Source organism: Embiotoca jacksoni, unplaced genomic scaffold (assembly GCF_022577435.1).
Source record: "Embiotoca jacksoni isolate LCO1_2020_lvr unplaced genomic scaffold, fEmbJac1.0.p SCAF_37, whole genome shotgun sequence".
In the NCBI taxonomy this organism is placed as follows: Eukaryota; Metazoa; Chordata; class Actinopteri; family Embiotocidae; genus Embiotoca; species Embiotoca jacksoni.
The window spans coordinates 1,599,435-1,654,531 of record NW_027185389.1 but is presented as its reverse complement, the minus strand read 5'-3'; the positions used below and the strand labels follow the sequence as shown (position 1 = coordinate 1,654,531).

The 55,097-nt window shown below is 43.0% G+C and overlaps 2 protein-coding genes across 9 annotated transcripts in view; one reads left to right on the top strand and one right to left on the bottom strand.

Annotated features, from left to right (window-relative positions):
• The window catches only part of LOC138208295 (golgin subfamily A member 7-like), a 23,737-nt gene extending 8,640 nt beyond the window's left edge, over positions 1 to 15,097 (bottom strand). For 4 of the 8 annotated variants that reach the window (XM_069166082.1, XM_069166079.1, XM_069166080.1 and 1 more), the window contains exons 1-5: positions 15,018 to 15,097; positions 12,803 to 12,928; positions 9,689 to 9,841; positions 7,157 to 7,258; positions 5,762 to 5,813 (exon numbers count right to left, since the gene is read on the bottom strand). In XM_069166082.1, the coding sequence (XP_069022183.1) occupies positions 5,772 to 5,813; positions 7,157 to 7,258; positions 9,689 to 9,841; positions 12,803 to 12,928; positions 15,018 to 15,026 (432 nt within the window). In that variant the 5' untranslated portion in view covers positions 15,027 to 15,097 and the 3' untranslated portion in view covers positions 5,762 to 5,771. The other 4 variants (XM_069166077.1, XM_069166076.1, XM_069166078.1 and 1 more) reach the window with 4 other exon arrangements.
• Positions 15,098 to 36,264: 21,167 nt separating this feature from the next.
• On the top strand, positions 36,265 to 48,187 carry sfrp1a (secreted frizzled-related protein 1a). Its single transcript, XM_069166246.1, has 3 exons — positions 36,265 to 37,050; positions 40,450 to 40,530; positions 47,240 to 48,187. The coding sequence occupies exons 1-3, from the start codon at positions 36,528 to 36,530 to the stop codon at positions 47,563 to 47,565; spliced, it is 930 nt and encodes a 309-aa protein (XP_069022347.1). The 5' UTR covers positions 36,265 to 36,527; the 3' UTR covers positions 47,566 to 48,187.
• Positions 48,188 to 55,097: the final 6,910 nt, after the last annotated feature.

Here is a 55,097-nt window from a genome sequence, read left to right as displayed (position 1 = left end):
AGGTCAAAGGTCACGGAGGATGCTCTGTACAGAACATGCAGGTATATATTTGTCGGACAGGGATAGATTGTAGAGACGCAGTGTTAAGGGTGCAGGTCTGGGTGGTCCTCCCCGAGGTGTGTGCTGGGCCGCCGCAGGCCCGGCAACAGCTGCTGCATGAAAACAGCTGGATTAGTCAGCGACACGACACCGAGCCGGCATTTGAATAAAAAAAAAATAAAAAAAAATGTTTTCACAAACACAGTCCCACTTGTCATAGTAACCGGGAGCGCCAATGTGTTTCTGCATTACTTAAATAAATCATTATAAAATGTATTTTCCATCTTATTTTCAGACTAACTTATTATAAGTATTATTAAAGTATGAATGCCGACGGACTCTCCTCGTGAACGCGTTAAATGCAGCAACACGTCACGGAAACATTGAAGTTGCGCGTCCACGGTCTGACGACGAAGCTCAGGACACCCGGCGGACCGTCGCAGAACCCGCGACACGGATTTAAGGGTTTGAACCGGAAGGACAAATCGTCGCGAGATCCGGCGAACAAACTGAACGCGAGATGCATTTTTACTCGATTTTAAAATCTACGGGAAACTTTACGCGGCGCATTTTTTTTCCCTTCGCGTGGAAACATAAAGCGGCCGAAGTGACTAACGCGACGGCCGTCGCATTCGGTCGCATTTACACGTCTTTGTCTGTCTCTTCCGCAGATGGCAAAAAGCTGCGCGTACACTCGTCTTCGTTGTGGAAAGCAGCTGCGGCTCGTCGGTTATTCTGTGAAAGAAGCAGAAATGCGACACGTTCAGAACGAAGTGCTGCGCGGGCGTCCTTCGGGATGATTCACAAAATGAAAAAGCAGCAACTCAAAAACGTTCTCTCCGTTTGGCCGGTAAAATTTTTTTTTTTTTTTTTTTTAAATGATGTTTGGAGGGTGGAAAAATTCATTTCAGACAAAAAAAAAAAAAAAAGACCAAACTCGTGATGAAAACCATTTCTGTTTTCACCTCGTCCAACATTCCCCCGCTGACACTAAACACTCTGGTGTGCGGGCGGCCTTAATTTACGAGTTTGCGAAACGAAAACTTTTATCGGCGGCAGAATGTCTTTTTTATTTTTTTTGGGGGGGGGGGGGGGGGGGGGGGGGGACGCCGCCGACTTCGTCTCCGTCGGCTTCCTGAACGGACGTTCGGTAAGTCAGCGGCTGTCCGGGCCGAGTTGTCGGTAGGTTTTTTGTTTTTTTCCTCTCTCTGCAGTGCGGTCCTCCCGCTAGAGGCCGATCCATCACGCCGTTCGGCCCCCTTCATCACCTGGACGGCTCCCAGAAACCCCCTTCCTCCCCTTCCTCCCCTTCCTCCCCCCCTCGCCTCCCAAAAGGCCAGTAAGTTCAAAGAATTTTATTTTCCTTTTTTTTTTGTACTTTTCAACGTGACACCTTTCCAGGAGTTAAAACGTCGTGAATAATAAGTTGGAAAAATGTACGAGGCCGTCGCAGGTTATTGGAAACATGATTTAAGAGTTTTAAATCTGTTCAAGGTTCTCCGTATCGAAAGGAAATTTAAAGCCACATTAATCCGTATTTCCTACAGTATTTTAAGAGTGGATAAAATAACTGTAATGTAAAGGGCGGGGGGGGGGCTTGTGTAGTTTAATTACCGCTCTCTGACCTTAGCGGTTCGGTTCAACACGTTTTAGCCTCTTTTAGCTCACCGTTTTATATTTTTTTTTTTGTTGTTGTTGTTGTTTTTTTTTGTTTTATTTCGCCTCGCTGCTCTTAACCAACCTCATTTCAAAGCTGGTTTCGGACATAAAGCAGATAAACTCCGGCGTACGCGACCCAACTACCGGCAAATAGCCGAGTCAGCTGAAACAGACGCATCTTTTTTTTTAATGAGTTGGTGGAGACCAAAAATAGACTTAAAAGGATTTTGAATTTCAGGAATAAACCAGCAAAATGTTCCTCCATAATATCATATCAATTCCTGTTTTTGGCAAGACACGTTGTAAACACTGACTGACACGTTATGATCTACAGACTTTTAATGATGTTTTTTTATTTTTTTTTTATTTTTTTTTTTAAGCTGTTAGCTGTATTTTGGCTTTCAACACCCGAGGGAAGGATCAGGGCTTTTTTTTTTTTTTTTTTTTTTTTTTTTTTTTTCTTAAGCACCTAATGAACAGGCTTATACCTGCCGTTATTTTCATTTACGGTTTACTAGCTGCTGTTTGATGCCAGGCAGATGGTGTGAAGTGTTTTTTTTGTTTTTTTTTGTTCTGCGTAAAACAAAGAGTGACCGAAGCCAAAACAATAAAAATGTGGGCGGTAAAACCAAAACAAACGAGCTGAAAGACGCACTGCAAAGATGTCGATCGCGTCACAATAATTAACGCCAATTCAAGCAAACTGCGCAATATTTGCAATTTTTTTTTTTTTTAATTCCTGTAATTTTGCCACAAAAAATTGTCGTCAGCAGAAGCTGTGCTGGAAGTATTCGGGCGTAAAGTGTTTTCACACAAAACTCGCTTTATGAACACAAATAAACCTGCATTTACAGTCAGTACGGCTCTAAAAAAAGATTAGAACGCAAATATTTCTGTGACGCGCGGCAGGAAGTGAATACATATTTATTCCTTTATCAGGTAGTGCTTAAAAAAAAAGAAAAAAAAGTAAAAAATAAATAAAAATGTTCGATCTGAACTTTTTTCAAATTCCTGCAAATGAAAAAAAAAAAATAAAGTAAAAAATAAATTTTTTTCGATCTGAACTTTTTTCAAATTCCTGCAAATGAAAAAAAAAATACATAAATAAAGTAAAAAATAAATAAAAATTTTCGATCTGAACTTTTTTCAAATTCCTGCAATTGAAAAAAAAAAATAAAGTAAAAAATAAATAAAAAATTTTGATCTGAACTTTTTTCAAATTCCTGCAATTGAAAAAAAAAAAAATAAAGTAAAAAATAAATTTTTTTCGATCTGAACTTTTTTCAAATTCCTGCAAATGAAAAAAAAAATACATAAATAAAGTAAAAAATAAATAAAAATTTTCGATCTGAACTTTTTTCAAATTCCTGCAATTGAAAAAAAAAAAAATAAAGTAAAAAATAAATAAAATTTTTCGATCTAAACTTTGTTCAAATTCCTGCAAATGAAAAAAAAAATACATAAATAAAGTAAAAAATAAATAAAAATTTTCGATCTGAACTTTTTTCAAATTCCTGCAATTGAAAAAAAAAAATAAAGTAAAAAATAAATAAAATTTTTCGATCTAAACTTTGTTCAAATTCCTGCAAATGAAAAAAAAAAAATAAAGTAAAAAATAAATTTTTTCGATCTGAACTTTTTTCAAATTCCTGCAAATGAAAAAAAAAATACATAAATAAAGTAAAAAATAAATAAAAATTTTTGATCTGAACTTTTTTCAAATTCCTGCAATTGAAAAAAAAAAAAAAAAAAAAAAAAAACCTCAATTAAAAACTGCAAGTTACATCGCAATTTTTGAGAAAACTAAAAAAAAAAAACTCCTGCAGGGACTCCGTGGCCAATTCGACTAATAAAAAAAGGGCTGATGTCGGTCCAATAGGTGGACGTATCAGTCTGAGCCCGGAGGAGACGGAGGCAGATTAGAGAAGCTTAAAACCCGGCGAAGGACGGAGATCTCTCTCTCTCTCTCCCTCTCTCTCTCTCGGTCTGCGGTTCAGACTCTGTTCTCCACTGTGGCAGCTCTTCTATCAACAGCTACTTATAAAAGTCCCGGAGTTTACATTCCTGGAGAGGACATGTTATACGAATCGGGGGGTGTGGTGGTGGTGGTGGTGGTGGTGGTGGGGGGGGGGGGGGGGGGGGGGGGGGCGGGGGAGAGGGTGGAGGGGGGCGCTCGGCAGGAATTTAAAATGGAGAAGATGAATCCCCCACGTTACGCGTCCGTACGGTAGTCGGAGGGGCGAGATGGTTTATCCATCCGCAAAAGGTCGATGGTCTCGAAACGCGTTGCCAAACACAACAGCCCCCCTCCCTCCCCCCCCCCCGTCCTCCGGTAGAACATCCACAGGGTACGTCTTACCCCCCCCACCCAGATGGTAGCGTCTGGGTCCCGTCCAGCACAAAGTACTTTTCCAACATGATTTGTTGCTAAAAACGAGTTTCCCTGACGAACTGTTTTTCGGAGAGAGGAGAAAGAAAGAATTCACCGTGACGGAGAATGAAGCCGTTTGACGGGACGAGACGTGCTCTGGAAAGGCGTCCGGCCAGAGAAGAAGATGTTTCCCATGTAAGAAAGCGCGAGAAGCCCGTCTGCGGTCGACGGTCAGAACCCGTCCCGGAAGGTTTTTGGTTCTTTTTGCGTTCTCAGAAAACGAGTTTAAATAAGCGCAGGGGAACGACGGCCGCCGAGGAATTACCGCGATTCAAATTGTAGCGTGTTCAGCGTTAGGAATGCCGACAGTACCGGGACGTTCCCACCGCGCCCGGTCGTATTCTGCAGCGTGCCACTCGGGCTGTTCTGACCCACAATCCTTTGCGCAGCGGACGTTACGTCACATCTACCGAGCCGCCGAGACGGTCGGTGGCGCTCTAAAGCTCCGCCCACAAAAGGAAGAAGAAGAAGAAGAAGAAGAAGAAGAAGAAGAAGAAGAAGAGACGTTGAAAGGAAGCGTACTCGTTCCAAATCGCATCCTTTTTCTTTTTACTTCAAAACGTATCGCTACGGATACGACCGAGAAGGTCAAAGTTCAAGACGCATTTTTAGGATGAAGTAGGACGTCCTGATCGTACACGTACTACACGCAACAGTAGATACTTTTTAAGGGAAGCTGCAGTCCGTACTAAAAGTTAAAAAAAAAAAAAAAGCAAAAAACATAGTATGCGATTGGGAAACTATTCATGTTGAGATCATGAAATTGCAACGAGAGAGCCGGTATCGTTTTATACGTCAGCATAAACGTAATAGTGTGCATAAATTAGGGCGGGGCAGAATATCAGCGTTATGAATATTGTTAATTTGATGAAAAAGGATCTTGTTAACTTTAAAATATGACACGTCGGGCAAAAATGTCTAATAAACAAACTGAATCCATGAAATCTCTGGATTTTTTTTTTTTTTTTTATTTTTTTTTTTGGACAACAAATGTGATCATTGTTTGATTGCAGACACTTCCAAGACATGTGACTGCGGGGGGGCCGGGCCGGGCGGGGCCGGGGGTGGGGGGGGGGAGAGTGGGGGATTTTTTTTTTTATTTTTTTTTTTCCAGTGTTGAAAAGGACACTTCATCACTTTTCAGCTGCTGAGTTTGTGTGAATATATCATTGAAATATATGACAGAAGACGCAACATGAGGTCCAAAAAATTTGGCAGAATGCTCCTCTGAAATAAATTTCTGAAGCAGCCCTCCTGGTGGGAAAGCACTTCACTCATATTACTCACAGATGCAAAAAAAGGCTTTAAAAACTTTTGATGTGGCCTTTTTCTCTTTGAATGCGGAGGAGGCATTCGTCGTGAGAGCGATGGGCAGCGGGGGCACGTGGGAGGGGAATGGGGTGGGGGGGGTGGAGGGGGGGTGGTGCACTTTTATTACTGCTCTTTGACTCCTTGGAAAAAAAATGTTTTATCTGTACCCTTTAAAAAAAAATGTGTTTTGCTGGATGTGATTAACGGCGCCGCATTAAAAATCGGTTCTAATAACAAAGTCCTCTTTATGTTTGGGGGCGAGGGGGAGGGAGAGGGAATTAAAATACAAAATAATAAAAAATAAAAAGTCACGAGACTCACCGTGTAGCTTTTATCTGGTCGGGCTTCTGTCTTCGAAGATGGTGACCTCAACCTTGGTGGGGTTCAGTCAAGGAAAAGAAGCTGGAGCGAGGTTATGCACATTCGATTGAAAGGTAAATTAAATTTCAAGTCTCATCATTTTTTTCATTTAAACAAAAAAAAAAAAAAAAACACTGGCAATAAAACAGTGGCTGTTGTGAGTAGTTTGGAACTCTTTTTTTTTTTTTAACGAGCTCATAGTCCACGCTTTTAGCGGTGACATTTTTAAGAGCTCATCGTGCTGTCGAGTTTTGGAAGTACGCTAACAATACCACCGACTCCTCCAGCATTACAGGAAGCATTACAGGGCTCCTGGCTAGCATGAGTCCACATGATACAACCACAGACTGGATGGAAAAGTGTTCGTGGCTTCCAGGTCTGAAAAATGAAGCCGATTGGGGAAGCGCTTTAAACCGCAATACCACCGAGTGCCACTAGAGGTCGGCTCCAAAGACTCCCATTCAACTTCAATGATAAAAAAAAAAAAAAAAAGTTATCAAGGTTTTGCTAGTCAGTCACGGTGGAAAATCTATATTTCCAGAATATATATGGTGAAACACAAAACGTTTCCTCGGTTCAAATGTAAAAAAAACAACAAAAAAAAAAAAAACTTTTCAGGTGAGACGTTTCCCGTTAATCCTCCAGAGTCGACGCAGCAGCTCCGCCGTGTCGGCAGAAATAATCCAGATCGCTGTCAGTCCTGTAAAATTATAGGCAAGAGTGGGAACAAAGCTCAGCTGTGAACAATTTCAGTCATATTTTGTTATCCCTAATCTCCTAGTGCCGCCCAAGTCCAATTAATTGGGGATGTTGAGTCACACACACACACACACACACACACACACACACACACACACACACACACACACACACGCACACACACAGGATGTCGGTACACCCGCTGATTTTATGCAGATGCTATGGATTACATAGGAACTTTTATCTGCCGTTTTTACAGGGTATCCCTACATAGCGCTGGATTTCCTGTAAGCCGCCTCCGACTGCTGCTTTCCATTTTCGTCCAGCAGTCAGCGGCGGCGAGAAGGGGCCTGTAAATCACCGCGTCTATTAGGTCATCGCGAAAGCTCCTCGTTCTGCTCGAAAGCTCCGGTTCGATTGCATCCACATTTCCTTCTCCCGATTTCTCAGGGTACGTTCAAACAAGTTAAAAGTCGACCGAGATAATTCCCCACACCGGTGTAGCCTCCCCCCGACCCCTCCCCCGTACGTCCTTTATTACTGCATAACAAGGTTGTTGGGTTGTTGTTGTTGTTTTTTTCCCCTTGGTAATACGTAGCGACCGCTTCTATTTTTTTTTTTTTCCTTTGTTTGAGGCTCACGGGAATGGTAGGATACGACTCGCAGGCCTCTCTCGATGGGGTCGGTGAGCAGGAGGCCTCGCGGTGCGTAGACCTTATCGTTCTGCTCCTGAATGTACCTCGCAATCTTCTTCAAAACCTAAAACAGAAAAGAAAGAAACAGCGATCCCATTTTTAAAACACACAAAAAACCAATTTGAGATTATTGGACGGATTGCCGTGAAGTTTTGTGCACGATCGTATATAAAGAGGCAAGAACGGGATACCGTGTCCCTTAGGGAAAAAAACAAAAAACAACCTCCAGCTACTGGTCTCCTCGGTTCCCAAACATTTTACAGAGTGTTGTTAAAACAAGAAATGGTGCAAAAACAGTGGTAAACACACCCGTCACAACTATTTTGAGATGCGTTGCTGCCATCAAAATAATAATAAAAATAAGCACCTATTTTATATGAAAACAATAAAATGTCTCCGTTTCCACACTCGATATTATATTTGGTCTATTTGTAATAAAATATGGGTTTATGGGATTTTTTTTTTTTTTTTGCAAATCGTTGCATTTTGTTTTTATTTTCATTTTACAAGGCGGCAGTTTTGGGGAAAAACATTTTTTGGATTTCTTTATCCCTCAATTAAAAATCACAATAAAGCGGCGCTTATGGTTTCATAACTGACATATCAGACGGACCGCCAAAATTATTTCACCGAAAGAAAAGGTCACGTGTAGCGTTGCACAGTTTCCCCTCTCATGCCGTTACAGCCTGGAATCAAAACGAGCAAAATCTCCGCCTGACTAAGTGCAACCGGCGGATCCGACGGGCCAACCCGACGCATTCTTGAGCCGAACAGCTGAACAACAGACGGCATTACTTTGGTAACGATCAGTACATTTAAATTACCCGACTTTTATGAGCCCACATAAAAAAAATAAAAAAAACAAAAAAACAAACCAAGCCAAACGGGTTTTTTTTTTTATCCCCGCTCCGTCCCGTCCTCTAAAACAAACTAATTTAGAGGATTCCACTGATGCACACGAACCATTTACATTCCGACCGAAATGGGATTTTACATTGAGATAAATCATATTTATTATCGAGCTTTCTTAGAGGTCATAAATTGTCTCGGTGTTCGGCCAAACTAAAAGTATCCACAGAGCAGCAAGACAACTTACTCACGAGTGTCAGTGATAACCACCTGCAGTCATCTCTACTGTCAACTGTGGACCGAGTCATTGACGTGTCCTCATGCAGGAGTCAAGAAAACATCTGCAACCTCTGTCTATCCTTCATGGATCTTCACTACCAGGGCTGGGTATCGCCTCATACGAGCCCGTGTGATGAGTTTCGGTACAAATACACTTTTTGATACTCTTCTTTGAGGACTATAAGTTTCTTTTAAGTGCGTAAAGTCATTTTTTTTCTTCAAAATTAACAAAAGATTCCTGCTTCTATTTTGTAAAATTGTGAGGATGTCCCACTTCTCTTTGTTTTCAATAGACGTAAATGGAATATTTTGGGGTTTTGGACTGTTGGTCGGACAATGCGAGCGATATCAATAGGTAACCTTGGACCGTAAGAAACTGTGATGGATAATTCTTTGTCATTTTCTAAACTTTGTAAAATCTAACAATTCATGCAATAATCAAGAAAACAATTAGTAAAGTACTTAATAATGAAAATAAGTCATATTTGAAGCCATTGACTGTATATAAAAGTGGTCTGAAAAAAGATGCCGATGTAGAAGTGCCTTAAGGTGCGATACCACCGAGTGCCACTAGAGGTCGGCTCCACAGACTCCCATTCAACTTCTCATGAAATTTGAAGTCAAAACATTTTTTCGAGTTATCTCGGTGTTGTTAGCTAAAGTCGCTGCCTTTTAGTAGTTTTCTGGCAGTCCATCTGAAAATAACTATTATTATTTAGAAAATGGCATGTTTTTGGGGGCGTGTCTGTTTGATTGACAGGCCTGTGGTGCAGTCAGGTTACAGCTATCGGTGGGCGGGACGTAGTATTGGCGCGTTACCAATCAGATCGAGTCAGATCCACCAGCGCCCCCCCCCTCCCAGTTCGTCCAAATATGGTCATTTCCTGCTCCAAACTGCTCCGAACTAGGCTTCATAATGGCCGTTCACAAACCGACGGGTGACGTTGCTGGTTGACTAATCTTTTTAATACTTTATACTACCAAATGTTTCTTTCTTAAAAAAAAAAGAAAAGAAATATATCCGTTTTGAGATGTGACCTCGACACGACCCCGCAAACTTTACGTACCGAAAACTGACTAGATAAAGCACTGAAGCTTTAAAAGAAATACTTAAATTAAATTTCTATACATGTCAAAGAAGAAGATGCGATTTTTTTTTTTTTTTTTTTAATCCCAACAATAAACTGACTTGGTGCGTGGGTCATGTTCCCTGCAGCTACTGTGGCACCAACAACAGCTTATTACCTTATTTTGTATTCCCCCCCCCCCCCCCCCCCCCCCCCCCCCAAAAAAAAAAATAGTTTCAAGCTTCACCCCCCTACTCGTTGTCAGCGCACCAGTTTGTGCAGGTAAAAGGTGTCCCCACCTTCTCGTAGTGAGTCTCCATACACAGGAAGACGGTGTACGCCGTGAGGCAGGCCAGACAGCCTTCAATATACGACTGGCTTCCCAGCTTCTCCGCCTCGGCGTACAGGTTGTTCAGCATCCGCACCGTCTCCTCGAACTGCTGCTTGTCGAGCTGAAATACATGGAAGCACAAAGACGGGGGGGGGGTTAAACTTTTTTTTTTTTTTTTTTTTTTAATCAGCACGGAGCCAGGAGGTTTTTGTTTTTTTTTACTTTGGATGGCGATATTCGAGTGGAAACGCCGTCGTTTTAGCACCGGATCGTTTTCTTTCCATCTCGAGATGAATGAGGGGCTGGATTTTCTCGGACTGCTCGTACATCAACGGGAAAAAAAAAAAAACTGCTGGGCCTCCGTCCACGCGTTTGGAAAAACACCTCCCGAGATGATTAGGATGCCTTGGCCGTGCTCTCTGTGAATGTTTCCACTTAATAGCTGACAAGGATGGGAAAAAAAAAAAGCAGGACACACACGGTGCCGGTCCGGGGGGGACGGGACGGGACGACCGCTGATGGTTTCACCGCCTCAGTTGTTACCGTATCTCAAAAAAAAAATTGTCAAATGTAGGTTTGGACACTGACGGGGGAGGGTGAGGGTGTGGGGGGGTGCACGACCAGTCGCTAGAATCGGTCTAGTCGCTAGTCCACAACGGTTCTTTGCGAAAAGGGGAAAGACGGGCGTCTCCAAACCAGACGAGGCGACGAGCCAGCCAGGAGCCTCCGGAGAGCTCCGAAATTAAAAAACCCGTCCAATGTTCTGCTCCTTCGTGCCCGAGGAATGCAACAAGAAGCTCCAACGCACCGGCGGTCTGAAGGCGCGTTTGGTCTTCGCCATCCTTTACCCCCCCCCCCCCTCCCCAATCTCCCCCCTCCCTCCCCCCCCACGAATTATCAACCACAGAGGCTGCAATTGAAACCACATTTCTCTTGTCTTTCCTTTTTCCGCGGCCATATTAGCAAAAAATTTCAGGTTTTTACAAACTCGAGTGAGAAAGAGGCCGTTTTCTTAACTGTAACCGTCGCCTCATGTAATGTGAACTGGGGGGGGGGGAATAATTATTCTGGAACAGGTCAGAGAAACAATCAATTAACGACACGCCCTCTGGAACGCTTCGGCGAGCGAGTTGCCAAATATTTGAAGCGGCAAAGAGCCACCAAAAATAATAATAATAAAAAAAAAAACTCCCACCGCCGAGGAACGTAGCGGTCTGCGAGGATGTGATGTTACAGCGTGCGAACCCTCTGCAGAAGTCAGCCGGGATCAGACAAAAAAAAAAAAAAAAAAAGTTGGCTCGCACGAAACGTCCTCGCAGAGTGACAAATGAAATAAGTGTCCCGAAAAGGAAGACACTTAACGGTTCGGCATTATGCTGCGTATTTTATAAAACTGGGATTACAGCAAATTGTTAAAGTATATATGTGGGAGAAGTTTTTATGATGGGGGAGGGGGGGGGGGCTTTTAGTCAAACTGTTCAGGGTGTGTGTGTGTGTGTGTGTGTGTGTGTGTGTGTGTGTGTGTGTGTGTGTGTGAGAGCTGAATCCTACCAGAAAAACATGGGAGACCACCCAATCCAGAGGGAAGTGCCAATAAACCAGCGTGTGAGCCGAGTGTTGTGAAGCTGCTCTTCTAATGTGGCGTTGAGCGTTTTTTTAAATTTATTTATTCATTTATTTTTATTTTTAAACCGTCCTGTGAACTCCGAACTGTTCGAGTTGTTTTTTAATGTGGCGGTGAGCTCGCTCTGTCTCGGCGACCTCCGTCTTCCTCCTCCGGGGCTCAACCGACGTCTGCCGTCAGCCGCGGAAAAAAAACCAGTCCAGCGTGGGTTTCCTCGAGGATCAAGGCTCTACGGTTTTGACTTTTCTTATTTTGTTTTTTTTCTTCCCGTCTGCCTGCTCGTTGGTGAACGTCATTGCGAGCGAGTCGGTCAACGCGAGCACAATCGTGAATTGAAACGCGTGGGACCGACGGTCGGTCGCTGTTTGGACTAACCTGCACTTAATGAATAGCTAAAGGGAGGACAGCTGCTCTTCAAGTCGTCGAGGCTTAACGACCAGAAAAAAAAAAAAAAAACACAAAACGAAATCGAATGAACCTAAAAAGTAAAAATCTTTATATATCCATCTTTAAAAATCGGGTAGTTTCTGTTCTTTCTTTTTGCAGATGTCTCCTGTCACAGTTCATGTTTTGGATCTCTATGCTGTCCTTTTCTGTCTCTGCTCTCCTCTCACCGACAAACCGGTCGAGGCAGATGGCTCCGCCCACCTCCGAGCCTGGTTTAGTTAACAGATGGCTCCGCCCACCTCTGAGCCTGGTTTAGTTAACAGATGGCTCCGCCCACCTCCGAGCCTGGTTTAGTTAACAGATGGCTCCGCCCACCTCTGAGCCTGGTTTAGTTAACAGATGGCTCCGCCCACCTCCGAGCCTGGTTTAGTTAACAGATGGCTCCGCCCACCTCCGAGCCTGGTTTAGTTAACAGATGGCTCCGCCCACCTCCGAGCCTGGTTTAGTTAACAGATGGCTCCGCCCACCTCCGAGCCTGGTTTAGTTAACAGATGGCTCCGCCCACCTCCGAGCCTGGTTTAGTTAACAGATGGCTCCGCCCACCTCCGAGCCTGGTTTAGTTAACAGATGGCTCCGCCCACCTCTGAGCCTGGTTCTGTTGGAAGTTTCTTCCTGTTAAGAGGGAGTTTTTCCTTCCCTCTGTTGGAGTTTTTTTTCCTCCTATCTTGTGGGAATTGTTGAATCGTTGAGTTCCTCTGTATAATGTTGTAAAGTTAAAGGATTTGAATGTGTTAAAGCTCCGTGAAATAACCCGTGTTGTGATCCGGCGATATATACATTTTTTTTTTTTAATTGAACTGAACACAACATAATGTTTAAATCGTACGATGATATTCAAAAAAAAAATAACATGAAAACGCGCTTGCCTGAAATTGAGACGATATTTTCCTTATTCTCCACAAGTCCTTAAACGAGCCTCGACACCGGCGTCAATTCATCCAAAAGATAAGACGAGAGGTCGCGGAAAACATAAGTGTCTGTGAGTAAGAGGTGCGACCGGCGTGTACTCACCCTGGTCTCCAGCTCGGAGGGGAACTTGGTTTGGAACTGGCACACGGTGCCGTTGGTGTAATCTCTCTGAATGAAGACTTTGGCAGCGACGGCCGCCTGCTGCCGCATGTCCTGCAAACTGTGAGTCTGCGGAAACAAGGAGGGAACGGTTGATTCACGACGGACCGCGACATAACGGTGGAAGCGTAACGGCGGCGATTTATTTACGCTTCACGCGGGAGACGAGCCGAGAGAAAAAAAAAAAAAAAAACGGTTCATAGTGCCGACGTATATTTGCGTAGATTGTAAATTCTTCAAACTGCAGAATATTTGCGGTGATGTGCACGGCGTGCATAAACTTTCAAAGAAAAAAAAAAAAAAGCTCATAATTTACACGTACATAACCGTTATTACAGCTTTCTTCTTACATTTTTCTGCTGTAATTTTGTGTCCAAACAGCGAAATAACACGATTTAAAACCTCAAACGGCTCCATACTAAAAGAAAATGTTAATTATTACTGAAGATTTTTTTTGAATCTTAAAAAGATTTTTGTGTCATTTTCTTTTGTATTTTGGGTTTCTAACAGCTTTGTACTCGGTGCCCTTTTAATTCAGGCTGCATGTGGGTTGAGGCCACTTTGAAAGGTGAATTACAAAGACAGAAATTGAAAGAAAAATTCACCAGGACTCTAGAATTTATTCACTGTTGTGGGAAAAAAAGAAAAATCCACTGCGCATTGGATGTATAGTGACATTCAACCTCTCACGAGTTCTTCATACTGCCTCAAATGTTCAAAACCAAAAACATAGCACTGAATTTTTTTCCCCCATAATCTTCACAAATCATGGAAATAAATGTTTTTAGGCGAGGCAGGTTTAATCGTAGAGCGCATTTCAACAACGAGGCAATTCAAAGAGCTTCGTGTAAAACCATTGAAAACATCAGGCAAAAGAAAAGGACATTTAAAAACAATTAAGAAAACGGTGATTAAACCATTAAGCGAGCTAAAATAAAAATAAGATAAAAGTTACAGTGCAGTTTAAAAAAAAAAAGAAGAAAGTTAAAGTAATGAAACGTATTAGATTTGATTACTTGGTTAACTGTGAGCCTTCAAGAAACACTGAGATCATCTGCTCCTGGTTTATTGGAGGTTCTCAGCAAACATGTATAGATATCAAATATTATTATTATTATTATTATGAGATAAAAGAAAGATAAAAACATATCTCTTTACATCAGCCTGTAACTAGTTACTCTTGAAGCTCTCCTGCACTTCGAATCTTTAAAATGCATGTTGCTCATTTTATATTTTAACTGTTTAATTTCATGCATTTGATCTGTTCTCCTGCATTTGATCTGTTCTCCTGCATTTCATCTGTTCTCCTGCATTTCATCTGTTCTTCTGCATTTGATCTGTTCTTCTGCATTTGATCTGTTCTTCTGCATTTGATCTGTTCTTCTGCATTTGATCTGTTCTCCTGCATTTCATTTGTTCTCCTGCATTTGATCTGTTCTCCTGCATTTGATCTGTTCTTCTGCATTTGATCTGTTCTCCTGCATTTCATTTGTTCTCCTGCATTTCATCTGTTCTCCTGCATTTCATCTGTTCTCCTGCATTTGATCTGTTCTCCTGCATTTCATCTGTTCTCCTGCATTTGATCTGTTCTCCTTCATGCCATTTCTTTTCTATACTTTGAAATGTTCCTATAAATCTGTTTCATGTGGTTCTCTCGCTGCGAAGCTGCATTTCTTCTATGAAAGGTTCTCTACAAATAAAAATCTACTATCGTCATTGTGACTTTTTTTATTTTGATTTATTTATATTCCAACAAATGTTTTCAAACCGGGCGATAAAGCTGGAAAAAAAAAAAATAAAAAAAAAATCCTGAAAACATAAAACGTAAACGACAAACAACAACAAATGCTTTAACGTAACTTAAATTAATAAAGGGGGATGTTTTGAATTTTAGGTCACAACTGAGCTCGTCTCCTCGGGGAAAAAAAAACAATAATAAGATTTAAATATGTTGTCGGCTTGTTAGCGGAGAAGCTGCCTTAGCGAGCTAAGTTAGCCTCCGACCGGGTTAGCAACCGGAACCGAGCCTCCCCCCCTCCACCCCCCCGTCTGTGTTTCAGACAAAAAAAACACCCGAAACTCGTCACATCACGGATAAAACGCTCAAACAGCACTGACACGTGGAACAATATCAGCTTTAAATTGATCGTTAGCTTACCTCTGCCATGTTGAGCAAGATTTCTGTTTACCTTCCGCTGCCAGCTGTTTAGCATGTACTACGATCTAACACTTCCGGCGAGAGAGAGGGGAGAGGGGGGGAACCTTTCTTCACTAACAACGGTTCCGCGGTGGAAAACGGTTAAATAATTTCAGTCAAACAGGAGCGCAACTTCAAAGTCTTTTAATTTAATGCTACTATATATTTCTATGACACTATTTATAAGGAACATTTTGATTTTTTTTTTTTTACTCCACAGTCTAAATTTGTGGCAGCAGTTTTTGCTTCCGTAGAAATATGAGTATATGAAGGATGCACTGAGGAGAGGGAAAATATGTGGCCTTCATCAGTGATTAAAGAACACGTTTTGTTTTTTTTATATAAAAGTGTTGCTTGTTGGAGTTTTAATCTCTTCTGAAGGAATTTAATTTGCAGAGTGAGCAATTTTACTTTTTTTTTGTTTTACTAATACATTTTGCTTTGAATTTGTCTTTCTGTACCTTAAGTACAAACGTTGAATGCTTTTACTGCTGTGTGCAAATGAGTTGCCATGCATCAGTGCAATCTTTCTAATACAAAAAAAAAACCCAGACACAAATGAGAATGGATTTTGCAAAACACGACAGCATCCTTTCAAACTGTCGGAAAAATAGCTGAAGTATATTTATAGTAAAGTATGCACAAACTCTGGTTTTGTCCTTTTAATGGGACGCGACCGTCTTCTGCGGCTCGTGTGTTTTTTTTGTTTTGTTTTGTTTGGAAATTGTAAGTCTGAAGACAACAGAGAACTCTGTTTATGGTTTTTCTGTTTCCACAACAGCATCAAAACTTAATACCAGAGATGCAGATGGTCCTGGCGTCCGACCATCGCAGACCCCAAAAGCCACAGATGTGCAAGCAGATACATTTACAAGTCTGAGAGTAATCCATCTTGTTTCTAGGCTTTGGGCTTAGAAAAAAAAAAAAAAAAAAAAAAAAAAAAACAGTACACACAACCAAATATCACATTACTTTTTAATATTTGTGGAAAAAACCGTCCATTAGGGGTTTTGTCGCGGAGAGTTCAAGCAGCTACTTACCCCCCCCCCCCCTCCTCTCTGAAAAAAGATGAAGTGTTGGTAGTAAGTTCAGCCTGACAGCTGAAGCGCCCACTCTTCATGCCTCTTCGGTGGTATTAGAGCAACAACTACTACTGTTCGGTTTAAGAGTGACTCACCACGTGAGGAAATGCATTTTTCACACGGCACATCCCCGAAGCATCACGAGGCCCGGCCCCTGGCTTTTTCAGAGGGTAAGTAGTCGACCTGTATAAATGTAAAAAAATAATAATAAAAAAAAAAAACTCCTGCTATCGCCTCAGCGTGAAGAGAGACTGCTAATGAGCACCATTTGGGCCCCTTCAGTTTAACAACACATGCTGGTTAACAGCCCACGACAATGGATTTACTGCCGCTCGGGCCGCTCTTGCAAGAAGGGGGAATAATGGACACACAATACAGCCTCTATAGGTGACCACCTCTGCCCCCCAGTCATAGAAAAAGAAACTGCAGCTGGATCATTCAGCCCTGGTAAAATGTAACTGATTATCCTGTTTCAGGTGTTTTGATAATGCAAAAAAAAAAAAAGTCCACTTTCTTTTTCATATTATGAACCACAATGGGAGTGAAAAACTGGCCACCGAAGCAGCAGTGTGTGGACAACATGGGGAGTGAGGTGAACCTCAGCCTGTAAGGTGGTGGTGGTGGTGGGGGGGGTGGGGGGGGGGGGAACCTGCTCAATTATACTTTTTTTTTTTTTTCTATGTTTTTCTGGTCATTTTCAGTTTTCATGACTTTTACCCGAAGCGGCTGAGTTTAACCGCAATTGCTCAATCTGGATTCTAGCAGAGAGTAATTACCAAAAGTGGAGGCAAATTAAAATGAAATGATCATTTTGCACTAAAGGCAATACCTAAAATTTTTTTTTTTTAAATCCCTATTCGAAAGCAATGCACCTCATATCCACACACACACACACACACACACACACACACACACACACACACACACACCATCAGGCAACATTAAAGTGAGTGAACAATAACCTTGAAGGGAGACTTTAAGTATCATTTTCAATTCTGGACTTTTACTTGTAATGGAGTGTTTTAACATTACATGGTATTGAAACATTGACTTTATTGAACCCCGTATAATCTCACAGCGGTGTACTGGCCTCCCCTATACTCCCTCTTGGACCTCTCATATTGCAGCCATCCAGATCCCCGGTGAGGCCTTTTCATGCTTTGGCTGGAGATCCAAACACACACACACATACACACACACACACACACACACACACACACACACACACACACACACACACACAGGAGTCCATCCAGACACAAGCTGGTTCCTTTTTACTCTGAGATTTACGGCCCAGCCGACGAACGACTAAAAAGGAGCTACAACTGGAATCTTTTGCCATATCGGTGTCCTTGGCCGAGGGTTTATGCAGCCGGTTGTGTTGCAATGCTGAGATCCTCACATCACTTCATCTTCTCTCCGTCTCTAGAGCTCCGAACTGCCCCCCCGCCTCCTCCCCCACCTCCCCCCACCCCTTGTGAACATCCAGTGAAAGCCAAAGCAGAGACAGCAGCAGAAGTGCTGAGCTGTTTCTGACAACAGCCAAAGCGTGTACATTTGTTCTCGGTGTCTGGAGAGCAGTGAGTTTTTAAGCGACCTCTGTTGGCACACCGTAGGAACTGCAGCAGGCTGAACAAGTCAGGTACACGCGGTTCGAACAGGTAGAAATAAGTCATTATACAGGTCGATTATTTACGAAATTTATTTTTTTTATCATTTGCATGTATTCATTTCTGCTACGTTTTTTTTCAAAGTTTATTGTGTATTTCTATTTTTGACTGATGTTAAGTGGCACCTGCCTAAATAAAAGACTCAGAATGTATATAAATAAACAAATAAAGGAAGAAATATACAAATGTATAAATAACTAAATAACTGTATACTGGAAGAAATACAGAAATAAGAAAAATGAGATGTGTTTAAAGAAATGTAAACATATTTTCATAGAAATCCAGATTAATTACATTGTTTTATGCATTTCGTGATTCATTTCTGTATTTACAGTATTTCAGCTATTATTATTTTATTTATTACATTTTTTATTTGCCAACTGTAAATGCAGAAATGCTGAAAACAAACTCGATCTGCAATGTGCAAAAACTTGCAAATGATAAATTCTCATTAATCTCACAAATTATTTTTACGCCATTGATTATTTAATTATGTTTTTATTTTATGTAAAATATATCATAAAATGTATTAATGCCATGCATATTTATTCATGTCTTAATGATTAGTAGATTTTATTGTTTTATTTATTTAATTATATGTTTTTATTTATCAACCTCAGCATTGATGTATTTATAAATGATTAAGTCATATTCGTAACTTAATCCATAGACGTCCTCTAAATGTTGTTTTATACATTTTAATATCTTATCCTGCATTGATGTTCAGATTTTAATTTTATTTCTTAACTTTCTGGTTTCTGTATTTATATATTTATTTATTTATTGGCGATTAAGCCATTTTGTTTCTCCTCCATTGACATCCACTACTATACATGGTGTATTTTGGCATTTATTGATTTATGTTCAGTTTTTGTTCATGTTCAATTTTCATATTTGAAGCTGTATGTGGAGGAGCATGTTAAAACTCCAGCTTGGACTTGTTGCTCCAAATCGGTGCTGGCAAACGAAAGCCAGAGATTCCAGCACCTGCCCACATAATTATTCAGCCATTGGCATTCATCAACAACCACATTAACCACCACAGCTAAAAGCAGCGCAAAACCAATCTCCGGATTAATCATTTCATCTTTTTATTTTATTTTTTATTTTTTTTACACACGAAGATCTGGGTTCGTTTTTTTAAAAATTCAAAGCTTACGTTTGAGTGACTTGAGAAATGTGCCGCGTGTCATGCCTCAGTCACACGTGTTTTAATGTGCTGCACCACTCAAGAGTCCCTCATGCCACCCCCAAATTACCAGCGTAATGACACGGCGTTATTACCTCACCTCCACATGACTCACAGGCATCAGATGTGGTCGACAGCGCGCACTCAACAGCCCGTGGAAATTCAAACAATCACTTTCCTCAAGATGCCTGGGACGGATTTAAAGGGAAACATACATGCCTCTAAATGTTTATTAGCTGTTTAATATCCTGTTTAGGGTGTCTTTTATCAGTTGGGTGCTGTTAAGTCCATCGGTTAAGTCACCGTTTCCTGTCTAGGTACCCCGGCGGTCCCTGAAAAAACACATACAACCTTTAAAATGAATCCTCGGAGTTGCATGGCATATAAATATGCAACTAAAATGACTATCAAACACTTTATTTCTAGTGTTTAAAGATTATTTATCTTACTATGTGGTGCAAAATTCGACACAGAATGGCATAAGCTCCCTATTCATGCGAGCAGGATGTGGGTTACCCTCATGTCGGGCATGCTTTGACTGGCATGGAGGGAGTCAGATTACCTCATATTTCATTCAGCAGTCTGAGAGGCATTAATCATCCCGTTAAATCGAGACAGTTTTATTGCATTGTGTGTGTGTGTGTGTGTGTGTGTGAAAGAGAGAGTGTGCTTATAACGCACATTTAGCTCTACCGCTCGCTTCAGACCTGCACCCGAATGTCCAACTTAACAAGCAGAAGTCTGTGCAGCCGGTGCATTCCTTCACAAGTCCGATGACCAAAACGTTCCTTCGGTAAAGCGGCAGCCAAAAGTTTCTCACCGCTAAAGTCGCTTTGTTTTGTTTTTTGATGCCTCCTCGCTTGGTTTTGTTCAACGTTAAAGACAATAGTGATGTGGCTCAAAACTTACAGACCTAAAAACTGTGAGCTGCTGTTCAGGGCGGTATTAAATGGGGCAACTGTTCAGGTGCTCCAGTCCCAAAAGATTTTGGCTCACTCCGTATTATTTGGGTCTATATGATTTGAACGACCGCAAATTTGCGTGACATTTGCTCCACTGATGTATTATAATAATCAACGTCGAGTCCTCCATCCTCAGTTTGCAGCCTCAAGCCTTTCTGGAGCACGACTTAAAACTTTTTTTAAAAAAAGGGGCCAGTATCCTGTTTTACAAATGACTCTCGCTCTCACAAAGTTCTACAGTCCTTTTCGATATTCGTGGAGGAATGATGTTTCCCTGAATTCATTAAAAATGGGCCAAAATAAACGCGAGAAAGAAGCTGATTTCATGTTAGAAACAGCCTGCGTGTTTTGGAAAACTGCCAATTTTTGGGGCCCTTGGACTTGTTGAGGGACCCTTAATCAAAACCCAGCTTTAATTGTTGTTTAATTGAACAACCTCTATAACCTATTCTTTCCAAAAACAACACAAAAGACTTAAAATAATATTAACAATGATAAAAAAAATGTAAAAAAAGACAATTTTGCTGCCCTAGCCGGCACCTTTCTTGTCATTTCTGGCATCGATGGCACATGATCGGTGGAGCAAAATTTGATCGGCTTAATGTTGGTTTGATTTCTGCCAGAACTGATCATTTATCCTGAGTATCCCAGATGTTTAATCTGAATTATTATTATATTTTTGTGGTCTAAATTTAGATATTTTAAACTTAAACATTTGATTCTTAGTTTGTAAGCATTTAAGATGAGGATTTGACATTTTCTGATAAAAAAAAAAAATCTTCAGACACATAATTTCATTACAAAATGAATTACAAAATGAACAATGAATTATTTGTTCTTCTGGGTTAATATAACATATAAAATCACAATTTGGGCTTAACCCTCCCGTTGTCCTCGGGTCAAAATGACCCGCAGCTGTGTTCAACCAAGTTCTATTTTATTTCTATATTTTTTTATTTTTTGGGATCATTGGTCATCATTCTTTAAAGAAACCCTCACAGCCTCCTCGTCACCAATGATCCCCAAAAATATGAAAATAAAATAGAACTTGGTTGAACACAGCTGCGGGTCATTTTGACCCGAGGACAATGGAAGGGTTAAATTTAAGGATACCCCCCCCCCCCATGTTGCATAGTTAGCGCTAAAAGTTTTTTGACAGGGAAATGTAAGAAAACGTCCAAGTCAAATTACAAGCAAATTGCAGACTGCAAAAAAAAAAAGAAGCATAATTTGAATGACATACTTCATAAATATTTTTGACGAGATCTGGGAAGTGATTTTGGGAGGGGTTATATGGTTTTAATTTACAGTCATGTCAACGTCCCTGATTCATTTTCAACCTTGGGTTTAAGGTAACACGTTCCAGTAAACAAAGAAAAAAGACTTTACAACTTGAAGGCCTTTTAATAATTTGCATACATTATGCCTAAAATATATTTGAAGCGCGTTGCATCTGAAGTTTGTCGTGCAGACCTCGGCAGTCTCTTGCAGCCGAAGTGATTTTGCAATTGATTTTTAAAAAGAGAGCTCAGTAAATGCGAAGCTTGCCAGCGTTTCTCAAGGAAAAGACCAAACTATCATGTGGAGGTGATTGGTTAGAAACACACAGATGTTGCACACAGATGTTGGAGCCCATGGCAACACGCTCGCCCCTCTCCGTAAACAGAGGCGGCTTTGTTCACGAGACGGGTTCCGACTATGAAAAACATATCTGCAATCAAAAGCTGTGTTTTCTAACTAAATGTTTGATCAGAAACACAAATTTCTTGTTTGTACTGTCTCTTTCACTTCCATGTGAAATGTCCAGCCGTTCCCCGCGGCGGCTCACGTGACTGCAGACTTTGCAGACTGTCGCTGACAGAAACGTGGGAGTCGTTTCTCTTTTTTGCGATGCTCGGTGAACTGGAGGAAGGGCCAACGCGGTCTCGAAACTATCCTTAATTTGGAGTTATTATGAGACTTTTTATGCCAAAAAAAAAAAAAAAAGCTCTCGCATTTTTTATTGTTTTGACTAAGCACTGATGGAAGAGCAAACTATGAATTGTTGGTACATATTTAATAAAGTTAGCTTTCCGGAGTAGCCGGTCGGCGAGGAGAGTCGTGGTAAGTAAAGAGTACTCCACTCTCGTGCTTTACTCTGACGCGGCGTACAGCTGACAACGAGCTCATTAAGAGAAGAAGTGTCTCCATCGGAGCTGCCCAACTCTCAACTCCAGCGTAATGCGACACCTGCTGGTGTTATTTGGCGTTGCAGGAGAGCCACACAAACTATACACCGGCTGTTACGAGGGCAGAAACACTCTGGGTTGTACGCATTTCTTTAAACCAATCACAACTAATACTACTACTACTACTACATCTACTAGTACTACTCAGACTAATGGAATAGCAAAATGGAATAGCAAAAGAAGCAAAGCATTTGCTAACCCAGCAGCACTGTGAAGCTGTATTGGAGTAAAGTTGTGATCCCGGCATGCTGACGTGCTCCACAGGTATAATGTCACCGCGTTTGCCTTCAAATTACTTTGACATTTTAGCGTGCTAACATTTTTGAAAGTAAGTAAACAAAAAGCACAGCCGAGGCAGACGGGAACGGAAAGGTTTACGGGATCTCCCCGAAGTCAGGCTTTATCCTCTTATCTAGCTATTTCATTCTGTAACGGGGGCGGGGGGGGCAACTTAACCAAAACAAAACAAAATTATTAGAGCACAGAAAAGCATTTACAGAGGCTCTTGTCTTTGTCAAGCGGAAAGGCTTTGGCTTTTGTGCCGCAATCCCTCGTAGTACATGTCGCAGCGCTCTTATCTGTAGCTGTCTCGGCCTGCTATTGTGGTTTAAATCAACTAATGAGATTATTTTGGCCACCAGAGCAGCTCTGTTTATCGAAGTACAACTTTAATCCGCCCCCAGTTTACCCCTCAAATACCCCAAAGCTTTTAACCACTCATACTTTACTCCTGTCCCTCGTCAGACGCGAACCTCCAGCCAACACAGTGAACGTATATCTGTTGCACAATTTGAAATAGCGCCGGGGATTAATTGCGTTGTGTTGTTTTTGGGTTTCTCGCCGCTCCGCTTCCACTCGCATACCCGAATTGCACAAGTTCTCACCCTTCTTAGAGAGAGAGAGCAAATTAGACTGATCAAAGCAAACCGCAGTCTTTCTTTTGTGCAGATGTGCCTCCTGACATTGTCGTAATTATGAGCTTCACGAGAAACATGATAGACAATCAGAATGAGAGTCTTGCGCAAACCGAGCTGTCTGGAAGACCGATCGTGTTTATCCCTCGAAAACCGCGTGACATCACGCGGTCCAAGATTGAATCGTCTTCCCTCTCCTCTGGCTTTCATTACCTCGCCTTGGAACGTTGACTCTTCTGTGGGGAAATGGTACGCTCCATGTAATTTCATGCTGGGATTGCCAAACAATAAGGTGCTGGAAGAGGCTGATGTCACAGCGAGCTCACATAAGGACTATTGTTATAAATGACCACCCGACAAGAAGCCCTTCTCTATTTTTAGATCATTTTTTTTCATCAGTAATGCTGAGAGGTCCCTCAAGGGTCACTCGGAGAGAATCTTTTTTTTCCTCAAGTGCTCTCTCTTTTGGACCTGGTAATTTTGAGGTGCAGACATGTTTTAGATTTGTTTATTGCTCCAAGATGAAACCAAAAGTGGTAAAATTTTATGACAAACCTTTAAATAAAAACCAATGGTGCAGCAATAATTTTACCATGAGAAACAACGTAGAGAACCACACTGGAAGAAATAATTCAATTACATTTTCCTACAAGGGATGAGTCACAGGGTTGTTAAAAGGAATTAAAGGATTATTTTTTTACATTAAGAGACTTCTTAAATCTTATCATTACTCCTCTCGTCCTTTCCGGAGTTTTTGTTGCCAAAACCTCACAGTCAGGAGTCTGGATTCAAACCCTGATAAGAGTTGTACGCCAACCATGCACCCCAACCACCTCCTGATAACCCATCACAAAAGGTGTTACTGCCTTTATCTATTAAAAAAAAACAAAAAACAAAAAAACCTAATCCAGCCAGCGATCACGCTGCACCGAAAAAGTGCAAAAACAATTTAGTTTAGTTACATGTGTGTAATGTTTTGAGAGACAGGAATAGTTTCAGGAAACACAAAGATGGAATTTCCTACGTTAAAGTTACGAAAAATGCAAAAAAGAAACCTGAATTTAGTTGAGACGTGCATTGTTTTGCATTGGACTCTGTCCTTTATTTCACACGGTGCAGTCACACAACGTATGTTAAGGATCGCTGCGAACGCCACCAGTTACTACAGCAACCGATAACTCTGAATGAACATTGTATTGTCGTGCATTAAGATGAAAACCAGAGACAGACACGGCCAGGTTAAAGGAAACAGCTGCACCTTATGTGCTTCATCGGTTGTCATCACTCAATTTACTGCCGAATGTAGGTCGGATGACAACTGAGCTACCTTTACACGACGAGAACGTGATGATGACCATGAGCTGTAGTTGAAACCTCCAGAATACGCCAGTAAGTGCAAGCTGATTTTGTATGAATGCAGAGACTATGCAGGGAATTATAAAAAATTTAAAGAAAATGACTCAAAACCACACTGACGGCACTTCTCTCCAGCTGATCAGAGCCAGAGCCCAGAAAAGTAGGTCATACCTGAGTCCAAGCCACGCAAGCACACTGTGACAGGCATTATGCATCCTGTTGTTTTCCTGCTAAGCAGACGTTTTGAATTAATTTGTAATTCCAAATGTATTACGTAACAAAAAAAAAATCACCAAAATTTGAAGCGCCACTTCGGAGAGTCGGGCAGCTTGTTTAAGTTGCAGGTAAAGTTAAGAGGCACGGGCAGTTACAGTAGACGGTGTAGTGAGCGGTTAAAAAGCACCTCAGTGGTCCACGGGAATGAAGAAATGTCTCATTGATTGGTCAATGGTTATGGAAATACCCCCCCCCCATGAGAGCAGCCACTTGAGCCCCCCAAACAAATGCATGGGGTCTGAAGTGGATAGAAGGCAGTGCGAGCAGAGTAGGAGGTGGAGGGGCAGGGAGAGTGGGGGGGGGGGGGGGGGGGGGGGGGGGGTATATCCATGTGAAACCAGCCCAAACAAAGACTCCCTGTTTCTGGGGCCAGACAACCCCCCACCTCTCCAAGCAAGATAAATAAATAAATACGAATGGAAAAAGAAACCATATACGCCCACTGAAAAGGCCCGTAAGAGAGTGACTGACAGACAATTGAAAAGACAAATTGTTACATTGTCTTTGGGTGGGGGTGGCCGAGGGGTTGATGTGCAAAGGTAATTACGAGGAGATGTGAACCGGGGGTTCAGGGGTCAGAGTATGTGTCTGACCCCGAGTTTTAGGCCATCGCTGGGGAAGAAAGAGGCTCTGAATTGGGGCCAATGTCTCTCGAAGGTAACTCCCGCATTGGTCACCCGGTGACACAAAATGTCTTAGGCTCTCTTTTGGAGTTTTTTTTTTTTTTTTTTTTCTTTTTCTATTTCACTTACAATACTCTTTCTTTCAATACCCCCCTTCTCGAGAAGAAGAAGAAAAAAAAAACACCAGCTTTTCTATGGCCCACCCCACCCCACCCCATCTCACCCCCCTCGAGTTGAAAAACGCTGACGAGGCATTTGTCCCGCATCTACTCACCCATGTTTGATTTAATTGCTTTTCCACCCCTCTGTGCCATAGCTCTCAGCAGCGCGGCTCTGACGGACAGTGCTGGAAGCCGGAGGGGAAGGTACTGTTATTTTGACAGTCAGGCGAGGAGACAAGGTTGACCTGACCCACACTCACTTGGCTGCCTTTCCCATGGCGCTGAAGGGGCTGGGAACTGGACGGCTGGGAATAGGCTGCGCTGGTCCCCCCCCTTGTCCCAGCCTCTGGTACTTGGATTTAAAGGGCCTCCTTAAGGTTAAAAGGGAAGGTTGAGTTGACCGAGAGTCCGTCAGCATTGCAGCCGTCTTCGCGCACATCTTCCTACTGAAGAATGAAATAAAGCTTTTTTTTTTTTAGTTCCTTGAAACACCAACACCCAAAAAAACAAACAAAACAAAAAAAACAGTCAACTTTCCCATTACGATCCGTGGGTGCCTTTCCCTTGCTCTTCGATCACTCTTTTTAAATGTCAGTGTAGCTGATGTCATCATACTGCTGTTTTCACTAAGTTTTTGGAACTGGTGATCTGAGAGTAAACGAATCGAAAACACTAAAAACCAAAACAATGAGCTGAAAGACTCTAAAACGCTCAATAGAGCTGATGAACCTGCAAAATTCAGGGATAATTCTTCGTGGGTTCAAAGCGACACCTTTTACATTGGACTTAATATTTGCATCCATTGTTAATATGAAAATATTGATTTGTGCAGCTTAATGCATCAATGCTAAAAAAATGATACCGCAGCATGGCTACAAATGTTTGATTGATGATGTTTGTTCTCGCGGCTTTAAACATTCCCAGCACATGATGGGTTTGCATTTGCAGTCCAGTACAAGTTTGGGGTCGTATTATTTCAAAACTGCAGGAGTTTAGGGGGAATGTAATGGGAAGAGAGGACGGGGTGTCCGACGGAGACGTGAATTTGACGACAGTGTCGTGAGGAGAAAGGGCAGAGCGGCGAAGAGAATCTCCATTTGTGGAGGATGGATGAACTCGGGTCAACATGCTTTCCTGATTAACTGCAGTGAGTTCCTGTTGAACCCACACTGGGGTCGGTTTGGGGAAGGAAAGAAAAAAAAAGAAAAGAAAAGAAAAACAACTGGAAGGATTCCCATTTGGTTGTTGGAGGACAAGAATGATGCATTTGGCCTGCGTCGCCCCGACAGCTCACGATGAAAAAGCAGTTAAAACCCACTGGAAAACAGGGCGCTTTTCTCTGGATGTGTTTTAATGCCCAGCACTTCTTACCTCTGCAGGGTTTTGACTTGACGGATCATTTAAGTTGAATTTAATCGAAATCTAAATGTCCCACTCATGAGCGAGCGATTTGTGGCTTTTACTGACATGCGATTGGTTTGCATGAATTGTGTGCTTGCCAAGCATGTGAGCACCGGTAGTAATGATGCAAGGCTTTTCTCAATTTTTTTTTTTTTTTTTTTTTTTTGCATTTGAAAAGCTGTTGGCTGTTCTCAGTGGTCGCAGTAAGGACTGGTTACATTTCTTTCAGTGGGAGCGAGGAGAACAAAAGGCCCCACACAGTCTCTATTTCTAAATAGAGTCTATTTGGTTACGAAGCAGCAGAGCGCTGGTAGCTGCATGAGGATTGTGTGTGTGGGGTGGGGGGGAGGAGGTGGTGGTGGTGGTGTGTGTGTGTGTGTGTGTGTGTGTGTGGGGGGGCTGTTGCAGCTGGGTTTGTTTATCGTCACGCATTGCAGTTGCAGCCTAAGCCTCAAGGTGACGGAGGCGGGGAGGGCGGAGCGGGGAGGGGGGTGGCGGGGGGGGGGGGGGGACATAATCGATTGTGTGAAAAATGGCTGTAAAATGTGTTATTATGAGGGCGGGGGCGGAGGGGCATTTAGCTCGGAGCTGTCACAAAAAGCTCATTAACTGCAATGTTTATGCATGTTAATGTTTGCCAGAACCCCCGGCGAGCCCCTGCTTCGTGTTAAATGGACAGCGTGCATCATGGGAGAAGCACGCTGCGGAGGGCAGCCGTGAAAGTGTGCGCGCGAACGCCGGCTGCTGCGTCTTCCGAGTCCGCGGCCCGGCGGTTTCGCCCGCCTCGGGGGAGCGCTGCAGAGATGGAAAGTTGCCGAAAAAGGGACCCTCCGCGAAGCACCTCCAGACGGCCATCCATCTCAGCTGCAAATACTTTTTTTTTTTTAGCTCAGTCACAATGTTTAGACGGGAAGACAAAGTGGAACATGTCGTTACGGGATAAAATAGAAAACGGGAGCGCGAATGCTTTAATTCAACGTGTAAAAACAAACCGGTGCCGTTGATTCGGGATTACTGCATGCCACTGTCCGTCGCTGCTAGAGAATAGGCGGTAACGGAGTCGAGTATGCTTTAACAAAGTGTTTTTTTCCGGTCATGGAACGGCCTCGGACCTTTTACCAAAACCCGACTGATTGGCTCGGTTGTGCAGCAGGTGTGCACGGCTGTGAAAGCAACGCAACGTCTTGGTTTTTCATTTCTTCAAGAGAAAAACACACCCGAAGTTTTTCGAGGGCCTGCGAAGCTCCCCGTTGGTCTTTCCGGTATTCTTGAGTGTACGGGGCTGCAGCATTTACAGGAATTGTTGAAGGCAGCATTTTTTTGTACAGCAGCAGGTCAGCAGCAGTCCAGTCGAGTACACAGGTTCGTGTCACGGATGCATCAAGAGAGCTGGATACGTCACCGCCACTCAGCCTTTTTTGCCAATTTTCTGTTACACAAAGAAATACCGTGCACTCCAAAAAGCCTTTTCCCATAGATCCCAAATGTAAAAAAACAAACATCTGTAAACTTTTCATAAGACATCTACAACTTCGAATGGAGGTTGTTTTTTACTCTTTTCTTTTACGAGGGTGGATCAATACGTTTCGAGACTGCTCCTGTTGAGCCCGAACGACACGCAGAACGTCGCCGTCCAAAACTAAAGACTCCGCGTCGGGTCAGGAGCAACCGGGTGGGGTTTTTCTGTTACGTGGTGGGTGTTTTACCAGGACCCAAATGCAGGCTCACAGACTCGGGTATCGATTCCAAAATACAGTCTTTATTTCCATAAATAAAAGCAAACAAACAAACCAGAAGGTGGCACCTAGTGTCCACTTGCTTCCAAGTCGGGAGGGCAATTCAACCGACCGATCCAGGGAGACACGGCTGGCAGGACAGCCGGCAGACCAGCGGACAGGACCGCTGGAAAAAACAGAGTCTGTAATCCTCCGAGTCGGGAGGGCAACTCCACCGACTGGTGACTCCGACAGGTAGCTCTGCAGGAGGAACAGAAGCCGGAGGAACGGGACGGACGGAGGATGGACGGACGGAGGACAGACGACTAACAAATGAACCGACCACCAGAGGAGCGCAGGGGCAGGGTACATATAGTCCGGGGAGGTGATCAGGGAGATGCAGCACACCTGCAGGAGGTGATCTGGGGTGAGTGGCTGCAGCTGCTGGGACCGGTGAGGGGCGTGGCCACGGGAGGTGAGGAGAGGAGGACACAGAACAAGCAGACAGGGGACTGAGGGGACACAGGAGGAGAGGAGAGGAGGACACAGAACAAGCAGACAGGGGACTGAGGGGACACAGGAGGAGAGGGGATCAGGGGTAAGACGGAGGAAAACCGGACTCCTGACATTTTCTTTGGCATTTAGACTTTATTAATCCCACAGTGGGGAAATTTAGTCATCACAGCAGCAAAGAAACACCGTTAGGAAAAGAAAAAAAAAAAAAAGGTGCACACAATAATACAAAATGACAAATACGGATGCAATAAAATAAGATAGATCCGTTTGTACTCGCCGGATTTTGCTCCCGTCCCACCCGTATCAGTTCCCCAACAATTTGTCCGCTCAAGTTTCAGGTGCGTAAAAACATCGCCGACGCACAGCGGACCGCCGCTCACAGAAAGCATTTCATAACTCGAGCGCCAACTTTAATCAAGCTACGAAACTTGGGGCTTCTTACCCCACGGAGGGTACGTCGTCTCTGTACTCCGTTCACGCATAACAGGAGCGGACTTCATGCACCCTCATACAAAATGTTTAATCCATAGAGGTTCGTAAAAACATTCCCACTTCATTTTTTCGCGGCATCGTCGTGTTTATAAGGTCGAACGGGAGCAATTACATTAAAGAAAAATCCAGAAGCTAAAGAATGTTTTTGGCTCATGCTCCGGGGTAGACGCCAATCTTTGAATGCAGTTCTTCTTCACACAGTCATTCATTCACCTCCCGCGTTGTCTAAAGCTAAACTAAAGGCTGTCAACGCTTCCGTCGATACGTTTCTTTTAGAAGACGTTGTAGAGCGTCCGTTCGGCTACGTACCAGTGCAGACCCTACACATATCAAACGTGCAGAAGTACCGACAGAAAAAGATGAATTTGTCTATATATTTTTTTTGTTTTGCCGGCATGCAGAGGCTGTAAAATCAACTCTCTGTAGCCAAATTCAACTTTTTTTTTTTTTGCCAGAGTAGATATCCACCAACACGAGTACAAACAGCCAAATCATTCACACGTTCTCAAGCGACACGGCGCCGGAAGGTTTCGGCAAACGGACTCGCGTCACGCCGTTCGCGAGCACACGGATCGGCCAGATTGCGACGCGACACCTGACATCTGACGTCACCTCTCGGGACGCTGCGGGTTATTTATTTATTTATTTATTTATTTATTTTTTCCCTCTTAATTGGATCCACCGAAAGGCGCACACAAAGTTGCCAAACGCAGCTTTAAACTTTGGAACAGTTTGATTGAGCCTCACGCTGAGTGAGCGAAGGGATAATTACCCAGTTGTAAATTAATACCATAAATTACGACGACGAATGGAGCGACGCCGCGGCTGAAATCAAGTCCGTTTAATTATACACAGATGGATGACTTTTAGCCGAAGCGCTCCTTTTCCTAAAAAAAAAAACAAAAAAAACACAGCTGCAGCACTGTCTCCATTTCTTTCTTCTTTTTTTTTTTTAATACTCACCGTCTTTCGGGTCTGTCCCGGACCTTTTGGCTTTGAAGAGGTGGGAGAGAGCACGAATTTAATCGGGACAAAAAAAAAAAAACGCTTCATCGATACGAGGGCCAGCGTCAGAAAAAAACAGGGCCGGCCACCAACGTGCAGAAAGAGATGCACATATTTACAGCGGACTGGCCTTCGTCTGCCTTAAAAAAAAAACTAAAACTAAAAAAAAAAAAGTGTGTTTTTTTGTTTTTGCAGCGTTGTAGATGATGCCAGCGTGTTTCTGCTGGGAAAACGTGTGAGGAAGAAAAGAGCCGTGTCTATCGGGGTTGTTTTTGTTCCTCTTTGACGTGTATAAATCTGTCATTTCTGGCTTGCGGACAGAAAAACACGCAGGCCGAATATGCGAGAGACCCGAAGAAGAAGAAGAAGAAGAAGACACTGCAGACTGCATACTGAGGTTTCCTCAGAGGGTTTTTTTTTTTTTTCTCTCACTCTCGCTCATTTTCCAATTTCCAAAATTCAGCGGCAACTATTTTATGCGTCGACGGAGCGAGCGAAAGCCAAATTAATTAGATGAGAGTTTTTGCTGCTGACTGCCAACAAAACAAACAAACATATCAGTGTGGGATCGTGACTTATTGGATCCTACAATGAGCTGCCATTGAGTGGGTCGCTCCGTGGGCCAGATAAGCATTGACTCCCCCCCCCACACCCGCTGAGCAGTAATGCTGCCACCTCGGCACGAGGTATGAGTTATGTGAGAAGTATTCAGGCCTCCGTCGTTAAGCACACAGAAGCATCATTAAAGCTAAACGTGTTTTGTTTTTTTTCCTCTCTTTTCTTTTCTTCTTTTCCTTGTCTATATCTAAATGGCACAAATTGCCTGGATTAGTCATGGCGAGAGGTTGGTGCATCCAGGCAAGTCATCGCAGGCAGCCGCACGCTGCGGCTTCGTTGCAAAAACTCCCTCAGAGTACATCGTTTCACTTTGGTTTTTTTTTTTTTTTTTTTTTTTTTTGGGGGGGGGGGGGGTGACAATACGTACAGAGGAATATGAAGTGAATTCTTCTGTGACATAAACTGTTAACAGAACAGATGGAGCTGTCTGGTACGGATTAACTTCTGATAAACAGTTTAATAGGCCGTTGATTCGACATACTATCAGTCAGGGTGACTCATCGGAGCAACTTGTTCCTGAAAGTTGTGTGTTTTCTTTGGTCCGGGCTTTTAACTCCGTCACTAATAGCTCTTGTTGAAAGAGAATTAAAAGTCAAGAGCATAAATGAGTTGATGTCAAGTGCTCACCTGGAAACGAAACCGCGTGAAATTTAACCCCAGATGGACGTCGTTCTCTTTGCGTCTCTTGTTCCTTTGGCTTAGCTTCGGTAAGATCGGCTAAACTGGGCTAGTTAGCTTTCAGACAGTTTTAGTTCTATTTTTTTTCAGTGTAGTTTAATATTTATTTATGTGGTAAATACAACTTTGCACAAATAAGACGAATTTAATAAATGAATAAAAAATAATAATAATAATAAATGAATCACAACTTAAATACATTAAAATGAATGAATTAAAGGTGTCACATAATATCGTCACAAAAAAAAAAATACAATTGTTGGTCTGCCCCGTTTAATAAAAACCAAACTTTAGTAAAATAGCTTCAGTGATGTTTACAAATACACTCCGAGCGCTATTTATCAAGAGAGACACATTCGTGCTGTTCTTTAGCCAATATAAGAGTCTGGTATTAAATAGCTGTAATCGATTTCTCAACTTGTTTTCCGGTGACCATCTGCAGCTGTTAGTCATGGAAATAAATCAAGAGAACAAAAAGCCCAAAAAAGAACATGCTTATCTAATTGTTTGTTTACAACAATGTCATCCAATGAGCTCGTTGACCACCCGCTCGACTGCTCCACTGTGTAACAGATGAAAAAAAGCATGTGGACTCGTAAGTCACGCGGCACATGTAGCACGTACAAATATATTTATGTATTTAACATAAATATATGTGTAGCTCTGCTTTTTTTTTTTTACCTTAAGTTGTTTAATACGAAGTTTCGGGATCCTGCTGGGCTGGTATACAGCAACACTGTTCATGTGCGGCATAAAAGTGGACGTAGCTTCAGGGTCTGAAAAATGTGGTCGACGCGGAAGTTTCCTTAAGCTGCAATACCACCGAGTGCCACTAGAGGTCGGCTCCGAAAAGACCCCGTCGGCTCCCATTCTTCCACAAAATTCAACACATTTTCAATACTTCGGTTTTGTTAGCCAAAGTCGCTCCTTCTTATTAGTTTTCTGGTGGTCCGTCTGAAATGAATCCCGTCATTAATTCGAAAATAAGCCTCAAAAAGATGTGTTTTTGTGGGCGCGTCTGTTTGATTGACAGGCCTCGTGGCGCAGTCAGGTTACGGCTATCGGGTGTTCGGGACGGGGTATCGTCGCTCCTTCCCGGCTTCGCCCTAAATATTGTAATTTCTGGCTCCAAAACCGCGCCGAACTAGCAGAAGATGGCGACGGCCAGAAAAGCAGGCGTGCTCGTTAATTTTGATATTTTACAACAATGCCCCGCTGCCATGGAAATGTTTTTGAGCCCGAGCATCCCTCGCGGGTCACGGCACACCTTGTCAGCGTGTACGGGCTGATGTCGACAGAAGCTTAACGGACACAAAGTGTTCGTTTATGCCGGGCTACGAAAAATGCCCTTTCATGGCGATGCGCAGGCCACTTCTTTAAAAACGCCGGTGAATTTAGATGGATGCCCCATCTTCAGGCAAAGTCCAAATATTTAGTCTCTCTTTTGTAAGTCACACGCCGTTAAAGCAGCAAAGTTTAGAAATCGAAGGTGGTCGTGATAACAGCCCAAATTGCTCGTATCGGCTTTTGTTTGCAGAAGGCTTTTTTTTTGTTTTTTTTTTTTCATTTTCTCTGCTCATTCGTAAAGTAAAAGCGAGCCTCTCTTCTTCGTCTCGCTGAGGATTTTTTTTTTTGGCTTGCGGCTGTCCCGCTGGTGTTTTTTTTTTTTGCAGGCCGATCACTCCAGATCAGAGGCCTCATCATGCATTTGAGAAAAGCCAGGTCTCGTCTGGAGGAAAAGAAAAAAACAAAAGAAACTCCTCCTGTCTCCTAAATTTTTGGGAGTTTGCTTTAGCAACCGTCGGTGCAGCAAGAAAACTGTTGTTGGATGCCATCGGCTCGTAAAGCAGTTTTCGTGGCATCGCCGCGAAAAAACACACACACGCGCGCGCACACACACACACACACACACACACAGCCTCCCCCTCGTTAAACCATCACCGTTAATTTGAAATGTTAACAGAGGTGTCGTCTTTTAAAGTGCTTCGGAGGGATCGGTTGGCCTTGGTTCGGGGCGCACATCACCGCTCTGGCATGCACAAGATTGCTTTGTGCCGAGCTCGGCGTTAATGGATAATTTGACTGATGAGCGATCCGAGGTCGCGCCCGTTCGATTCCGACTTTGATTATACGGCTCGGCGATGATTTGCGGCTTTTTTGTGACATTTGATTTGTTTTGTATCTTTTTGCATTTCGACATTTGCGCCCAGGAGACGAATGGTCGTGTTTTTCTATGTTTGATTGTGGTGCCATCTGTCACCAGCCATCCATACTGCTTAATGCATTAAACATGTTGCAGAATGTTTTTTTCCCCAACCGGCTTCGGTTCAGGAAAGGTGAGCGGGACGTCTCTGCAGCGGGAAGAGAGACAGCTGTAAAACACATTGATTTGATAAAAGCGGTTGGAGCCCAGCTCCTGAAGGGTCTCGCGTTTGCTGTGCGCACACTTAAAATCAAATTAAGTGCTTCGTTTGTTTGTTTGCTTTCTCCCTCTCGCTCCACGAGGACTGTTAACAACACAATGGAATGCAAATAGGCCCCTTCCATTTAAAGAGAGGGATTTCACACCTCCTGGCCTTATCATGGAGCGGGACAGCGCTGGGAGGAGATAGACACTCGGGGGGGGGGGGGGGATCAGCAAATTGACTTTAGCCTGGAGAGTTTTATGGATAAAGAAGTACACCCCCCCCCCCCCCCCCCCACACACACACACACACACGGAGGTTTGCTCAATCAAAGCTGTGTTAGATCACTGAGAAGATAATAAACCCAACAACTCCTCATCTGAACTTTTATCCTGCAGGGATAGTCCGGTTTCTTTTTCTGTTTTTTTTTCGAGAGGCTTCTTGCAGTTTCCTCACGACACTTTTTTTTTTGTTTTGGAAGTACTGAAAAAGAAAAGACCCAGTTTGTGCCCGTCATGCATTTTTTTTTATCATTGCATTCCAATCGAAGGTTGTTGGTTTTTTTTTCAGACTGCAGGCAAATCAGATTTTCTTTTTCTCAAATCAGACCGTTAGAAGTGAACGGATCGGATTTTGGTGCGTCCAAACATCACCAACCCGTCTGCGCTGGTCGCTGTGGTAACGACGTACGCGCAGGTGTACGCCGGTGACAACGGCTTCCTAACGCGGAGGTCGCCGTAGGCGGTTTATTTTCGTCTTCTGTCCGTGGAGTGCCGTCGTCCCCCACAGAGCCGAAATCCACACTTTCTGAAAGCGCCCCGCTCGCGGTAGCGTAGATTCCGCTCACTCCGTCGCTACGGGAACGAGGTCGGCACCGCGTGTCACGTTTGCCAGAGACGCTCGGGATCCGATCCGGCGGAGACGCATCGGCAGAAATCCAGTTGCGATCGCGTTTCAAAATATCTCCAAATGTTTTGTTTGTTTGTTTTTTTTGCTGTTCAGACTTTCAAAAATTTGTCTGAATATGACGAAAATCGGATGTGGGCTGGCCGTGAGAACACATGCCAACGAACTGACAATCAGACCGATCTGAATGTAATTCCAGAATCCTCAAAAGACTCTGAACCACGGAGAAATACAAACTTTGTTTCACTCTTCAAACAAAGATGGCAGACTGGCATGTTTCTTCACTCATTTTGAACAATTTTCTTTAAAATTTTCTTTTGCATTTTATAATATTTGCTTAAAGAATGCAACTGGTGCGTTGTTAAAAAAAAAATAAGCGTGGATATAAAATCACAATTTGAAAAATAGCTTAAAAAATGTGCATCGTGCAGAAGCTGAAACGTTTTTGTTTGCGGATGTTTTACAGTTGATGTTTGTTTAATATTCAGAGGAATGAATGCTCAGCTGCGTGACAACAGTAACAGATGAGAAAGCTTTTTAGAGTTAGTAAATTTACTATGAATGAAATGAGGATTCACTAACATTGCGGTGGGGGCGGGAGGGGATCGGAGGGGGGGTGGTTATCATCTTATTCCTTGCACCACTCCTTAGGGCCCTGGAATAAATACAAATAAATAAAGTCTTTAATTCTGTACAACTTCCTTAAGAACCTTAAACATAAGTGATTTACAGTTTATGTGCGCGCCTCCACGTTTCTTTCATTATCATTTCGGACTGACAAAGGAAGTGCAAGGCGGAGGAGGAGGAGGAGTGGGGAGAGGTGGGTTTGAGGGGAGGGGTGGTGGGGAGGCTCCCAGAGAGGTTTTTTTTTTTTTTTTTTAACACACTGGGTAATTAAAGCGCTTTGACTGACAGCGGAGTGCCAAAAGGCGCAAGGCGCACTGCGATTGGCCGGAGCGCACTTTACAATCCCCTCTTGTTTCCGAGCTCAGAAGCAGGCAGAGGACTTTTTTTTTACCTCCCCGAACTCTCGCAGGAGCCAGACGCAGCAGCGCACAGCAGAGGAGACCAAAAGCCGGAGGAAGACAAGTCTGTGGACTTTACAGCAAAAAGCTTAGCCGCCTTTATTATTTTTTTTTTCCTTGCATCGTCATCAGGACTTTTGACTTTTTCTTCATGAAGTGAGACTTGTGTGTTGCGGGGTTTGCACTGATTGTTTTAAATATATATATATATATATATACATATATATATATATACAGAAATAGAAAAACATGAGGTCTACTTCTGAGTCCGTCTGGAGGATGATCCGGCTGGCGGTGACGGTGTCGCTCGTGGCGGCGTCCGGCGCGTCAGAGTACGAGTACCTGAACTGGAAGTCGGACGCGTACAACGGCGGGCGCAGCTACGGCAAGCCCCCGCAGTGCGTGGACATCCCGGACGACCTGCGGCTCTGTCACAACGTGGGCTACAACCAGATGCTGCTGCCCAACCTGCTGGAGCACGAGACCATGGCCGAGGTGAAGCCGCAGGCCAGCAGCTGGGTGCCCCTGGTGCACAAGAACTGCCACCCGGGCACGCAGGTCTTCCTCTGCTCGCTCTTCGCGCCCGTGTGCCTGGAGCGGCCCATCTACCCGTGCCGCTGGCTGTGCGAGGCCGTGCGGGACAACTGCACCCCCATCATGGAGTCGTTCGGCTTCCCCTGGCCAGAGATGCTCACCTGCGACAAGTTCCCCCAGGACGACGTGTGCATCGCCATGACGCAGCACAACGCCACCGAGGCCACCTTGCCCACAGGTAAGACACTTTCTAAATGCTGCCTCCTACGTTTTAAAGTACTCATCACGTTTCTCAAACTGTATTTTATCAATCCAAGTTAAAGCCAATTGTGGCTTGTATGTCTAAAGAGCACTTTTGCTGGTTGTTGATGGATTTTTCTGCTCATAAAAACTGCTTTTCTGTCTTTTTTTAATCCAACTAATGATTTTTTTTCATTGTTGATTCTGTGTGCAAGCTATATAACTGATATTTTCTAATATGTTTTCAATAAATCAATAAATACTGTGATTTATAAAATGCTACAGAAATTGGTAGAAATAATCATCACCAAATTACCAAAGCTGCAGGGCTGTAACCAATATCTTAGAAAAACTGGGGCCACTGCCCAAGTAGTCCCCCCACCCCAGCAAAAACCCTTTTCTCTAAAAACCAAAACCAAAAACTCTGAGCGGACCTGAAATAAATGTGCAAATTTCGAAGCTTTCTCTACACAGCGAATTTTTGCAAATTTAAATATTCTGAGTCTAAAAATATTGTATGCGATAATCTAAACACCTTAGATTTTTTCCTAAAATCCTCAAATTCTTCAAAAAAAATATAGAGAACATGATTTTGGTGTAGCTATGATGAAGAAATTTCCCCTCAGGGATTAATAAAGTGTATAAAATAAAAAAATAAAATAAAAAAAAGTCATCAAATTGTTTGTTTTGTCACGACCAAAAAGTCAAAACCTCCAAAAAATTTTTATTTATTTATAGTGGTACAACAGAGAAAAGCTGCAAATCTTCTCAACAAAAAAGCTGGAAACAGCAGATATTTAGCATTGTGGCTTGATTAACTTGGTTTGCATCAGCTACAATGCACTCAGGCTAGCTGACTGAGAAAACAAGCTGACTGAGAAAACAAGCTGACTGAGAAAACAAACAGACAGCACTTTTGCCGCTGTGTAAAAGAAGACACCCGCGCAGCTAAACGGGCTTCAGAATGTTGTTTCAGGGTTGAAAGTGTTTGCAAATGCAAATCCCAGCATAAACAAACCCAAATACAACCTTTTGGGGAGGGGGGGGGGATTCAGCCACCAAAAATAGGATTTGATCTAATTTTAACAAACCCCCTGCCATCTTTAAGCTTCCTTATATATAAAAAAAACAAACATCCAATGTGGTTTATGTTTTTCTCTTCGGTCGATAAACTGCTGGCCTTAATGTGAAGTTGCTGTGATGTTGTAATATCGGACAAGCTCTAACAGATGGTAGTCATTTATTTCAAGGTGTTTCGCCGAGCTGGAGGACAATGCTGGGAGGACGTCCAGCATCAGGGGGGAAAAGAAGGAAAAAAAAAAAAACACAAATACCTGCATGTCTTAATTCCCATTCTCTGACAAATGCATTTAAATCTGTTGAAAGATTGAAAAATCTGAAGCTCACGACGTGCAAATGATGTGAACTCCAAAGATCTTGTTCTTGGAGGCAGTTTTGTAAACTAGAGTTCCCAAGGACATGCTATCTATCAGCTATCACTACTGGCTCCTTTTGCTGCAGATTCACTGGAGTGAAGGGTGAAGGGGAGGGAGGAGGGGGGAGTGTGGGGGCTATTAACACAGTCCAGAAAAAAAAAAATCCTCTTCCAGAACTAACCTCTACGAGCCAAGCAGACGAATACCAGACGAACCCTCTAAAATGCACCAGAAAAACAACAATTCGCTGGAAGATAAAACTCCGGCTGTCTCCGAAATACTTTTGGTTTAGACCATTTTGCTGTGCCAGCGTCCCCGCCGGTCTCCTAGGCGAAGTTTGACAGTGGGAACGGGAGGGGGGGGGGGGGAAATACAACCACCTCATTCACTTTAACCATAAAGTAGAGGGGGTGGGATTTCCATCATCACATCATCAACTTACCTATATTTCAGTCCGAAGCTGTAAATGCACCACTTGAAGACATTTTGCGCTGAACATGTTGGCCATATATTGGGGGGGGGGGGGGGGGTTGATTCTTCCAGCAGTTACACAGAGCTCACTGTATCTGTAGCGGGGGGGGGGGGGTATCCCATGGGTGGGTGTGTGGAGGGGGGTGGGTGTTACTCACTGACATGGTGGTATGGACGGAGGCCCGTTTTTCTGAAAAGACTCCCTATTTTTTGTAAGGGTTGGGAGAGGGACCACACAGAGCTCCACGCGCTCCCCAGACTTCACCTGTTACCGTATGTCGGCGCTAGCGGCAAAATAAAGGCCAGCGGGTTTTTTCCCCCGTGAGCTTTTTCGGAGTAAATGTTTTGGGGGGAGTTTTCTGTCATCACAAATTCTCCCGGAAATGCAAACTAAGGTCGACAAAAGGCAAACAAAAGGAGGCTAAGCTCCTCCGTTAATGATTGTTAATAGAGGTCAGCTAACAGTGCTTACCACACTACTGATGAATACAGGCTGGTGATAATTGATTTAATGGAGATCCAGGCTCAAATAGGCAAAGGGGGGAGGATGGGGGGGGGGGGTGGCCCGGCGACTCTGTAAACAGTTTGTTTTCACGGGCTCTTCACACCTGGGTGTTACTTTCACAAGCTTTCGTTAAACACATGTAATGGACAACTGGCAAACGCCGAGTTAGCTATTTTTATGATTTTTTTTTTTTTTTTTTTGTCCTCTCCTTTCCTTGCCACCCTGTGCGCTCGGATCGATCCGGATCCAAAGCCAGGGCACCGCAGCGCGGTCGGTTTTGAATTACGGGGACTGCAGATCGCATTGCAGCTCCAAGTTTGTTTGGAAAGTAGGCTCAGCTGTGTTGGCACCAAGAGATCATTTGCGGTATTCCAAAAAAAATTGAAAAATCGTGTCGGTAAAGCATTCGCAGATATGCCTCGAGACTGAATTACTTTTTGGCAAAAATACATTTTGGCTCTTTTGTCTTTTGAGGGGAAGAGGGGGGGGGGGTTTCTCTTCGAGCCGACCATTATTACCTTTTTTTTTTTATATATATATTTTTGGAATGTCAGAACATTCCTTCAAGCTTGGTTTGAAAATCGTAACCATTTATTCCCTCCACATTTCTAATACTTTCTTTTATGTGTGTGTGTGTGTGTGTGTGTGTATTTATAGGTGTACGCGTCGCCGTCGAGCACATCCATTTTTAGAAAACCGTCTTAATTCGGCACGAAGTGAGGAAGACTGTTTACTGCAGGTCTCGGTTACAGCCGGCTATAAAAGCCCAAGACATTCCTCGCCGAGGTCAGGGCACCGGAGCATACGAAAGCCCCCCCCCCCCCCCGCCCCGAGAGAGACGGGGCAGCGGGAGTTCTAGCGTCTGGGCGATTCCGGCGTTTCCATTTTTCCCGTCGATCCCGGCGGAAAGCTGCGATCCGAATCGTTTTGCCTCCCTTTTTCAACCGATTTCCGATTTGGTCACCGCTTTTTCTCTTCTCCACAGGTTACCCTCCCATCTGCCCCCCATGTGACAACGAAATGAAAACAGACGCCATGCAGGAGCACATGTGCGCCAGCGAGTTCGGTAAGCATCCCTCCCCCTTCAAAACAGCGCGGACGATGAACCGTCTTGACGCGCATCACCGTCCGCCGTGAAATCAAAACGAACCGCTCGGGTCTTATTTTATCTTTCATCTTCAAACCTCCAAAAGAAATCCATGAATTCCTAATAAGGTATGTGAAGCTTCTTCTTGGTTCTGTTTTTGTTTTTTTGTTGTTTTCCTCTGAAGTCCGGCCCCGTACGTTGGCCCTACTCGGTCATATTTGGGGCTTCGGTTCTGGGTCAGGTTTTTATCTCTTGGTCAGATGCGGGACGATGTTCTGTGACTAATGAATTGGGGTCGTTAAAGTCTTTACGTGGCGGGTCCTCGCGGTAGTAAAGTGGGATGTTTGTTCTGCTGTCTGGGGGCGACCGTCGTCACAGAATACCTCCCGCACAATACGCATTGTTTGTCTTCCTAAAATGAAAGAACGGTAATGATAAACCGATCTCCGAACCGGGCGTTCAAAACACAGCGAAATAAAACGTTCTCGTATCTCACAGAAACTAGGATTTAAAAAAACAAACAAATCATATTGCTCAAATTGATGCCTTATGTTCCCCCTTTTTTTTTTTTTTTCCTTCACATTGTGTTTTAAATGTGTAGTCGTTGGGTCAAATTATTAATATATTGTGTTCTAAGGCCATCGCTTTTTTAAAAGACATTTTCCGTTTCGAAGCGCGACCTCATCTTTTAACCCCGTTTAAAACCTGGCGAGCGGAGCCAAAATAAAACGATCTCGACACCAAACTTTGTGAGAGGTAATTCATGGAAGCATTTTGAAGAGGTACTCGTGACCGAACGTCAATTCTCCACTCTGGTTCATGAATTCCAACGTTGCTCGTCACGAGTTCTTATTTCTTTGAACTTTCGTCGGGTGAAATGTTGAACCAAATGTTGGTGAAATTGACAATTCATTACTGACTTTGGAAGACTTTTGGCTCCGATGGCATCTTCTTAGGTTTTCTGTGGTGTTTGGAATTTTTTTTTTTGGGATATCATCAAATCCAGAGAGGCGCATTCTTGGCAGGGAATTAGATATTTTTGAACAAGTCGGGACTTATTTGGAGATTTTAGAGACGGATACAAATTTGTGGAAAATGTGCTTTGCATTAGCGAAGGTGCCGTGAGTCACCAACGTGGTTCGGGACCGGGCTGCAAAGGTTTGCATTCGAATTCATCCAAACACTGTTAATGGTTGCTACTTATTTTGGTTTGAACTGCACTTTGTGGTTTTTAAAATCTTGTTTCAACATTTGAAACATAAACGTATCATGCTGTAAAAAGTTTGGCAACTAAATTTGTTTCCTAAAACGTCGCTTTCAACTGATATGTTTTGAGGGAAGAAGCGACACGCGTGTGAAAAGCCTTTACCTCGAAAAAAGGGTTTCGCGGGTCGCGTTCGCCAAGTTTGAGGTTGTAATGGAATTTTTCTAAATATTGTTAAATCTAGAGAGACGTATTACTGACGGGGATTTAGAGAAGAGTTTTGAACACATAATTTGGAAATTTTAAAGATGGATAAAAAATTTTTTGCCAAAGTATGCCGTGGCCAGTTTAACACAGTTTTTCAATGAGAGCATCTTCCAACTGGAATTGAAGCCCGACTTTAAAAAAACAAACAACAGTAACAAACCAGGGAGGGGGGAGGGGGGGGGGGGGCTGGTTTTTAAGTTGTGGAAATTTGGGAATCTTGGCCGAGGAACCCAGCCCACGCTTTTACGCTCTCACAAAAAGGACACCGAAAAGCCTCCAGTTCAATTAGAGACGCAAACGTCGACCGAACTGCCGTTATGAGGACTTGCAGGAATAACATGTGCATGATGCACACAAAGATGCAAGATGTTGGGCTTTCATGTTTTATTTCGCTGGCTGGAACCAAAAAAAAAAAAACTTGCGGGAGCCATGAATTCCAGGTGCCATGTAGAGCAAACACGAGACTGGACGCACATTGGAAACAGACTTTCTTCCCAGTTCTCGGGAAAGAAAAAGAAAAAAGTTTAAAGTTACATTTGTTTAACGAATTGCCCCGGTGTTTACGCTGCGGCAGCGGGACCTCGCCCTTTTTTTTTTTTTTTTTCTCGGTTTGCCCGGTTTGCCAAGAGGGAGAGGGGCACATTATTGGCTCGTTTCATCTCGGATCAAGACAGATGTTGTTTTGCTCGCTTGTCACAAGGCCCCCCGCCCCCCCCCCCACCCCTGAAAAAAACAGCCGACATGCACAGACAGATTTAGTGTTGCGCTGAGGATGAGGCATCATTATGTTTTGCAGGGGGGTGGGTGGGGGGGTTTGACCCACCCCCCCCAAGGGAGCGACCTCCTCTGGAATGCGAACAGAACCTCAGCCGTCAGTTCGGCACGAGTTTGATTGCGACGGGTAAACAAGTGACGCGCAGCTTCTGGCGAAGATAACATCACGGCCTTCAGATGGCCGGCGAGGGAGTTTTGTATTTATTTGACGGGAGATCAGGTTGTTTTTCTTTTTTCCGTATGAAAACGGCAGCCATAAATACATCCGACAGCAGCCCAAGCCAAACACGAGTCAACGTCTCGTCCCGGAGACGAAAGAGAAGAGGCCGTCGTCCTGATTGCGTTCTGCCAGTTTTGACTCGAAACTCTGGTGTTTTTTTTTTTGTTTTTAGGGAGGCCGTGTTTTCAAACCCCCAGATGTCAAGACGGGACCGTCTCGTTCTGTTTTTGGGGCGGAAGATCCAGCGCAAGAGATACGGCGGGGTAGATTTCTCGCTCTTCCCTCCTGGAACGTAGGGACGGAAAAAGCCTCGGCGAGAAGCTTGAGGGACGAATCGGTGATTTGCGCTCTTTTATTAATCTGCACGGACCCATCATGTGTAAAGTATCCTCGCCCTGGCAGTGAATTGGCATTTTTGTCCGGTGAAAAAGCTCCCTTACTGGAAGCTGTGAAAAGGGACTGCTCTCGAGTTTAGGTAAAAGTGAAGTGTGAAGCTTTGTTGGTAATAACAGTGGGGTTTTTTTTGTTGTTGTTGTTTCACGTTTTGCATAATTTCCTTCCCGTCAACCGCACGGGCTCATTTGACTTTTTCCACGCGGTTTGACACCGATTTGCTTTTAACTTTCCGGTTTGTTGGATGCGAAGTTGTTCTGGCACGGGAGGGGAAGGCTTTTCTTGCGAGCATTTTTTTTCAAAGCGAAAGCATCCGAAGTCGCCGTAACAAGTTACAGGTTGGAGCGTTTAGTTGCCCTGAACGAAGACGGACCACTCCCTCAATTTCGCTGAAATCCTGATGACGCACACACACACACACACACACACACCCTATTTGCGGCACTCAGCTGATAACAGATTTACAGCTCATCCCACTCAACTGCAGTTTATTTCTGTGCTTAAGGTTTTTACGGTACCTCATCGTCCCAGAAAAAGTCCAGCAGCCCTTCAGTTAAATCTCTCCTCTGCCTCTTTTGACGGCCGACTTTGTTGCCCGTAGCCAAATGGCTTCTTCCCTTTTTGCCGACGCGGTGAACAACGGGGACGACCCCCCTTCGCGCCGGAAGGACCGACCGCCGCCGGTTTTGTCGGTATCGGCCTCGTCTCGGCGTTATTGTTGAACGGGAAGCGGCGCACGCCTTCCCGCTGAGTTTATGACGCCGTGGGAGCTGGAGGGTTGGTTTGGTTGCACCGCCTGAGATTAGTGTCCAGTCATGTTCGACACTTCCACAGATACTTAAATGAAGTTTTCATATTTTCCTTCTCTATGAATTGAATTGATTCCAAATAAACTGGAGAAAATCATGTTTTTTTTCTTTTTTTTTGTCCCAACAAAAATGATATACGGTACATTGCATCAAAGACGTTCCCTTCCCCGCTTGTTAAGCTTTTTTTTTTTTTTTTTTTTTTTTTACACCCCTAATTACCGGTTGCGTGTCACTAGTTGTGCCAGTCCAATCAAAGTCTGTTCATATTCTATAATTTAAAAGGGTTTCGTTTGCTAAAAATTATACTCAAGTAAAAGCAAAATAGACTTCAGGCATGAAAAGTGAAATTACTCAAGATAAATTGTAATGTTGGTCGTGGATCTGTGCAGAGCTAATTTAAACTGTTTTAGGCAAATTGTGACTTGGTAGTCAACCAACCGTTGAGACTCCCCGTGGGGTCTCGAGGTAAATCGGAGGGGTCCCGAGGCGATTGGTGGCACCAGAAAGGAATTTGGTGAATTATTTCCCAACTTTTTCTCAAGTTTGTGCTTCTTTCTTCGAACAGAGTAACGCAAGTGTCTCTGCAGGCCGTGAAATTAAACAAGATGAGGACAGTCGACGGGAGGTTGGAGATTCTCAAAACGCAGGGTGTTAACAGAAACACAGACGTATGCGGACGAACGTCCAGACGTGGGGAAACCAAATCCAGTTTTCAAAACGACCGTTCCAAAATTTCTAACCTGTCAACTTTAGATCTTTAAAAATGATTCATATATCGTCCCCTCTTTTTTTTTTAAAAAGCTGCAGGTAGCTTGCGCCTTTCGCCCAGATATGCACTGCTGTGTTCATTCGCAGGGGTCGATGAACCAAAGCGTCTCCTCTGATCTACAGCAACGCGCACATCCTCCCAGCGGATTGCCCGTTTCGCGAAAATAGTTGTTTGAACACCTCCATGCTCTGTCGCAGGGGTGACTTTTAAAATCCCGGAAGATATTAGAGAAAAAAAACAGGCGCAGTTTAATCAACCGTAAGCAAAGAAAAAGCATTTGTTGGCAATTATTTGATGTTAAAACTTCTTTGTACGCTGCCGCTGAGGAGATTTAATCCCTCGAACAACATGAGGTGCAAAGAAAGTTCAGAGCGTCAAAGGATTATTGAGGACGGAGGATTTATCGAGATGAAGTCCTTTCAGGGGTGGGCCGGGCCGTCTCTTTTATGACTCACTAATTATGAGCGCTGCCCATTTTGATTTCTCCGAACGCTAAGCCTCCTCACAGAGGCCGTTTGACGGAGGATGAAAGTCTTAATCCTTACCATGTGCACTCTTAATACAGGAGGGGGTGGGTGGGTGGGGGGGGGGGGGGAAAGAGGGGCAGCTTTTCTAACACTCAAGCAATGGAAGGTAAAAGTGCAAGAGGCAGAGATGAAACGTCAGGAAGCCTCTTATCATGCCAATTCGGGTTTTTACGTCAAGCATGATTCGGCCAAAAGCGAGTCGACGGGGATCCGTTGAGAAAGTTAAGACAGGAGTTCAAGCTTTTTTCCCGTTAAGACCCTTTGCTCGAGTGTGAAGGTGATTCATGCTCAATCAGGCGGTTTTCTCCGGAAGATACCACCGCATCACAAGACTTTTATCTCCGACGTGACCTGGGTGATTTATGTCAATTAGATTGGACATATCACGTCACGCATTGATTTTAATTTTTTTTTTTTTTAAACGCTTTTTCACCCGTGCTGCCGTGTCACAAGCTCGTCCACGCCGCGCGCACACACGTCGCTATATGTCAGGGAAAATGAACGGGTGGAATAAGTGCAGGCGTGTGGAGATTTGGACCACCAAAAGTCCCGACTCGTGCTCTGTTTCGGTCGGGGGGGGGGGGGGGGGGGGGTGAATGCAGGAAACGGGAGAGATTAGAAGGTTAAATAGAGTTTAGTGAAAGATCAGGAGTATTCTGGTCCACCTTAAAAAAAAACAGCCTGAGATTCAGAGGAAGGTTAAAAAAAAAAAAAAACGTTTTACAAGGAGCTGCTAATTGTGACCAGACAGATGAGATCAAGTTTTCCTCAAGTACAAATTGACAAGACCAGGTTTCAAGGTCCCTGCTCAACATTACTGACAACTCACTGTGTTTGGGTTTTTTGGGAAAATAAGAAAATTGAAGAAGTGGCTTTTGTGAATCATTTGTATTTGTTTTTTTTGTACGCCATACTTGGTTTCTCTTGGTATACTACTCGACGAATACTTTCGCATTGACAAGATTTACAACCACGTGCTTTGTATAGGAAAAGAAAAGGAAGGGAACATGACTCTCTCTTGTGTATTGATTTTTCTGTCAGTTTTAACTAGAAAAAATAAAACATAATTCAGAGCTAGGCAAGTAAATTCTCCTCGTCCGTCTATTGGAGTCGTTGTATAGCATTATTATTCTGTATGTAAAGGTATGTTTTCCAGCTGTAAAAAAAAAATCAGTGTCAAGAACCCGTGTTTATGTATAAAAATGACTCCCGTCCTCCAGTATTGGTCGATCTATAAGGGAAATGTGGTGCGTTTTGAACTAAACACACAAATATTGTCTTCTCGTAAACTCTGTGCGTTTTCCACTTAATGATTATTAGATTAATAGACTTTTTCCTAAGGTTGATTCTTTGTAGTATTCAAAATAGGAGCACAAAGGCCCATGTTGTACATGAAACGTTTTTTTTGTGAAGTCAAATGAATGAAATACTTCGATTGTACTCGACAGGATTTGCCAAGTGCAAATGCACTTTATGTCAAATTGATTTTCCAAAAACTGGATTTACCCCCATCGCCCCACTGTCTCTTTCATATTCAAAAGAGACATCTTTTAATATCGATATTTGAGACTTAAAAATAAATCTAGTATTGATGCGCTCATAAAATATGAACGAGAAGCCTTCGCTGTGCTTAGACCAAAACGCTCCCGTACATAAAGTCTTTCACCTTTGAGCATAAAGTCATTTTTTTTTTCCCTCCTTCTGTCCTCCCCCTCCTTCCCACAGCTTTTAAGACCAGGATCAAAGAGGTGAAGCGGGAAAACATGGACCGCAAGGTGATCCTGCAGAAGAGGAAGAAGATGTTGAAAGCGGGCAACCTGAAGAGGAAGGACATGAAGAAGCTGGTGTTGTACTTGAAGAACGGCGCGGACTGCCCCTGCCAGCAGCTGGACAACCTGAGCAACCAGTATCTAATCATGGGCCGCAAGGTGGATAAGCAGTACCTCCTCACGGGCATCCACAAGTGGGACAATTCCAGCAAAGAGTTCAAAAAGGCCATCAAGAAACTCAAAACCCACAAATGTCCCGCGTTCGAGAACGTCTTCAAATAAGACCAACCCGCCCCTCCCATCCCTGGTCGCATCTCATCCTACGTACGAACTTGCACAAGCATTCCCAAAACCTTGCTTTCTGTTGTCCTGTTTATATATCTATATATATATATACATATATATATATCTTTTGTATATTTACAAATATACTTTGGAATGTCCATTGTTAAGTTTTAGTTAAATGTGGTGAGTGATGACACCACAAATTAAAGGGTTGGGTTTCTTTTTTCTTTTTCCTCTCTCTCTCTTTTGGCTTAAGAAAAAGGACAACGTAGTTAAAAGCTCGTCCTCGCTGAAATCATTTCCACTATACAGTATGTAATGTAGATACTTTAGTAAACTCTCATCGCACCGGTCAGTGGATTTTTTTTTTTTTTTTTTTTGCATTTTGGGAGAAGCAACTTATCTGTTTCCTTGCTAAAGAGTTAGATGAGAAGATTGATACCACTTTTTTTTGTGTCCGTACGGTAAATACGAAGCTAAAGCCAGTGGACCTTTATCTGACCTAGCATAAAGATTGGCAGCCTCGTACGAGGGTAATGGGTAAAAAAAACAAAAACATACATTGTCGTTTTAAAATTTTGTTTTATGTTTTAAACAGATCTAACATTGTTGTTTAGTGTGGGGGGGGTTTTTTTTTGGGGGGGGGGGGGAGGGGAAGAGGGGGGGTACAGAATCAAGCTTAGCTGGTTCCCCGTGCTTCCAGTCTTTATGCTGACGTAGGCTAACCGTCTGCTGGTTAAAAAAATCTCCACCTATCTTTAAAAAAAATGAAAAAAAAAAATCTCTTCACGATCATAACTGATTAGACTGCAGAAGTTTGAGCTTTAAAAGCCCCACGGAGGGTTCCTGTTGAATAACTTATTGACAGACGTCAGCTGGTTATTCTGTCAAAGCGAAGAAGACTGAACCACCAGCAACCTTTTCCTTTTTGTTTCTTCATTTCACTGTTAAATGTCTTCTGTTACTTGAAAATGTTAAGAGAATCATAACCACCAATCTGCACCACAAGATCGTGTGTAGGCCTGCATGGCAGATTTCTTGATTTTGGCGTAATATATATATATATATATTTTTTTTTTGGACCACTTTTCTGTCCCCGTACATCCACTCTGCAGTCGTCGGTATTCGGCGGTAATGGAACAAGCCTTGTAGTCACAAAAAGTGCAAATGATATCGTAAGTGCAAATATTGCCAACGTTGTGTTCTGGGTTGTTGTTTTTGCTCGAGTGTCTCTGGTCCGTTTTGGCACTATTGTGTTTCAGATTTGAATGTCAGCGGTGCATTGCTGCCTATTACATGTACATATAAATTTTACATAAATACAGAAAAACTAAACCGTGTCGTATATTGTTATTTCATGTTCTTTTATGAAGTCACGTCGGTCGGTCTGCCGGCCCGCAAATTCCGTCCAATGAAATATACCAACAACTCGAGGATTTGTTCAACGCTTGGGTTTATAAGCAAATACTAGACAAAAACAACAATGACTTTGCCATCAGCTTAGCTGTACTTTAAATGTTTTGCGCTCATCAGTTAATATGTTTAGTATGTTAAAATTTCTGGGTGGCCGTGGCTCAAGATGGGCGAGGTTGGTTTTGTCTTACTGTCCAAGGTGCAGCCCTCCCCCTCTTCCCCCCTTCGCCCCAAAGTCAGTTAGTTTTCTTAAAGGGTCGTAACCCCATCGTCGGGGCTCCAGAATTTGTACTTCCAGCTCCTGTCTTCTATAAAGCCCACGTTTCAACAACTACCTTTTAAAACCTTTCAGCCTTTCAGTTATTTTAGCTACGCTGTCAAACTTATTTGTATATAATTAAGTTATCACGTAGTAACTGACACGTCGCCAAACTCGGGGCAAAGTAGTTGGGCTCGTACTTTTTCCCCTGTTACAAAATGAATAATTCACTTTGACAGCTTCCTGCTCTGTCGAATGTTTTTATATCACTTCTAATCACAATACAGCGTCAATCATACCACTTAAGTGAGGTGTAGAGAAAACATGAATCAGTACGACCGGATGAACGGTCCAGTAAGAGGAAACACCGGGCTTCTAAAGGTTTTCCCCGTCGGCATTTTAAAGCAGATATTATTTGTGCTTTAGAGCTTCTGTCGGTATTGGTTGCCTGTAAACATTTGCGCAATCTCTTTTATCTTCCCGTCCGCCTTCATTTTGGTCTTTTGCACGTGATGTCTTGACGCTGTTAAAAACACAGCGGAGCGAGGAGTGACGAAACAGCCGGCGTCTGCTTTGGCGGTCGCGTCGAACGGAACTGTGCCAAACTGAAATTTTCACGCTTCGTGGAAAGATAAAGCGTCACGTTGCCCGAAGATCTCAACACCGGAGGATCTCTCACGCACATATGTTTTTAAAAAATCCCCCCCTCCTCTCCCTCCATCTCTTAAATAATGCTAAATTCTTGTTTTTGGATTTAGGTTCGAGGTGGTTTAACAGGCTGTTGGCGTCTCGGTATGTGGCGTGTAAATGCTAATCCTGAGATACAGATCGGTCACAGCTCATGCCGATAGTGAACTCTGAATGCTTTCTTTACCAATGGGGGCAGCGCTGGCTAATCAACTGTCACATTTAAGAAAAGGACTGTTTTAACGAAGTCTGTGCTGGTGGATACGGTTTCCTCACTCCCCGTGCCATTTCATTTGATTCACGAACAGTAAACATGCAAAGTACGCGAGCCAAGATCCAAGAGATCACGCGGGGCTGCCTGTGTTTCCCCTGAACTAGAAAACACAGATATAAAACCACGATGAATGCTTCAATGTAAACTGTTTTTATGAGCCGAGATCCATCATGTCAGTGCAACATGCGTAAACAACAAAACACGAAACCATTTTGTCAATAAAAAGGCTTGTTAAAAACCAGGAAGTATCCGACGGACCAACGTCTTGCCCATCTGGTTCCAGTAACGGCTTCGGTATTGGAAAATATATCTCAGATGTGGACTTTGCTTTCTAATCATTACTTCAGCTGCCTTCAAAAGAGCTTCAGAAAAAAAACGGAGGCCGACATCCAGCTTTGTCCTATTAGGAGATGATCTGCTGAAAAACATCCTGTGGGATTCGGCATCTCGCTGAAAAACCTCAAATTGACAAAGCTGATGAAGTACTGTTTGGATTTTTGTTCTACGTCAGAGGAAAGTATTCAATTATAGGACGAGGAGGAACATAATTATATTAAATTTAATTTTACTTAAAGAATAAAAACAATAGAGCAAAAGCTATAAATTGCACAAGAGAATGAATTCGAAACCAGTACTTAGTACTGGTCTTCGGATAACAATGAAAGTTATGAGAAATTTGATTAAAAAAATACCTAAAGTAGAAATAGAAAGGTAGAATTACATTTTCTAAGGATAGTGAAGAGGAATATTGGCAATGATATTAAAAAAATAACAAAAGTAATATTACAAAGGACCTTGAAAAGATGATATTTAAAGTATTCTTGCAAATGATGTTGAAAGTAACATTGTACAGAACAAAGCACAATATTACCACGTGTAAACAATCTATGGGAAAAGAGCAGCTAGATAGTTAGCTAGCTAGTCAACTAGCAGCTACCTTTTTTAAAAAAAAATTAAAATAATCGATGGTCCAAAGACTGGGACGTCTTATTCCTTATTAAAGGACTTACACACTTTTTATTTTTTTTTATTTTTTTTGTGTGTTAGTTTATAGTTTTCTTGTGTTAGACCATTTTTGGTATATTTTTTTTTACAATTACGTCCATTGAAGCTCTCTCACGTTACCGTTAAAGAAAAACTGCTTCGCAGAGACTTTTTCTCCCCGACCACCGAGGTTCCGCTCACCTCCTCCTCTCCGCCGCATTTCGGAGACACATCTGGAGACTTATTTGGACACCACTGTCTGCTTGAGATGCAACTCCACATCCTCACATTAACAGGAGGAAACAATAAAGTCTTATTAAGACTTATAGCGCAACTATTTGGCAGCAAATAAGCCGTCGTAACAAGATTTTTTTTATTTTTTTTCCCCACCGGGTCCAAATGTTTCTTTTATGGATCTCTGAACCATAGCTGAGCCTCAAGGTTTTTAAAAAAACGTGAGGCCCTTCTCTGTTCTTAATCCGGGTATGTGCCTTCAAAGCTGCTTCCCCCCCGCCCCCAACTGCTATAAAAACCATCCTTTGTATTTAATGGTATGGCTGTATACTCTTGTTTTACGGTGCGCCATCAGTAGCCAGCAACTTAAAAAGGGTCATTTCGAAGGGATTTTGTGTTGGCAGCTCAGTCAGCCGTAATGCGCACCGTCATAAAGCAGGAACACGTACACAAATCACATTTAGATGTAACGTTAAAACGATTTCCTGCAGCCACGAATATGAAATACATCCCCTTTAACACGGTCTGGACTCGACTTTGAAATTCTAAAATACAACTTTGGCACGACTCGCAGCCTCTCCGGAGTGCAAGACTGCGTAAATTTACAGTCGTTTCAATGCGTGAGTGTTTTCTTGGCTCTCCAGCGAAAGCGCTAACCGTGAACGCCCGTCTGCAGGATTCAGGAAGAAGGATGAGTCGGGCCGCCCCGGACCGGGTTCCTCTGGAATTCTAGGATTGCTGTCGGATTGGGCGGATTATTCACGTCAGTGTCCTGGGCCAGGATGTCGGGGCTGTACGCCCTCCCGCTAGCGGCGCTCACAGTGTGCGATTATGACTCTACCAGCCGCCGAAACCCGGGCGAACCTGAAAGCAAAAATAAAACAGAGAAACAATTGTTTGCTTTTTCACGCAGGTCCACAAGGGAGCAGGAGGAGGGTTGTGTGTGTGTGTGTGTGTGTGTGTGTGTGTGTGCGTGTGTGTGTGGGATGTACTACACATGTGGCCGGCAGCCATATGTTTTTGAATAATAGCCATTAGTTTTAAGAGGATGATGTCATTGTAGGTTCGCTGTTCCAGTAACTATATTCCTGCAGTCCTGGATCGGATCCCTGAAATGACTCCTGCAGCGTGCTTATTCTTTACCGAGGAAGGTGAGGAGGTACTTTCGCTGTTAAACACGGATTGATTGATGAGAATGTTTCCTCAGTCTGATCATGGAAATCTATAATCAAATCAGGCTTTTTTGCTGCAGCAGGAATTAAGAGACCAGAAACTCCTCGCAAACTTTTTTTTTTTTTTTTTTTTTGATTCACGTCTTTTTTAAATCACAGCTTTCAGCAAGCGGTTTAAACTTCTTCCTTTTCAGGAACCTCTCACCGAGGCTTGTCCTCGCTGCCTGTGGACTTGGGCGAGGATGTGAGCAAAAAACGCCAGTCTCCGGATAAAGTTGCGCGGTGCCAGTGTCAACAAGGACCACGCAGTTTTGGGAGCACTTCGCCGACTATCAATCACCAGTGACCAGCCGCAAGTTGTAAAAACATGTGGTGAAAAAAAAGGACGATTTATTATTGGTCATTAAAAACCATGAAGACCTGTCAGAAACAACCACGGAGGGTAAAAATTTGAAGTTGCGCTGCGATGGAAGCAGCTGGGTCAACTTTGGGGACCTGATCTTAAAATGTTTTGAATGATTGATTCCTGAGGAGAATTGACTACTTTTTAACAGGAATCAGACGTTGAAATTTAAAATACTTGTGTTTAAAAAGTTATTCACTGGTTTGCACTAGATTTTCTGGTTTTGCAGCTCATCAAGCACAAACGAAATCAGTTGTTCATTCCCACAATGCACTGATTTGTGCAATCCTTCTTCGTAAAAAAAACCCCATAAATTCGCATAACATCAATCAGTTTGCTACTTCACACAAGATTTAAAACTATTCAGCAAATAAAAACTGCGGCCTTGGCTGTATTCCCCCGTTTGCAGCACACACACGGCACATGAACAACAAATCCTTCGGCTGTACAGCGACTCAGTGGAGATCTTCAAGGCCTCCAATCAGCCGAATCCATCGTGTTAAAAGTTCAGTGTTGCTCAATAATAGCGCTGTTGCTTCCAAAGCCAAAGAGTATTTAAGTGAATTTCATACGAAAAAATTGTTCCCCCAATAAACCACAAGCAGCTGTTACTGAGGAAAGTTATGACCGGGATGTCGGGGTGGGCAAACTCACATTCACCACCATTTAACAGCACAATGGAGTTTTCTCATTCCTCGCATGCACCTTCATTGCCTAAGCACAGTGATTCACTGTTTTCCCCCAAATCCAACATATCTACTATGAAATATGCACTTTGTACTAATGGCGTCAATAAACTATTGTTACAGCAAACTCGGGCTAAGGCATTGTGAAAGAAATACCGTATGTCAGGGTTTGAGAAAAAACCAAAGGGTCGATTTTTGTTGGAGGACCAAATCCTCTAAATTTGATTTAAAAAATACTGACTGTTGTTTTTCCATTACCTCTAAAACAATACATGAAGCGTTTCAAAATCTGATGATATCGTACTATTGTTATCATGGTGGCAGTAATATTTTCTTAAGGTTAAGGAACGGTCATGTTAACAAGGAACCGACATTGATGGTCAGTTGGAAACAGGGAGATAAATGTGGTCTCCAATGTCAAAGTCAAATGTTTTGTTGTCCCGTCCATCCAGCCCGACCTCCTCCCTTTGCTTTATGGCAACTACATGCACATTTGTTCCCAGCATAAAAGCGTCATTTTACCACAACTCACGGAACGAGATCATTCACTGAATTATATCAAAACTTAATCAGGCGTATTTATTATTAATGAGGAACGCTTATAATACGGTTGCAATTAGCCAAATGGCATGCTGTTTCTTAAACCCACTACTGTGTTCCAGCATCAGTCTGGGAACTATTTGAACACCCTTTGTACTATTTTCCACCTCGTCTTTGATAAATTTGAAAAATAAATTTACTATTTGGTTAGATGACTCTAGGCATCTGTTATTAATAAGATAGACTGGCTACGGTGCGTTAGCTAATCGAACCAAGGTTTGCTAACACTATCTCTAATATATAACGAAATGCAATGTCTCAAAAGTGTGTAACCGATCAACAGATAAGACAAGAGTGGCTTGGTGTTTTTTGATTCCCAAGTTATTTCAGGTGCTAATTCACAATCTTTTCATCATTTCACTTTTGCAGTCATACAGAAATCATATTTCTACAAAGACAAGTATTGGACATGTCAGTGGCCAAAGCTGTGGTGCTGGCACAGACAAAAAAAAAAAAAGACCATCAACTTGGACACCCAAGAGAAAATTTCTGACAAACTCAAGTGTCTCCTGGAAGGACACTGCAACAACTCGAAGGGATGCCTTTACTATATGTCTTTAATGAATGCAGCCGATTAGAAAATGAATAAATGAATCCATTAAAAGGTTAGTTACTCATTTGCAATGGCGACCTTCACTGACTTCTAGCTTTCTCTCAGGTTAGTTCCATTATGTCCTTTGTAACTCCAACACACAAGTGACTATTCTCTGGGTTGACTTTCCCATCTCAATCCTGGGAGCGGCTTTGAACCGTGGCTGCCTACTTATTATGTTATCATGATATATTTACTCAAAAAAAAAAAAAAGAAAAAAAAAAG

Excerpts from the sequence above, each read along its gene's own strand:
- sfrp1a (XM_069166246.1), top strand. The coding sequence starts at position 36,528 with ATGAGGTCTACTTCTGAGTCCGTCTGGAGGATGATCCGGCTGGCGGTG. Across the intron at positions 37,051-40,449 it reads CGAGGCCACCTTGCCCACAG|GTTACCCTCCCATCTGCCCC; the intron begins GTAAGACACTTT and ends TCTTCTCCACAG. Across the intron at positions 40,531-47,239 it reads CATGTGCGCCAGCGAGTTCG|CTTTTAAGACCAGGATCAAA; the intron begins GTAAGCATCCCT and ends TCCTTCCCACAG.